Source organism: Dermochelys coriacea, chromosome 4 (genome assembly GCF_009764565.3).
Source record: "Dermochelys coriacea isolate rDerCor1 chromosome 4, rDerCor1.pri.v4, whole genome shotgun sequence".
Classification (NCBI taxonomy): Eukaryota; Metazoa; Chordata; order Testudines; family Dermochelyidae; genus Dermochelys; species Dermochelys coriacea.
Window position 1 is genome coordinate 61,010,965 of NC_050071.1, and position 72,089 is coordinate 61,083,053.

Sequence of the window (72,089 nt, forward strand, 5' to 3'; positions counted from 1 at the left end):
CAAAGCATGGAGGCTGCACTACTGAAGTCAGGGGAGAGTTTCACCACGGACTTCAGTGGGAGCCTGATGTTGCTCAGGGAGTGGAGAGAAAATTTAAAACCACCCGGCTTTATTGGCCCCTTGCCGGAGCGACTAGGGCAGCATTAAGAAAAGGAGGACTTGTGGCACCTTAGAGACCAACACATTTATTAGAGCCTAAGCTTTCGTGAGCACCGGGCTCACTGCATCGAATAGGGCAGCGTTGTCACCTGAGGCAGCCCCGCCTAGTGCTGCGCCTGCGTGTCACCTCCTTCTTCCCGCTGCCTGGTCCCGGCTGCAGTGCGATGGGCGGAGGTGGTGGCGTTGTCCCGGATTCCCGGGGAAGAGGCCAGCGGCCGACCAAGGCAGCGGCGCGTGGGAGAGAAGAGGCAGAGCGCGTCCGCCGGGCCCCGGCGGAGGGGGAGAGGGGCCGCGGGGGGTTCCGGGCGACTGGAGGCGGGAAAGGTACGTGGCCCTGAAAGCGGGAGCGAGGCTGTGAGCTGCGAATAGCGCCACGGAAGCCTGCGTGTGCGTGGATCGTGTATGTTGTTAGGGCCACGGGCGTTATTCACACGGCAATCCCCCACGGCTGGGGCACTGACACGAGGGGCCAAGGGAAGGCTGCGCTGTAAAGAGCTGTCGCGCGAGCCGCCTTCTCTTCCGTGCGTTTGCTGAGCGAGGCTGGGACCCTAGCGCCGGCTTGTTCGAATTCTTCGTTTCTTTCGCTGTGGCTTTGCCCAGCCTTCCGGCCGGTCTGTGCATTAGCAGGTCATCTGGACCTGAGCTGCTGGGGCTCCCCTGGGAGTGCTCGCGCCTGGCTGGGTGATGCAGCGTAGGGCTTGGGCTCGGGAGCAGCGAGCCCTCGCTTCTCTCCCCGCAGGATTAACAAGAAGGAATCCCACAGCCATAACCCCCCTCCTTCCTTCTACTGCAAATCAAAATCGATTTTTCTCCCTGGAAAGGTTTCAGAGCAGCAGCCGTGTTAGTCTGTATTCGCAAAAAGAAAAGGAGGACTTGGGGCACCTTAGAGACTAACACATTTAGTAGATGAAGTGAGCTGTAGCTCACCAAAGCTGATGCTCTAATAAATGTGTTAGTCTCTAAGGTGCCCCAAGTCCTCCTTTTCTTTCTCCCTGGAAAGAAGAGGAACAATCTTCAACACCAAGACAATCTCATTGTAACGTAGATGCCGGGTCTGTCTTTTCCAAGGGCCCCACCATATAAAAAAAACTAAATAGTTGCACCACTGTGCAGGGGCTTGGGAACAAGTTGTACAGTGGGGGTCCTGAGAGCCATTGACCCAAACTGTAAACCTTGTATATGATGGAAACCACTTCAAGGCAGGGGTGCTGCAGCACCCTTACTTCTGGCACCTGTGTCACTGTGACTTTACAGGAGTCTGAAAGGCTGCTTTTCTGTACGCAGCCTGGTTCCGTGCAACCGGATCGTCTATTTACTGCTTGCTTAACTCCCTACTCAGTATCTTCAACTTCAGAGGGGGAAGGACATTAAAAGTAAAGGCAGGTCCGTGCTGCACCCTTGCATTGTGGGGAGCGATCTTGGTCGCCTGGGCTTCATCTGCAGCTGAGCGCCACTGTGCGTCCCCTGAAGTCGAAGGAGTGGGAGGAGGGTGCAGCCCTCCCCCCCTCGGCTGCACAACGAGACACGTACGGAGGGGCCCCTGACTGCGTCGCGATCCGTTCGAGCTTTCAGGCGGGTGCGTTCCTCTTCCCGCCCTCCCTCCGTGATTGCTGCTGGAAATGCGGTCCCTCTGCCGAGCCGCAGCCATGGCTGCGAGTCTTTCTGCTCCCGGGTGACATGGGGGCGGATGGGACGGGCTGAGTCGCAGCCTCGGAGCCAGGGCGGTGCGCGAGGCTACAGGGGAGAGAAGCGGCGGCTGGAGCCGGCCGGGGGGGAGGAATCCCTCCTGCTGCGGCGGGGGCCCTGAGGTCAGTTTAGGGCATGGAGAGGCAGCCCCGCCCTGGCTCCGCAGGGTGCCCCGAGGAGCCAGGGACCCCCCCCCACCGTGCGGCGCCCCCTGTCCCCTCTGGGCGGAACAGCAGGCAGGGCTTGCCGTAGACCCGGCGGGGCTTGCTGCCCTCCCGCCAGGTGCGGCGGCGCGGCCGTGCTGCCCCCGGCCCAGGGCGCCTCGCTCCTTGCGCACGTGCTGGGGGAGCGCCGAGCTGCGAGAGGCGAGAGCCCGGACGGGGGCCGGCTGGGGCCGGGGAGAGGTGTCCTGAGCCGGGCAGGAGCGGAGGAAGGGGGGTTGCGAGGAGCGGGCGCTTGCTGGCTGTGGAGAAGGGCGCAGCTGCTGGCCGCCGCGTTTTCCTCCAGCTGCAGCGCTTGTTGTGGAGGGGAAGCTCAGGCAGCATCCCCCGGGGGGGAGGGAGGGGTCGCGCCGCAGCCCAGCCCGCCCCGCCCCGCCTCGCCCTCGCCCCCGCCCCCGCCCCGGGACTGAACGCGCTCAGCAAACTTGGGCTCTCAGTAGGGTTTCTTTAATTGCCTCTCTCAGGATCCGCCCAGAGAAGCCAGCTGAAGCTGGGAGAATGAGGTAGGGAAGGGGGTTGACCCTTTCCTCTCTGGGCTGCGGCTGACCGGCGGGGAGGAGGAATCACCCGTCGGGATACACTTGCTGTAATTCGCTGAATCAGGTCACTGCTATTTCCCGTGTAAGCGTGTGCGCGCAGGACAGAATCTAGCCGGGCAAGCAGCCTACCTCCGAAACGAAACCTCAGGTTCAAGCCACCCTGAGAAAGTGTCCCGAGGTCTCCAGGGCCATGTAGTTCGACCTTCACTTAAAGACCGACCTGTAAGTAACCAATTTTTTACTGCCCCTTGGGTGGTCCTCTAAGGCAGCTCTGTGTCACACACACATGCCTTTTTATCTGCATAGAGGACAAACCTTTTTGGCTTATTTTTCCCAATCAGAAATCAAATATTAACACTCCCTCTTTTACTACCTTCTAAAAGTATCCTTGGAATCAAAAGGCTAGCTTTTAAAACTATAATGTCTTCATTTTGTCTGGTGGCCACTGATTCTTTATTGTCTGTTTTACTCATGCACTGAACTAAAAGAGGCTTTGTCTTTTTCAGTCATACTTTTAAGGGATATGTTTCCTATGAGAATTTTCTCAGGATGTGTCCCATGGTCATCTTCTAAGTTGTTGTGATTAATATGAGCCTGCCTTCTTTTGGCAGGCTGGATTTCTAGCTATACGTGCCAGTGTTTTCTGTTGCTGTAATTGTGGTTAGCAACTAGTTGCTCCATTTACTTCTTTGTAAAGCTATTGTTGAGATCCAGACATCTAAGTATTGTGGTGAGGATTGTGGTATGTGAGCACTCAAAGGCAGTGCTGTTTAGTGTGAGTTTGGGAGATATCTTACAGAGAAATATATTTGGTAGAGAACAGGAGGTATGGACTAAAGGGAACAAATATGAATTCTAAAAGTCACTGTACACTGAACTCAGGTTTCAGAGTAGCAGCCGTGTCTCTAAGGTGCCACAAGTACTCCTTTTCTTTGTACACTGAACATTTCACTTGTTAATTTGTGTATGCAAAAATCATATTTTGTGTCTCTTTCAAATGGCAGTTACTTTGGTTGGGAAACAACATTTTTTAGAATGCTTGTCTTCTGAACTGGGGAAAAGCTCCTTATTGCTCTCCATCTTTGAAGAATGGTTATGGGTGAAATTCTGTACAATAAAATCATGAGTGAGACAAAAATAAAATGCTCCATTTAATTAAAATATTTGGTGTTCCTTTCCTTTGAAAAGTATGATCTAGAGATCTGATAGTATTCAATATGTGTACAGCAGTGTCAATGTGAACATTCTTAAATGTACTAAAGGCATCACTTTAAAACTGTTTTGCAGCTCAGACTGATTTGGATTTAACAAATGTGCAAAGATGCAGATTATAATATTGGAAGTCTTTGAGTGTTGATCTCCCGTCTTCTCCCCTTCTAAAATTTCAACTCCAGTAGAATTTTATCAAATTAAGTGTTTAGGGCACTAACCTACTCCCAGGGTATTTTGGAGTGGGAATTGCTCCCTAGTTATGAGTGGGGAATTGCTGTCGTCCCTCTCTCTACTTCTTGCAAGGGCTAGGGGACACCTCCTGCCATCAATAAGCTGTGCAGATGGTGTCCCAGTCTGCTTGTTTATCTCTTCCCCACCTACATTAGTGGCTAGTATTATGGTGCATCCACAAACTGATTCTTTGAGAGAGGAATTTTGACATTCCTCTGTATCTCAGCCTAGTAACTAGGGTACTTTATGCTTCTGTTAAGAGCAGGTGACCTCCTCTACTTGACTGTGCTTATCTGTGGGAAAACAATAGCTGAATGCTTGTGTGTGTTTTGTAGTTTTCCTTTCACACATTCATTCCAGATTTCTTTTCTCCCCTCCATCCTGGTTATGGGAAAAAATTAAGTTTATCACTGTTGCCATCATCCAAAGCTGCATGAGGTACTGGTGGTCTGTATTATTAGGTTTACCATTACTCCCTGGGCTTTTACCCCTGTTCTACTTATGGGCTTAATCTTACAGAAGTGGAGAGGAGACTCTTTTGTTCCCTGTTAATTCCCCCAAGGAAAGGCAATAGAATGTATGATTCACTTCCTTTTTGGACATCCATCTCCTATACTCATCTGTAAAGCGTGTAACAGCTGTTGCAACACTCCTGCTGGTCTGGGGAATAAGAGGCTTCATTTGGGATTATCCGATGAAGTGAGCTGTAGCTCACGAAAGCTTGTGCTCAAATAAATTTGTTAGTCTCTAAAGTGCCACAAGTACTCCTTTTCTATTTGGGACTATGTATAGCTATTCAACTGATTAGAATAGGGTACAAGCCTCAACATTTGGATACAAAACTCAAACCAAAGTTGTGGGATGGGGGTGTTTCTCTGGGGCCTCTAGCATAGGTCCCATTTCTAGAAATGACCAAAACATTTGGGGAGGTGTAGTGCTTTTTATAGAATTCTATTTTGGGATAGAAAGCTGTGTATTCAAGGGCTTTGCCCAGTGATGAAACTTAGTGCTAATTAGTAATGCAATCTGTTTGACTTTAATATTTCATCTACAGGAAACAATGTGCCTTTTTTCTGACTTTTAGTAGTGCTCTAAAAGGAAGTTAAAAGCCCATGGCGCTCTTCAGATGGGTTAGTCTTTGCTCTGTTTTTGCCAACATTTCCTGTCTCAATAGAACAGGTTCTAATGTCCAAGACTGTGTTTTGAGCTGTTAATGAATGCATAATAGGTATTCAGTTTTCCACAGCATTATGAGTATCCAAAAATTAAAGTTAGCTTGAATATAAGTAATATATAAAAATCAAATATCTCAAGTTTTAAGAAATCTAAAGGCTTTACTCAACAGCTAGAAGTTGTATGCTAAATTCTTTTCCCTCCACAATACTCTAATCCAGGGTTCTCAACCAGGGGTACACAGAGGTCGTCTTCCAGGGGATATATCAACTCCCCTAGATCAGTGTTTCTGAACCTGGGGTTTGCGACTCCAAGATGGGTCATGAGACAGGTTTAGGGGCATCTCAAGTGCAGGGCCGGTTTAGGGGGTGGCAAGCAGAGCAATTGCCCAGGGCCCCACGCCACTGGGGGGCCCGCCATGAAGCTAAGTTACATGCTTCAGTCCCAGGTGCCGGGGCTTGGGCCTCAGACTCCTGAAAGGGGTACCAGTAGTATGGAAAGATTGAGAACCACTGCTTTAATGTAGCTGAAGTTCTACTCTCGTGTGGTTAACGTTGGGACATTGATGAAGCAGCACTGTTTGATTAGGATTATTTATCAGTTCTTCCTAATGCATCTGAATTTATTAGAAATTTCCACTTCTTGTGTAACACTCTGAGAGTTGAGACAAACCCTGATGTATTCAGTTTATCAGTCTCTATATAGAAGATAGTAGACTTAAATTTGAAGCACCTCTTTCTCAGATCCTTTTTCTCTCTTTTCTTTCCTCCATCAAAGTATCCTCAACGCTTCAGAGCCTGTATTTTCTGGGTTCCCTCACGCTCATGAATACTTTCAGTACTTCAAGAGAGTGATATGAATATGACTAGTAAATTTGAAGTAAATATCTGGTTGGCTGCTGCCCACAAAATTCTGAAGAGCACTGGTGAAGTTGACTGGTGTCTTAGCTCCACTGGCTTCAGTGGAAAGTGATATGTCAGGTTGCATCAGCAGAAGATCTGCCACATGGCTTGTCCTTGTAACTTTTTATCTCTGTGCATGTATGCTATAATGGTTCATATCTGGCAGCGGTGAAGGTCTCTTTTTCCTCCCCCACCTTGCCAGTATTTTTTGTTCCAAAATATTAAGTGATCTCAATTGCTGTTAATTATGTATACGTCAAATGGGAGGAACAATGCCAAGCAGATAAGGCTAATTAATCAACAAACTTTTGTTTAGTAGTATTCTTTCCCAAGTGCATTGCTGTAACTTTTTTATTAGATTTCCTATTGCCATTCTTTGCCTGGTACTCCTCCTTCAGTCTCCATCTAACTTTCCTGTGCAATGGATACTACCAAATTGAGTGGTAGTATGTATCTCTGATTACAATGCTGTTTAACCACATCCTGCTGTAAACATGTAAAGAGATTAAACAATAGCATTCTTAGTTGGGCCTTGTTTTTTAAACTTTTTAGTCTGATGTGTTCTCAGGGAAAATCTCTAAAAAGTGTAAATCTGTTCATTAATACGAGTGATCTGACAAACTTTTAAATTGTGCCTTTAAAAAAAAAACACAACTAACTAGCTTTAAAATTGCTGCCGCTAACATCACCATCTGCTCCGCCACAGTGGCAACATTTTTTAAAAAAAAAAATGCAGTTGTCACAATAACTTTGAAAACTCCGGTTGAGCTACCAGATTCTCATCTAGACATACAAGTTTTCTTAAGTAAATATTTTCAGCTTTGCATGTGCATAGAGCTTAGGCTATGTAATTTTATTATTCCAATTTTATATCCCTCCCCCCCTTTTTTAAATCTGTAGTGAGACATGTGCTTATTGAGGTAGCTACAGTAATCTAGATACCTGAGTGAATTATAAAGACACATCCTAATAAAACTACAATCTCTCTTCTATTGTGTAAATTTTGGTAAATGTATTGTAAGTTGACCATTAATGACAATGACAAAAGGTAGATGCTAGGTTTCTTTTTTAAGATGCATGTCTATGGTCAGTAACTATAAATATTGCAGTTTTATTAAGAATCCAGGGTTTTGGGTCTCCGTACATTTTATTAATGAAAACTGCATGAAAAATATTAGGGCAAAAAAGCCATATGCTACATAATGAATTATCCCAGATTGTTCAACTGTCTTGATTCACGGTTGAAGGGGAAGCCATTTAAAAAGCTTCAGGCAGAGCTTTTGTCAATGTATAAGTACATTCTAACTCTGCATATTTAAATCTGTATAATGATATTTTTAATCTAAAATGAATAGTTGGAATGTGTTCCGTTTGTTGAAATGGCTTGGGATAAATATTGTTTCTTTAAAAATTATATTGAATCCAGAATAGATATTTCAGAAACCTCTGGCTTCTCCAGAGGCACTCTATGCTTTAAATTTAAAGTTTTTAATTGTATTTAAATGTAATGCCCCATAATTAGCTGACATTTTATTGTGGATGTACATAAATTTTACAAAATTAGGCCCTAGAGAACTTTGTTTTTCAGAAAATCTCCCATCTAGATTAAAGCTTAAAATGACTGACTGTTTTATATTGAATTTTGTATATTTCCCACTAATACATTGCTACCTGTACCAGGGGAAAAAATCCAGTCTCTTTGATCTGAATTTCACCATTGTGTTTTTTGTTGTAGGTTGCGAAGATGGTTCAGGGCTCCTGCATTGTTTTCACTTCCGGCAGATTAGAGTTTGAAAGTGTCTGACACAAATTGCTAGTCCATTGTTCAATGTTTCAAGGAGACCCAGGGAAGTAAGTCTCTCCTCATAGGAGAGACTAAAATGCATGTTATGAATTGTCTCTCCTTGGTCAATGATAAAGAAAATGGGGCTATATCAGTTGCAACTGGATTAATGATTGAAGATACGACAACAGAACAAGTGCCACCACCTCCTCCCGCGCCATCGTTGCTGCCACCATGTTCAGTCACAGATACTGGTTTTACACCTCCACCACCTGGGGTGCCACCGCCACCGCCACCACCTCCTCCTCCAGGACCAACCCCACCTGCTCCGCCACAATTTATAAATGGTCATGGCCCCCACAGCAAAAAAAAACGGATGCGGAGTTTCTTCTGGAAAACAATTCCTGAAGAGCAAGTCCGTGGTAAAACAAATATCTGGACTATTGCTGCAAGACGGCAGCAGTTCCAGATTGACACAAAAACAATTGAGGAGCTTTTTGGGCAGCAAGAGGAAACCAACCTTCAGGATCCCAGAAGGCGAACTTCAAAATCATCATTTAAAGATACTAAAGAAGAGGTAGGAATTCAGAAGTAGCCCAACATTGCTTGCTCTCTCTCTCTCTCTCTGTTATTCACTGTAATGTCTTAGAAACTGATGTGAAATCTGACCAGTTGCCATTCACCATTATCACTTTACCCAAAAAACTTGCAGAGCATAAACTGTTAGATTTATTCTTTTATTTAAAGATACTTGTTTGTGAAAGGCTGGCTCTGTTATTATAAGTTATCTCAATAAAGTCCCTTAATTTGATCACTGGCAAAAAATATTATATTTGAGGAAGAAAGAATGTGTCTCCGGTGATTACTGTAGATTGTGTCTGGCTAGCCCTTGATAAATCTTCATTCCTGGGCATGGATTACAAGAAGAGTACAGTAATTTACACGCATGATTTTATATGCACAACTGCACCGTGTCATTGTCTTCCTCTTCAGTTGCTACTTTTGAAAGCGCATACTTCAAGGAGTTGTTAAAGGGATCTAGTAGGCAGCATTCCATTAGTAGTAGTTCTGAAGGGCCAAAGTAAATGATGTATCTTGAAGGAGGATAAAAGAATCATCCTAACACAAATGCAAAAAGACAAAACTTTGTTCTTAATGTGACTGTTTGGAGACAATGTAGGGGAGAACGCCTAAGTATGTGAGTGAAGCAACAAATGCTTTTCTTAGGGCTGGTCTACGCTACCACTTAAGTCAATGTAACTTACGTCGCTCAGGGGTGTGAAAATGACACCCCTTTGAGCGACACAAATCACTTAGCGTGATGAGGACACCATTTTATGTCAGCGGGATGTGCTTTCCCACCAAAATAGTTTTTTCCGCCTCTCACGGAGATGGAGCAATTATGCTGACAGGAGAGCGCTTTCCTGTTGGCATAGCATGTCTTCACCAGTTGTGCTACAGCGGTGCAGCTGTACCGATCTAGCACAGTAGTGTAAACTTGCTCACTGCATCTGTTACTAATTTTAGATGTTCCCCATTTATCAAGTTCACCTTCTTAAAACTGGGCAATAGAAATAGACTAGTTTCATTTTCTAGTGCAACAGAAAATCTGGTTTGGGGGTCGTGTGGGGTGGGGGAGAGCAAAGCATTTCCTTCAACTCTGTAAAGGAATCTTTAGAGTCAAACATTTTCCAAAGAACCACTCAGTAGCATATTTTTTTTTTTTTGTAAAAAGAAAAGGAGTACTTGTGGCACATCTGAAGTGAGCTGTAGCTCACGAAAGCTTATGCTCTAATAAATTTGTTCGTCTCTAAGGTGCCACAAGTACTCCTTTTCTTTTTGCGAATACAGACTAACACGGCTGCTATTCTGAAACCTGTTGTTTTGTTTGTGGGTTTTTTTTTTTTAAACTCTTACAAACAATCTGTTTTTTTGGACTAAACTGCTTGGAAGTGTTTCTATTAAATGTTTGCAAAACTGGAAGTAAAAATGCAAATGTAAGTACTGGTAGGCAAAGGGAATTTACAGAGAGGAAATGTTAAATATGCATAAAGGACCAAAGAATGGAACGAATATTAATTCAAGCACCAAATAAGAGAGACTGCTGGAAATGTATCTGCTTTTGTATCAGACTTTAGTGAGAAAATAAAAAGGTGTTGGAACTGATTTAAAACATCATACATTTGTAACTTCAATAGACTTGAGAAGAGGGTGTCAAGATAAAGTTTAAACAAATGTGCAGATATTAGAAAAAGGAAACTAATTTCTTATGAACACTAAAGAAATAGACAAATAATGGAGATCTGATTACTTCATTGTGAACAGGTTGGGGGGCCACATGATTTTAAAAAAAGCAGATAAAGCTGCTCTTTAAAGACTTCCATGAGTAATTTTTACATCAAGCAAAGAGTGGAATAATGGATCTCTGCTTATTAAGTATCTTGAATGATGGGATAATGAGTATCAGATAACATGATTGCTCAAATATCTAACAACTTCATAGCTTTCATTAATATAATAACAAACATGATGCCCCTAAGAGATATTCCAATTGAGCAAAATGTTGATACGTGAGACTTTCTTTGAAATGAGAACACTGCAGCCTTTAATGGAATCATTTTGGCTTAGAGGTGGTATATAGCTGCTTATGTGGTGTTTTTGAGTATTTTTTTGATCTTCTCCCATCTCCTCCGAGATGCTGAGGACTTACAACTCTTTTTTAACATTAATGGGAATTGCAGCTCCTATATAAAATATTGTAAGACTACAGTATTATTTAGTGCAGAAAAAAATCATGGCTCTGTCCATGATACAAGATGAAATCTGTTTTATTGGTGTTTATATTCCAAATAGGTGGAGAATTATGGGTTGTTGTGGGTTTTTTTATATGGATGGATGAATGAAAGCCTTTTTATTGGTGTGGATGCCAAGTAGGGCCGAATAAACCTTTTGTGGGCCCCCAAGGGACCTGGTGCATGGTGAGACATGGTGCAGGGGGTGGGGGTGTCGGTCCCAAGAGCGAGGGGGATGGGAGCAGTGGGGTACAGTGTGGCGGGGGCATCTCCATTCTGCCCAGCCTAGTGCAAGGGCACTGTTCGTTTACAAACCGGCTGCTGCCTGATGCACACCGGCCTGCTTGGCCCTGTGCTGCCAGAGTGCCCCTTCCCCTCAGGATCCTGCCTATGCCGTGCCACATTGCCTCCCCACCCAGCACCCCCTGGCCCCTTATGCCTGGAGACTCCCCCACAGATCTCTATACCCAGCACCCCACCAGACCTGCTATGCTCGGAGATCCTACCACCACAACTGCAATTGCTCTGCACGCTACCACTCCTCACCCAGCGCCCCCCTACAGTTCCCATAACCCCAACTGCACAGTGCCCCCGAGGCTCCCCTATGCCCAGTACCCCAAAACACTGAAACCTCTCCCACCCTCCAGTGCCCGCTGCCCCTCACTGTCCAGCGCCCCCTGCCAGACCTCCCACAGACCCACTCCCCCACGCCCTACCACCCAGCCGCACTCGGTGGCTCTGCTGGAAGGTGACCTGGTCTGCTGGGCTGAGTTGATAGCACAGCCAGGGCCAGTCCTAGGGTGGAGATTGCTTTGGTCCCTCCGGAGCAGTGCAATCAGCTAGGCCATACTGGGGGCAGGGCCTGCCCTGGCCAGGCTCCAACAGGACCCACTTGTCTGGTGGGGCCTGGCTGAGCTCCCTGCACTGCCTCCCTCCGCCCATTGGCCAAGATTGGCCTGGCCTCTGCACTGTTCCTAGCAGCTCAGCCCTAGGGGTCCATTTATTAATCAGGATAAAATCAAGTTCTTGACCATTACCATCGAGCAGCTTCCAAGCTCCAGTTTGTGACCAACTCCATATTAACCTGTTCAAATGGGACATCGAGCAGGTGGCAACTGTTAAATACTTGGGAAGCATCACAGACAGTGCTGGAGGATGTTTGAAAGATGTGGACACTTACGTAGCATCAGCCAAGTTCCGGTCTTGTCAGTGGCATTTGGAGACATTGCCACATCAAGCTTGCTTTGAAGCTGTGGCTCTATAGAACCAGTTATTCCAACTCTTTTTTTACCACAGTGAAATGTGGGTGCTAAGGAAGGCTGAAGAGCACTGGAGTGAATTTTTTAAACTTGCTATCTTCATCAGATTTTTCATATTAAGTGGAAGAACAAGATCAGCAATGAGGATATTCATAGTCCAGCAGTTGCCTCCATCAGTACTAATTTGGTTTCAGCAGCTTTCTTGGTATGGATGTGTTAGGATGGAAGACCAGTGAATTGTGAAGCATGTTTACCAAGAAATGCCGCTACTCAGCCAGTGATCACATGGTCACCAAAAGTTCTGGCAATATAAGATTGCCAATGGTTGACAGACTGAACATCCAGCCGAACTATGTTAAGAACTAGCTAGAGCTCAATCTGGATTGTGCTTGATCTGCAAGGAGGTATATTCTCTTGGGGTTTGCCTTGATACTGGTGATGAGTGTTAGTGGGCTTCACCAGCCAAATGAGTTTTGAGGAGGGATTGGAGGCAAAAGGCTCAAGGAAGATGAGGGTGGAGAAGAAGCCCTGAGACTTGGCTAGAAAAGGTCATAAGAAATCATGCGAGATCTGCTTTGGCAGACGGGATGGTTACAATCCACAAAAAAAATTCTCCAATTGAGATGATGTATCAAATGTTGTTAGTAGTGGTCAGCGCTGGAACTGACACTAATTTTCGTAACTTTATAAATTATGTGGAGGAATTGGCATATGTTGTGTTGACCAGACTTTGCAGATGATACCAGTATGGGAGGTCTGACACAAAGAGAAGATTGAGGCAGACTCCTGAAAAACTTGAAGTAATTAGGTTGCCTCTTGTTGTTCCTCCAACATATGAAAACATGCTAAGATGCTGAAAAACAGGGGGCTAGACTGGTTAACCTCAAGGTGTCTTCCAGCCTTACATTTCTATGATCCTACTATTCTGTGCCCTTGGGCAAGAAGAAAACCAAAGGAAAACTCCAACAGGGAGAAGGATGGATGTTAGGAATGCAGAGCAAGGTTTAGTGGTGTGACATGTATGTAAAAATAGAAGTTAGTTACATTAGCTCCATGTACACAGAGTTAAGGGCCATAATTAACTTAGGCTTGAATAGAGACTGGGAATGGATGAGTCATTACACAAAGTAAAACTATTTCCCCATGGTATTTCTCCCCCTCACCCCACCCCCCACTGTTCCTCTGATATTCTTGTTAACTGCTGGAATTAACCTACCTTGCTTGTCACCATGAAAGGTTTTCCTCCTTTCCCCCCCCTGCTGCTGGTGATGGCTTATCTTAAGTGATCACTCTCCTTACAGTGTGTATGATAAACCCATTGTTTCATGTTCTCTGTGTGTGTGTGTGTGTGTGTGTGTGTGTGTGTGTGTATAAATCTCTCCTCTGCTTTTTCCACCAAATGCATCCGATGAAGTGAGCTGTAGCTCACGAAAGCTTATGCTCTAATAAATTTTAGTCTCAAAGGTGCTACAAGTACTCCTTTTCTTTTTGTTTTAAAGTGAAGAGCAATTTTTGTGTGTGTGTGCCAAATTTGAGACTTTTTCACAAGGATTTTTCAGAAAAGAAGCCCCCTTTAAAGAGTCTTAAGGTGAACACACACAAAGTGAGGTACCCAAAATTACAAGTTTCTTATGAAAATCTTGGTCAAAAGTTTTAATTGAAAAATCGAACGAGTGTAAAAATCATATGCAGAACAGTGAGAGCTAATATACTAGGCCCTATAAGAAAATGTGACTAGTGAGGCTCTGTTGAATTTTGATTTTGTACCTAGCTTGTGGTCATGGCAGTAATTTTATACTGTGCTGATACCGAAAGAGTAGTGTTATATGTTCTCTTTAAGGGAAAGAATAAAAACAATTAAATTGGTTCATCAATTTCCCTGATGCACTGAGCCAGAATTTCTGTAAATTTGTGTAATGTCATGAAGTCAATGAGGCTATATTGGCTTAAACAGCGAGGATTTGGCCTCCTGCATACTGTGTATTTAACTGTACAGAATTGTGTACAGTTAAATACTCCAACTAAAAAGAATACGAAGAGTAGCACGTAAGATATAAGAAGGTTAAGAACTTGTATAGCTTACACAAATGGAGAGAGGGATCTTAGATCTGAACAAATTATTGAACAAGCTATAAGGACTGAATGAGACTGTGTTACAGGATTTAAAGAATGGTAATTTTAGATTAGAAGTGAGCAGAACAATTGGAGAATAGAACTGCAATCTAAAAGGTCATTGAGGGGTACCTTCAGTGAAACATTTGAAAAGAGATTAGATAATGCACTGGGGAATGATAATTTAACCTGCACTAGGTGCTGGGGCTTTCACTTATCGAACTGTGTGGGCCTCTCAGCTCCCATGATTAGAGGAGAGAGAGAGACTGAGGTGTACCCACACTGTTTACATTTGCTAGGCTGGTAGGAATTCCGGTTAGCAATAATCTAATTTATCTAATAATCTAAAAAAACCCCAAAAACTCTGTATCAAATTCTTTCAGACTTGTAATGAATTTTGAATCAAGAAGAGAGGGAATTTCAAAGTTCTGGAAAATATTCATATCTACTTTTTTTTTTTTTTTGGTCATTTGGCAAATGAGATTGTCTTGGATATGCAGTATTGTCTAGGAATATACTGGAAGCATACTAGCTTCATCTGCATTTTTATTTTCACCGGCTGGCTTCAGAACTTCACATATTTAGTATTTTTTCCTGATGTTCCCATTGCAAATGATGTTAATTTTTTTTTTTCTGACACTGTTGCTGAGTAAAATATATCTGTGCAACTGTCAAACACAGTGTGAGGCCATTGGAGTCCTGTACATCTGTGTATTTGGAGTTGTTTGTGACAGCCAGGTGACAGTGTTAACGTGAAACAATTCCCCTGTGATAGTAAATCTCGTGACTGTTTGTTTTTTTATGGCTGTTATCACCAAACTTGCAGTGGTAAAATTGTAACTTTAATGAAATGAGGTGATATCATTCACTCAGAAAATTGCTAACTTTTCAGATTCCTAGCTGTGTTCCATTAGGACTTGGTGCAATTTTTTGGTATTAAAAAAAACCTGACTCCTTCTTTTAATTAGAAAGACCTTTAAAAATTTAGGAGGAGGAAAAAAAGTACATTCCTTTTTTGGTTGGCTTTTAGAATTACATATAACAAAATTCTGTAACAAATCTGTGGTGGGTGCTTTTTTTTTTTTTTTTTTTTTTTTAAACAAACAAATGCCAAGAGAACATACTTCCTTGCAGGACAAGCACAATCCACGTTGATCTCTAGCTAGGTTTTTAACATAATCCGGTTGGATGTTCAGTCTGTCGGTCTTTGGCAATCTTGTATCGCCAAAACTTTTGGTGACCATGTGATCGTTGGCTGAGTAGGGGCATTCCTTGGTAAACATTCTTCACAATTCACTTCCATCCTAACCTATCTGTACTAAGAAAGCTGCTGAAACCAAATTAATGTCATGCATCCAGATAAACTGAAGACTTGAGCATTACCTATATCTAATACTGATATCAGATTTATTAACTGATTTAAAATCCTTCCATTTAATCAGCATGACCGTTCATATGAATTAAAACAATACTTTGTGTTGACTCTTATTTAGGTTCTTATACTGTGCTGGTCATGGTATTTGGTAAGTTACCCCTGAAATAAAAATAATACTAACGAACTGTGCATTTCAAAGTATGTCCCTGGAGGTCATGGAACTTCAAACCTTTGTTATAGTCTGTGTTCCAGTTAAGTGGTCATCAGTGAGCAGCATTAATGTATGGATATGATATGAAATAATTGATTTCACTCTACCTGGCTCTGGAGTACTGTGTCCAGTTTTGGGTGCCATGCTTTAAGAAAGATGTGGATAAATTGGAGAGAGTACAGAGGAGAGCAACAAAAATGATAAAAGGTTTAGAAAACCTGACATATTGAGGAAAGGTTTAAAAAAAACTGGCTGTGTTTAGTCCTGGGGCTTGTCTACACTTAAAATGCTGCAGTGTTGCAGCTATTCCACTGTAGTGCTTCAGGGAAGACATTATCTGTGCTGATGGGAGGGCTTCTCCCATCAGCGTAGGTAATCCACTTCTCTGAGGGGTGGTAGCTCGACGAACGGGAAAATTCTTCCATCGACCTAGCACTATCTACACTGGGGTTAGATCGGTTTAACTGTGTCGCTCAGGGAGTGTGGATTTTTCATACCCCGAATGACATAGTTATACCAACTTGATATGCTAGTGTAGACCAGGCCTTGAGAAAAGAAGACTGAGGGGTGACCTGATATGACTTCAGATATGCTGAGGGCTGTCAGAAAGAGGACAGGGCTCAGTTGTTCTCCATATCCACTGAAGGCAGGACAAGAAGTTATTGGCTTAATCTGCAGCAAGAGAGATGTAGGTTAGATTTTAGGGAAAACTTTTTAGTATTGGAATAGGTTATCAAGGTAGATTGCGGACTCCCCATCATTGAAAGTTTTTAAGAACTGTTAGACATATACCTACCAGGGATGCTATTAACTATACTTGTTTCTGCCTCGGCACAGGGATGGACAAGATGATCTCTTGAGGTTCCTTTCAGCCCTACATTTCTATGATAAAATCTAGTTTGTTACATGGTGAATTATAATTTGACTTAATTCTCTCACTAACATGCTGTGGTTTTCACTAAACTTGGACATCTGTTCCTCAAGCCAAGGGTGTTATGGGTGGGCTGCATTGTTTCCTGTTAAAGACTAGTTTAATAATAGATCACTCCACTCCTTTTCTGCTCTCTAATGAATGATACCCAGATCTAGCCATTCATTTGACTTGTGTTTTGGTGACAACTCTCTTGTACAGAAAATTGCATATAATTTATTCCTTTTATAACAATTTAAGGAATAGTATCTGCATTTTAAGGTTTTCAGACAGGTATTACTGGAGTCATGTCTCTTGCTTTCTCTCTCTCAGATTTCCATTTTGGATTCAAAAAGAAGTATGAATATTGGGATATTTCTCAAACAATTCAAAAAGTAAGATTTCCTTTTTCATACAATTAATTAACTTGAGCTTCAAGTGAAATGGTTACACAATAAGTATTATAGGAAATAAAGAAGACACATGATAGAATTGGAAAGGCAATGTTTCTTTAATTTAATTTAGGTTCTGCACAAAATTGTCAAATAACTTCAGTTCATGGTTTAAACAAAAACATATTTATTTGAGTGCCAATTTTACTTAAATCTTGTGTACTAATGAGCTCAGTTTGATTGTTGCCTTGCCAGTTGAGCTAAAGTTTCATATGCAGTAATTGAAAGCTATACATTCTCATGTAATTCAATGTGAGATGCTCTTCATTTGGTTTTCACTCTTTACAAAGAAAGAATGGAATGGGGTGAGAGAGGATGTGGGGGAGATTCCCAGACCTGGGCCATTCTTTTTATGTGACAAATCTAAGGAATTGTCCCATATTGAGGTGGTGCTAGAGGAATCAAACTGATAACTTAAATGGTAATAAGTCACCAGGACCAGATGGTATTCACCTAGCAGTTCTGAAGGAACTCAAATATATAATTGTAGAACTACTAACTGTGATATGTAACCTATCACTTAAATCAACCTCTGGTACCAGATGACTGGTAGGTAGCTAATGGAACACCAATTTTTAAAAATGACTCTAGAGGCAATTACAGGCCAGTAAACCTAACTTCAGTACCAGGCAAACTGGTTGAAACTATAGTAAAGAACAGAATTATTAAACGCATAGATGAACATAATATGGTAGGAAAGAATCAACTTAGCTTTTGTCGAGGGAAATCATGCCTCACCAAACAAGTGGACAAAGGTAATCCATTGGATACAGTGAACTTAGACTTTCAGAAAGCTGTTGAAAAGGTCCCTCACCAAAGGCTCTACATAAAACTGAGCATTTATGGGATAAGAGGGTGAGTCCTCTCAGGGATTGGTAACTGGTTAAAAGACAGGAAACAAAGCATAGGAATAAATGATCAGTTTTCAGAATGGAGAGAGATGAATAGTGAAGTCCCCCAAGGAATTTGTACTGGGACTGATGCTGTCAAACATATTCATAAGTGATTTGGAAAAAGGGATAAACAGTGAGGTAGCAAAGTTTGCAGGTTGATACAAAATTACTCAAGATAGTTAACAGGAAAGCTGACTGCAAAAAGTTACAAAGGGATCTCACAAAGCTGGGTAACTGGGCAACAAAATGGCAGATGAAATACAGTGTTGATAAAGGCAAAGTAATGCACATTGAAATACATCTCAACCATACAAACAAAATGATGGGGTCCAGATTAGCTGTTATCACTTGAGAAAAAGATCTTGGAGTCATCATGGATAGTCTCTGAAAACAACTGCTCAATGTGCAGTGGCAATCAAAAAAGCTAACAATGTTTGGACCCACGAGAAAATGGTTAGATAATAAGACAGTAAATATAATAATGACACTATATAAAGCCCTGGTATGCCTACACCTTGAATCCGGCATGCAGTTCTCGTCACACCATATTAAAAAGATATATTAGAATTGGAAAAGGTGTAGAGAAAAGCAACAAAAATGATTAGGGATATGGAACAGTTTCCATATGAGGAGAGATTAAAATGACTGGGACTGCTCAGTTTAGAAAAGATATGACTGGGGGTGGGGGATGTGATTGAGGTCTATAAAAAAATCATGAATGGTGTGGAGAAAGTGAATAAGGAAGCATTATTTCCCCCTTCCCATAACACAAGAACCAGGGGTCACCCTACGAAATCCATAGGCAGCAGGTTTAAAATAAAATGAAGTACCTCTTCACACAATGCAGTCATCCTGTGGAACTCGTTGCCAGTGGATATTGTGAAGGCCAAAAGCATAACTGGGTTAAAAAAAGAATTAGATAAGTTCATAGAGGGTAGGTCCTTCAATGGCTATTAGACAAGAGGCCAGGGATGCAGTCATGCTCTAAGTGTCTGTAAGCCTCTGACTGTCAGATGCTGGGAATGGACAATAGGAATGTATGTCTCAGTAATTGCCCTGTTCTGTTCATTCCCTCTGAAGCTTCTGGCATTGGCCATTGTCAGAAGACAGGATACTGGGCTAGATGGGCCATTGGTCCGACCCAGTATGGCTGGTGTTATGAGACGAAGGAACTTTTTAAAAGTAAGCTGGTGGTGTTGAGCCTTTTATGAACCGATTAGAAAATTGCTCTTCAGTAGAGGCATTGCTGAATGTTGCTTTTGAATAACACGGTTGTAAATACTGATGCATGACTAATTACAATTTTTGTGCATAGCAGAGGTATGTTTTTTCTCCAGTGTATAACTGCTGTTACTCAAGCATTTGAAATGTAATTGATTAATTGTGTATTCAAGGCCTGCTCAATCCATAATTGAAGATATTAATCAAGGAAAAGGTGATCTCTGTGGGTCTGAGATGCTGCATGAATTCCTTAAATTATTGCCAGAAGCAGAGGAGGTAAGTAAGCGGTTTTATTTAGTTGCTGCTTTTGTGGCAGAGCTGCTGTTGCCTGGGATTCTACAGAACAGCTCTTATTTTTTTCTCTAAAAGGGGCATCAAAACTCTGGAGATCTATGAATGTAAAACCATTAAGTGCAAATATTTGGCCTGTGGGATGACAACATACTTGCTTGAGATACTGAGGACATAGTCTTAGTCATTCCCTGCCTACTAAGTAGTTTAATTGTTTGTTTGTTGGCAGTCCCTAATTAAGGCACTGATAAGGTGGCTTTGTTTCTTAGATATATTTTATTAAGTTACGACCTGTAAATTACTGCTCAATTCTCTTCCAGTGAGTGCAGAGGTTCTACAGTTGGAACCAAACACAGTTGCCCAGTGCCTTCATTTAGGCTACATCTACAGTACAGCCGGGATTGATGCTCTGAGATGGATCCACCGGCAGTCGATTTAGCAGGTCTAGTGAAGACCTGCCAAATCAACAGCAGATCGCTCTCCAGTTGACCCCTGTACTCTATCCCCAAGGAGAAGAGTAAGATAAGTCGATGGGAGAGTTTCTCCCCTTGACCCCCCCTCCCCTCCCCCGGGGTTTAGACCCCTTGGTAACTTGTTTCTGTGCTGCCTTAGTGATCCACAATCCTAAATGTGCAAATTTGTTTGATAAACTTAAGTCGACTGTCACACAAGCTCTCTAAAAGCAATTTTTAAAACCCAGGAAATTGACAGTTAACATTCAGGCCAACCTTAACTCCTGTGCCATATCACTTCAATGTCCTAATATTCAAATGCTCTCTGACAACAACTTGCTCAGCAACAAACTTACTTTGAGTTCAAACATATAACCAACAACACCACACATCTCTAGTTAATTGTACTCAAGCACACATCCTTAACCCAGGCTACTTACTTTGTCATGGGCACAAACAACATGTATCGTGGTAAGGTCTATAACTTTGATAGGGAATGTATAATCTAAAGGTTAAGTTAGAGGGGTTTGTATGTAAAGGGACACTGTCAACTTGAAATATAGTTAGTCAGTTTTAGAGGTGGAGTTCAAAGTAGTTTTGGGTACTGAAATTGTTCCTGAAACCATCCCCTTCTTCTCTCTAATTTTATGTGGCTTTACAATACGTGTATCAGTCTTCAAAAAGTTTTTTCTACTGAGTGTGGAAAAACCCACATAAAGTGGAAAATGGTGACGTAACTAGGAAATTGAAGGGAAATAGAATCATAACCTCACTTCATGTGTAGTCAATGCACAAAATAAACTGACAAAAAGTATTTTTCCCTTCTAATCTTTCAGCTGTAGGTCTTGGATGTTACTTGTGGCAAGAGTAGGTAAACTTTCAGATAGGCGTGACTCTCTAAGTTAATTGTATGCTCTGATTATAATTTCACATACTTCAATCCTAAATCAGCTGGAACTCCTACCTAGTTTTCTGAGTTCCATGCTGTGGGAGACTTACAGTCGTGAAATCTTGATGTGTCTAGCAATTCTCCAAAACTAGAGCATGGCTTCTGATACCATAAAAGTTCAGTTGACCTTATGTGGAACAGCTGAATGTCACACTCAGTCAAGCTGCTGTGGGTAGTGAATGTACATCTTGCATGTCCTGTAGCAAAGGAGCTAGTACGGGGCTGCCAGGGAGGGAAGGCTGTAGCTGATTTCTAGAGAAAGAAGACTGGCATGTAGTTAGGCAGCAGTAGAAAACTGATTACATTCTGAGACCTAAAGGCCACAAGGGACCCTTGTGATAATCTAGTCTGACCTCCTACATAACACTGGCCATAGAAATTCCCTGTATGAATTCCTACTTAAAGTCCAGTAGCTGTGGTTTAACTAGAGCATGTCTTTCAGAAAAACATCCAATCTCAATTTAAAAATACTTCATGTGATAAAGAATCTACCACATCCTTGGATAAGTTGTTCCAATGGTAAAAATTTGCACCTTATTTCTAGGCTGAGTTTGTCTATCATCAATTTCCAGCCATTAGTTCTAGTTATACATTTTGCGTGCTAGATTCAAGAGCCCTCTATTATCAAATTTCTGTTCCTGTGTAGGTACTTACAGATTATGATCAAGTCACTCTTTACCCTTTTCTTTGTTAAAATGAATAGATTGAGCAACTTGAGGTTTTCACTATAAGGCATGATTTTCAATCCTTGAATCATTCTCATGGCTCTTTTCTGAACCCTCTCCAAAATCCTTCTTGAAGTGTAGATACCAGAACTGGACACAGAAGCACATACAGAGGTGAGGTAATCTTCGTACTTGATAGTCCTCTGTTTATACTTCCAAGGATTGCACTAGCCCTTTGGCCTCAGCATTGTGCTGCTGATTATTCACCATGACTTCCAAGTCTTTTTCAGATTCACTGTTTAAATTTTCTCCCAGATGATTTGGATGATAATTGTTTTCAGCTTTGTGAAACTGATCTTTGTAAAGTACCAAGCACTATCACAGTTGCAGTGCTAGCTGCATCCTCTTTGAGGGTATCGGAATGTGCCACTTCTTCAGGTGTCTGACCTTGTGGATTTACCCATCCTGGGTGGTTTCTCCTACTTTTGGAACTTGTCTGTGCTTAAAATTTACGTAGACATAGCTACGTCACTCAGGGGTATGAAAAATTCACCCCTGTGCGCGATGCAGCTATTTCAACTTAACCTCCAGTGTAGTAGTAGCTAGGCTGATGGAAGAATGCTTCTGCCAACCTAGCTCAGGAAGATGGTGGTCCTACACCAATGGAAAAAACCCTTGCATTAGCATCAGCTGTGTCTGCACTACTGGGTTATGTAGGCATGGCTATGGCACTGTAGCTATGCCAGATTAGTCCCCGTAATGTAGGCATGGCCTTAAACAGGGTACCCATGGCCCAGTCTATCAGCCAGGCTTACCCAGCAGGTCTGACGGGTTTGGCACCTGTATTCTTCCTTTCAGGACTCTGTGACTAGTGGTGTTTATAGTGACAAACAGTTGTTGCAATAGGAAAAAAGCATTTAGAGAGAGAGATTTTAAAACAATAATCTACACAGGTTTATTTTACCTAAAGTCGGACCAACTTCTGAGGGTAACTAGACAAGCCTAACTTCAGGCACCCCAATGGTCACCTGTATCTTAGTTTGGTTTCCCCTTCCCTCTTTCTTCTCTCTCTCTCTCTCTCTCTCTCTTTCAACTACTGTAGTCCTTTGGATCTTCTGTTCCCAAGCCTTTTCTGGTTCTGGCATTGTTTCTAAAATGTCTGCTGAAAAGTGGTTTATCTTGAACTATTGTTCTTAACACGGCTGCTACTCTGATTCCTGTTTGTGGGTTTGGTTTTTTTCCCCCTTTATAGCCCACTGTTAAACTACACCCATATAGTTATACAGTAAGCATCCCAGTAACCAGGTAAACACACAGAATTCATATATTATTACATATATTACTGATTTGGACTTGGTTTTGCTTACACACAATAGATGTAATCAAGTCATCATCACTTGCACCTAAGCAAACACAAACTTATTTATTTTTATGTCAATTCCTCTTCATCTGTCAAAATTAGGTCTAATGCAGAATTCTCCAATGTAGGATGCCACATTATTTGAGTTAGGAAACTATTATTTATAATATTTATAAATTGCAAGCACATTTTAGTCTTGGCAGCATGAGACCTCTCACATAGGTCACTCAGATATAAGTTCCCCACGATAATGTAGCGTTTTGTCCTACCCCTACATGTAGATGCTTAAGGAGCTGGTGGTTCTGTTCTTTAGTGTGACTTGGTGGTCTGTAGCAGGCACCAGCGAGTATCATATCTTGTGCCTTATCTGTTAGAAGGTTGATCCATAAGCATTCAAGGTCATTTGCTTCCAAGTGGTCAGTGACTCTATTTTTGACAGAGTGTCAGAGTACCCTCTCCACTCCCCCTTTTACCTTTCAATCCTATTTAAAGCAGTTATAACCACTGATTTTAACATTGCAGTCATGTGACTCTTCTCAGCAGATTTCAATAATACCCACTAAGATAAATTTATGCCTATAAATGAGCAATTGCAATTCCTCTTATTACCCAGACTCCTATAATTGGTACATAGGCAATTAAAGAATTTCTTCTCTTCACATCCCGTGGTGCCTGGATTTATTTTGTACCGAATGAATGCTCATTTATTCCTTTTTTCATCTGTTTCTCTTAAATATAAATACCCTCCAGCCGGTCCCCTAAAGATTGATTCCCCTTCTACTGAGATGGAGGTCATCCAGATTTGCACAGCTCCCTCTCCTGAGAAGGTTGACTTATGTTCCACAAAATTAAAACCCTCTTCCTTTCACTTATCTAGTCAGTGACACAGTTCCAGAATCTTCTGCTTTCTCTCTTCCTTTGCTTGTGGAACAGGAAAGATCACATTCCTCTCCTTTAGTACCCTTCTGTCTTCTCTGAAGTGGTCTGTAATCTCTGAGGTATCCTCTGAAACAATGTCATTAATACCAACATGCACCATGCCAGTGGATCTTTGTGCACTGACTTCAGAAATCTACCTAATCTTGCAGTCACATCTTGGTTCCAAGAAGGCAACACACCATCCTGTTTTCAGCCTGTCCCTTGCAGAACAGCTTAGAATTCCTGGTGTGGACTCAGGATGCTTGTAAACCTCTTTGTGGGCACTCTTGATTTGTCTTGTGTGTTGGGTTGCGGAGCCATCCTCAGGTGTGTCCTGAACAATCTTTTTGCCACCCAGTCATCTGGGACTTCAGAGATTTTCTGCAGTTTCCATGATACAATGATGCAAACCTTGCACTGAAAATGCATTCCTTGTCACAGCTGTGAAGGGGGTAAGCTTTGAATTCTCATGCTCTTTTCAGTTTGACCCTCAACCTTTATTCACGCTACTGCTGGTAAATTGTAAACACTTGATTTATGCTGTAATCTTATAAGTGTCCTAGAAAGTGTTGATAAATAGCCCTATTACCTCAGTGTTTCCCTACACACCAGCCTGACTTATGCTGCAAGTTTTATATCTTAACAATTTGTCCCTCTTCCCCCAACCTCCCACTGATGGTTATTCCACCTTTCTGTGGGGTCTTTTTTTTGAGATGGAACAACTTTTTTAACTTTTTAAAATAAGGCTAGATAATTAAAACAAAACAAAGAGTAAGGATTTATTTTGTTGTCTTCAAAATGTTTTGTGCCTTCCCAACTGTAATTGTATTGTGATAGCTTTATTTACATGCATTAAAAGGGTGTTAACACTAAGAACATTTTAGTTGGTAACTGAGCTCTTAGAATTGTGTATAAATGGCACCTTTGTTCAGTTTTTTTTGTGCAACTGAATACAGGCATTATTGAAATACTGGCACTGTTGTGAAGGATTTTGTCAAACAGAAATTGTTTGAACATTTTCAAATGTGTGATTTTGCAAAATTGACAAAGTCAAGGTCAGACAAAGCTTCCAGCCTCTGAAATTTCTCAAATTTGCTGTTTAAAACCACGAGCTTTTCTCTGTGGAGTACTGAGGATTTATTACCAGGGTTACCAGCATCCACAGAAAATGGTCTCAAAGGCAGAAGTCTGGTGCAAAAAACAAGTGTAACGTTTTCTAGATAGTTAAAATAAATAAATTTAAAAAAAAAACCTCCCCACCAGCAAATTATTAGTTGCCAACCACAGGTCTTCCTGGAATGATTCATTTACCACCATACCATATCTCTCAACACTGGAGAAGAAAGACATATCTGTATTTGTCACTTCCTCCTTCCCCAGCCCACTCCTTGTCAGGTCAGTGTTCTGTGAATTTATGGAGGAAAAGTGCTGGTCTTCCATGCTAGCAATCTCTGATACAAAAGAGCCTCCCCAACTCCCTCCCTTTTAAAAAAAAAAAAAAAAAAAGATTCCAGTTACAAAGCTGGGCCTATATCCCATTAAAATGGTTGACAGTTGCCCTTCCTGGCATCCTGACCAAACCAGGGGGGAATCTTCTAGCCGCTTTTGATGCATACCAGCGCACTGCTCAACAGGTCCAAATTGGTAAGGATTATGGAAGTTCACAGTTACACAATTGTTAGCAGCCACCATGTCACATTCTTTTCTGTATGTATTGCAAGTACAAATTTTGGATAGTCTAACCTATTCATTAACTCACCACACACATGCTTGCCCAGGTTTATCAACACATCCTGTTAATCCTTCCTTACAATCCCTAAAAATCTGTTGTTAGATAGTTCTTTGTCTTAAAAACACTAATAATCTCTCGCTTAGATTACTGGAAGACTTCTCCCTGCTTGCTCCACTCCCTTTAAATATCTTCTCAATTTCTACATAAAATTCAGTCTCCTCTTCCTTTCCTTCAATGCTTTGTGTGACTCTGTCCCTCCTTTATATTTTTCATCTCCTCCTACATCCTTGTTTACCCCTTAAATCAACTGCAGTCTTCTTTTGACTGCATCTCCTTTTCTTATCTCCTTTTGATATTGCATACATAAGGGGAAGGGCATTTCACATGTGGTGTCTCCATTCCTTGCACTTCAGATGCTTTCCCATGTGTCATTTGTTTGACCTAGCCAGTAAGCACTGTGGGAAAAGGGCCTCATTTTTTAAAATGCCATGTATGTTCACAATGATATGGAGAAATGGAGGAGACTTATCCTATTCATCTATCTCATTGTGTACTGCTGCCTCTTTTTGAGATGGAGTAATCTACTCTGATTTATTATGAGTATCTGCATCCAAGAATGAGTGGTACTGTTACAGTTTCAGTCAAGGACTCTGACTCTCATTCAGGAGCTTTGCATAGTTGTCCTGGTATTCATAAAATAAAATTCACTTTCTCGCTAGTGTACTGCATGTTGCTGGTGGAAAGCTGTTTATAACTCATTTACTGGCTTTCCTGGCTCTAAAAAATAATTAAATATTGGCGATAGATATCTTCAGACCAAATGAGGTCAGATTTTCTCCATTTCATAACAAACTTCAAAATGAGGGTGAATTATATATGTAAGAGTGAATGTAAAATCTGTGTGTTCGTGGCCATTGCAAACATATAATCCATCTAAAAAGCAAATGGAAAAATTAAAAGCAGCTCAGTGTGAAACTCAAGAAATGAAAAATTGAGCATGAAGTTTAATTATGCTTCCTTGTTCACTATTTGTGGTGGTGGTGGGTTTTTTAATTTATTTATTTTTAATTTTAGCTCTTGTGTTCTCAAATCATTTGTGAACCTATCCAAAGTCCGTTGATGTATTAAGGATCTGACAAATGGTGTGCGGTGTTGCCAACGTTCATGATTTCATCATGGCTGTTATAATATTTGGGGTGTTAATTAGCGCCACAGCTCCTGGAGTCATGTGACTATGGGAGCATTTTTGACTTTCCTGTGAACAATTTTTCTAGCTCTCGTGGTTGCAGAGAGAAGCTTGAAAACATGATGCCTGTGGCATTTTTTTTTCTTTTTCATTATTGGGTGTCTGAAACTTTTCAAATTGGAAAATATGTAATAGCTATAGCAAAGAAAAATGTGTACAGGATAAAATTTTGTCTTAGATATTGCCTTAGATTTCCTCCAAATTGTTATAACACATTAGATTATAAAGTGCAGAAAGGATCTTTTGGCTTCTCTGTGCTTTTGTCCTCACATTTGTAAAATGGGTTACTAATATCTTCTGGCCGCACCACTGCCCACCCAGCTCTGGGGCTGGAGGTGCTTCAGCTGCACTGCCTGCTCGGCACTCTGGGGGTGGGGGCGCTCTGGCCATGCGGCTTGCTGGGTGTGCTGAGGCTGGGGACATGTGGGGGGCCAGTGACCAAAGGGGTGTGTGTGCTCTCCGGGCTCTGGTGAGGGAGGGAGTGGGAGAAGGGGCCTCAGGCAGAGCGGGAGAGGTGGAGGCTAGCCTCCCCCAACAGTACATTCACCTGCTGCCATGGTTGATGTCAGCTATCTTGCTTCCTGGCTTTTGTGCATTTAAATTTTAAAGTTGCATTTATAGTCTTTTTTTGAAGAGGGGAAATGGCCTGAACACTTAGGGTATGTCTACACAGCAAAGAAAAACCCGTGACAGCCAACTCGGGCTCTGGCTGTGGGGATGTTTCATAGCTGTGTAGACGTCCGGGTTCATCCCTACAGTCCAAGCCCTATGAGCCCAAGGGGTTTTTCTTTGCTGTGTAGGCATACCAGTCAATGTTTTTCGTGCAAACTTTGAAATAGATGGGTGAGTTCGCAACTCTGTTTTGGTTTTTCTGGAGGGATAGGTCAGGATACCTGCAAAGACTACACAAGTTGTATGTAAGTAGTGTGAATGCAACTCAATTCCTCTCTAACCAGGATTCTCTTTCTTGGTATATCTTTGTTCTAACTGGAAAAATAGAAGCTTTATCACTTTGACAAAATCTGGGTTTTTCATAGGCATTTTCATTTTGAATCAGCAGGCGGTGTGTGTTTGTGTGTTTTCCATTTTATTTCAATGTGAAATGTTATTTTGGTTTTTGGAAACTGAAAAGTTTTGTTTTTTGGTGTTTTGATTTTTGATTCCTCTCTCTCCCTCTCACCCCCCCTCCCCCATTTTTTCATGCCATCTCCACTCCTATTTCTTCTTCCAGCATAAAAATGGTGGTGGTGATGGTGGTGGTGGGCGAGGGAGAGAAAGAAAACTTTCATTTTCCAAAAGTCAAAATGGTATCTTAAAGGAAAGAATTCATTTTGAAATGTAGGCTGGAAACAAAATCATTTTTGTTTTAAAATTCAAAAAATGTTGAAAGCAACATTGATCTGCAGAAAATGCTGATAACAATTGCAGTTTCTGGTTAATTTTTTTGTGCAAAATATATTTTATCAGATCTACTTTCATGTTAGGTAGAGCCTGCATTTCTGATGTTTAAAATTCTGCTTCCTCTAATTTTTCAGCTCTTTATACTTTGCTGTATTTCTACGCTATTTAAAAAAAAATAGTAGTTTCAAGTCTGGTCTTTTGTGGCTTTGTTGGTGGACTTCCTGATGGGGTCTGAAATTAGTTTTTGGTGGCTCTTGTATCTTAAGTGAAGAAGCAAGGGTTAAATCTTCAACAAAGCAATCCTTTCTTTAGAATGTTCATTAGGCACTGGGAGTTCAGAAAAATAAACAGTCTGACTAAATATCTTTTCATCTCTCATTTTACCCTGCTTTCATTCTCTTGATTTCTGTGGTGTCATAACTTAATTAGTTCTCCTGTCATGTATGGCTGTCTTCACAAGGGAACTGTACTGGGGTGACGGGTGGGGAGGAGGAATCGTTCAGTGTATGTATTATACTGCGAGCGCTAGTGTCGACAAAGCTCCAGCAGTTTCCAGGCTCTTTACCATTAAGTTAAGTTTAACCAGCTCTTCAGCAGGCTTAACGCACAGTGGTGAAAAAGGGTCCAGCTGCAGAGCCTTGTCTGTCACTTGTGGGGGATCTTTTACAAAAAGAAGTCCATAACTTAGTTAAAGCTCTAGTGTCTTCCATGACAAACAAATCTTGAATGTTTACTGTGAAAACAAGCAGAATAACCCCTTTTGCCCACCCCCTCCCCTCTTTTTTTTGTGGAGAGGTAGGAGCCTTTGTCTTAATGTCATAAAAAAGAACAATGTCAGAAACCTTCAGATCTTTATAATACAGAATCTTTTAGAATTAAAAATAAGACTATTCTCTGTCCTTAAAAAATAAAAAAAAATAAAAGAACACTAATGTCTGAGGAGCATGTGTGTAATCCAGATATAGTTGTGCCAACCGTAGGCTAAAGCCATTCAAACGATTCATTTGGAGCCTAGATGTTCTGAGAGGCTTGTGATCCTGTGCTGAATCACAGCAGCCTATGAATGGCTGATGTCCTGATCAGCAGTGGGAATGGGAAGGAAAGACGCTATGGTCTGAACAGTCCCACTCCAGAACAGGTTGTGTTTCCTACAAAACTGAATGCTGGCCTTAGTGTCTACATGTGGTTGGCAGTGAGAGGAGGTGTGGTGTGGAGAAAGGAGAAGAGGATGAAATTGTTTGTATGCAGGTATGTATGTGGGGTGTGAGAGAAATGTGAAGGTGAGCTATGAAATTTGTGTGGGGGAAGATAGAGGAGGATGACTGGATGTGGGCATGAGTTTATGCATGATTTCTACATATTGTGAAACAGTCTTATAACTTATCTGGACAAAATTTCAGTTGTGCTTGTGTACAAACATTCTGTTTGTATCTATGGCTTCTAGAGTGTGTATAAGTATTGATGCATCCATGATGAAAGAGGAGAGTACAGATGACAGACAAATGTGTATTGAGGAGTGGGGGGTATCTGCTGCATTTTCTCATAATGTCTGCATTTGAGATAAGGAGGTTCTGGATATTTTTGTGATGTGTGCATAGTGCCATGAGTCTCTGGCACATAAACTAGACAGCAGTATATTTTTAAGGCCCTGTTGTGCATCAGATATAACCACGTTAGGGAACCGTGGTTGTAATACTGTATCTTTTTATTTTTTTCTTCCCAAATCTGTATAGGTGACCAATCCTCATGGAGGGCTAGCCTCACGTAAGGTTCTAAACCTTTTAGCTTTTAAAAAAAATTGTTTCCTTTACATTTAAATTATTTTTCCAGCCACATCCAAATACTTTAAAATGACTACCTGGATTTGGCTTCAGTATTTCAAAATAAGATAAAACATCCCACAAATTCACATTTAGATTGAGACCAAGAATGTGAAGTCTCACCCCAAAAGAGAATTGTAGAGAGAACAATGAGTGAAAACATGTATGCGATGAAAATATGTTGCAACTTAACTACACACTTTTATTACAATTGTAATATATTGCTAGATCATCTTAGTTCTGTAAGCACTGAACACTGTTAACTTTCAAGCGTACAGCCAGTATGCCAGACTTGTGATCACCAGAATAGTTGGCACCTGTCAGACAAGAAATTCACCTGCTTACAATGGAGAATCGCAAATGGAACAATCAAAAATGAAAGAACCTAATTCTCATGGAAACTGGGGCACTATTCTCCCAAACATCATGACCATGTCTTTGTCTTTTTGTGTGCTCCTGCAAGATGGTGCACAGGACTAGTTGTGGAAGTATGGGAGGCATATAATAATGACTTGCAAGTGTCCCCCTGTGCTGCCTTGCACATGTTGGGATTGAAGGAGATGCAATTGGTTTTCATTCTTCTGAAAGGGAACTCTGATTTCAAGACTCCCCTAAAGCAAGTCACTGAACTGACTAATTCTTTAAGTTAAATTTGTTTCTCTTCAGTAAAGGTGTATTCTTTTACTTTCATCTTTAATCTTGACTTTAGATGAAGTTGTTTTATTATTGTCTCTTTTTCTCTTCTAGGTAAAGAAATTAAAAGCCTTTGATGGAGATGTAGCAAAACTGTGTCAAGCTGATTACTTTATGTATTTACTAATCCAGGTGCCAAAGTAAGGAGGTACTAGGTTTATTCTATTCATGGCAAACTCTCTTTTTTGGCTCTCAGTTTTAAAGCTTAGTTTATTTATGTTCCAGCTATTCTCTTCGGATTGAAGCTATGGTGCTAAAGAGAGAATTCACACCTTCTTGTACTTCTCTGCAGAAAGACATGGCAATTATAAGAACAGCTACGAAAGGTAATTAAACATGCTTTGACATGCATTATGTTCTTGTTTTTGCAAGCAGATTAATCAATCTGCATTGTAGAGACTAGATCTTGAATTTCAGGTACTTAGTAGCTATTTAAAGGACGCTAACTAGCCTCTGACACATTCCATAAGGGTGTGTCTGTTGAATTTTTACTCTTCTCCCAGGGCCAAAGATCCTGAAAAGTTACTGCATCTCTTTCACATTCCTCTATGCCTGGTAAAGCTGTCTGTAAGATGGCAATATTGGTTGACTGAAATCATTATCATAATGGATTCTCATGTAATCTCTTACAGATCCATTTCCTTCTGTTCTTCTGAACTCCCTATTTTCTAAACTTTACAAGCACTGGAGTGCTGGTGATATGTTGCTCCTTTGGTCCAGGAACCCAAATCCTAATTAAGTCCTGTCTTTTGCTCTCTCTCTCTCTCTAGTTCTCTGAAAACATCCACTTGATGTGCAGCAGCAGTCAAAAAAGCGAACAGAATGCTGGGAATAATTAAGAAAGGGATAGATAATAGGACAGAAAATATCATGTTGCCTCTATATAAATCCATGGTATGCCCACATCTTGAATACTGTATGCAGATGTGGTTGCCCCATCTCAAACAAGATATATTAGAATTGGAAAAGGTTCAGAAAAGGGCAACAAAGATTATTAGGTGTATGGAACAGCTTCTGTATGAGGAGAGATTAATAAGACTGGGACTTTTCAGCTTGGAAAAGAGACAGCTAAGGGGAGATATGATTGAGGTCTATAAAATCATGATTGGTGTAGAGAAAGTAGATAAGGAAGTGTTGTTTACTACTACTATAACACGAGAACTAGGGGGTCACCAAATGAAATTAATAGGCAGCAGGTTAAAAACAAGTAAAAGGAAGTATTTCTTCACACAATGCACAGTCAACCTGTGGAACTCCTTGCCGGAGGATGTTGTGAAGGCCAAGACCATAACAGGGTTCAAAAAAGAACTAGATAAATTCATGGAGGATAGGTCCATCAATGGCTATTAGCCAGGGTGGGCAGGAATGGTGTCCCTAGCCTCTCTTTGCCAGAAGCTGGGAATGAGTGACAGGGGATGGATCACTTGATGATTACCTGTTCTGTTCATTCCGTCTGGGGCACCTGGCACTGGCCACTGTTGGAAGACAGGATAGCGGGCTAGATAGAACTTTGGTCTGACCCAATAGGGCCATTCTTATATTCTTATGTTCTCTCTCTTAATCTAATGCAAAATAATTAACTTCTTAATTTTCTGGTTTTGCTCCTTTCTATGATTCTGACCTTCACCTAATCCCTGTGTTGCCCATTTACTCTGATCCTTTGTGTCGGAATACTGGTAAACACATTGAAAACCACAGGAGCATTGCTCAAACATGCCCCAAGCAGTGTTAGACAACATAGTAGTCAAAGTGTCCAGCTGCAGGAGCCTTGTCTACACTAATGCTTCCACTGGTAGAGCTGAATTGGTGGTAGTAATGGCTGTAAATTTTTGGCAGAAAAGTCTGTTGTATCTTGCTAATGCTGAGGGTTTAACTGGGGACTTACAAGCAAGTCAATTGATAAAGGTCCACGTACACTGCAAAATGGAACTACCATATATATTCATTCATAAGCCGAATATTTTTGGCAAAAAAGTGACACATCAAAGAGCAGGGGTCGGCTTATAAATGGGTCTATACCAAAATTTGATTTTAAACTCTTTGAAATCAATTGAATATCTAATACATTGTCATTTTGTTTACCTGGAGCGTTCCCGCAGCTTCCATTGGCTGGGAACGGTGAACCGCGACCACAGGGAGCTGAAGGGCTCCATGCCTGCAGACGCTCCAGGTAAACAAAATGTCCCGACCCACCAGTGGCTTACCCTGATGGGCCAGGAGCCAAAGTTTGCCATCCCCTGAAATATAGGGTCGGCTTATGAAAGGGTCATCCGGTTTTTACTATTTTTACCTATCCATCTTGGGGGGGGGGGTTGGCTTATAAACGAACAGGCTAATGAACGAATATATACAATATGTTGTAACTGTCACTTGACAGGGTAGCAACTGTAGTATAGATGGGCTCGTCCGGTGTGCCATCTTTGTAGGCTGACTTCTCTTCTTAGTTTACAGACTTTTGTATCCACTTGCACATTCTTTTCTGCCTCTTGCTATAAAATGCTTCATGCTTCCTTGTATAAAGCTTTTTGTATCAAAACATTTTTAATTACCTTGTGCTGTGGCAGGCTGCTAACACCGAACAAAGTGGTTTGAGAGGTACCACTACTGACTGCTTCCATAATGACAGATTAGCATGTTGGATTAAACTGTAAAAAACAGGATAATTTTAAATAATGCTAATTTTGGAGCAATATAATGTCTTTTTTCTTAAAAAAAAAAATTTTTTTTTCATAGTGCAGTGATTGCAAGTGTGTTTATTTTAAGCCTTCTAGAATTTAAGTGTTCCATATTTTAGTATGAATGGCTAGATATTCATCAAACCTTATAAAATAAAATTCTCTATAGTGTTTTTATTCCCATGCTGTGAATACCTTGCAAATTTGCAAAGAACTTTTACTCTACAGCAGTGGTTCTCAAAGCCAGTCAGCTTTCAGGGGAAAGTCCCTGGTGAGCCAGATCGGTTTGTTTACCTGCCACGTCCACAGGTTCGGCTGATCGTGGCTGCAGTTCACCACTCCAGGCCAATGGGGGTTGCGGGAAGGGTGGCCAGCATGTCCCTTGGCCCGCTCCGCTTCCCGCAGCCACCATTGGCCTGGAGCAGCGAACCGCGACCACTGGGAGCCACGATCGGCCAAACCTGCAGATGCGGCAGGTAAACAAACTGGTCCAGCCTGCCATGGGCTTTCCCTGAACAAGCGGCTGACTGGCTTTGAGAACCACTGCTCTGCAGCATTTGTAGAATACTAATTTTATTAACTCTTCACAGCTCCATAGCTCTGTTTTTCTTATTTCTAAGGTATTTATCATGATAGTTTCTAAGCACATACTTGGATGTTACGTTGAATTTTGCTGAAAATGTCCATGTATATTTTCATCTAAAGTACTGTTGTGTTTTGCAAAAGTAGAATGTGTAGGAAATAAGCTTTTATTATGAGAGTTTTTATTAAGAAATTTTATTTCATATTACTCTCTGTATGACATTTTAATGTAGCCTTGTACTGTATCTTTGGTGTCTCAGAGCTGTCTTTATTGTAACTCAGTGTCTTTTGATTATGCAGAAAGTCTGCAGGGTGGGGGGAGGAGGGATAAATAAGGAAAGTTGTACTTTCCATACACCTTTTCAGACCCAACCAATTATTTTTATATACAAACTTTAGTAATCAAGGTCCCAATCCTGTCAGACATTGAACAGTTCCGGCAAAGTGCTAAGCCCACTTCCTTCATTCTGAAGTGGGAGGTGAGGGTTGTTGGCAGCTCTTATGAGACACTCAGCGCTGGGCAGGATTAGACCCCAAATGTTTCATGAGCTACTGGTGGTTGCCTTGGAAACATTATACTAGCTGAGCTAAGGTCTGAACGTATACTTGTGGTTTGCCAACTCTCAATGATATTCTGTCATTATGGAAGCAGTGACTTTGGATTATATAATGTCATTTTCTCCCATGATCTTTCAGTTAATTGTAGTTTCCTGTAAGTAAATAAATAAATAAATAAATAAAAATCACACCTTTATGAGCTTGAGGATGAAATGGACTTTGGTAACTGACAATCTATGTATAATATACACACTACATATATTTCTAACAAACCAGCCTCCAGACAGCAACTTTCTGTTTGTTTCTCCACAGAGTTAATGTCATGTGAGGAACTACATTCCATATTACACTTGGTTCTTCAGGCTGGGAATATTATGAATGCAGTAAGTGTGCATCAAAATGAAGAGGCCTGATTGACTATTGCAGTCCACTGATGTCACATGCCTTCTCTGTCTCTTTTCCTCTCTAGGGGGGTTATGCTGGCAACGCAGTTGGCTTTAAACTCTCATCACTGCTCAAGCTGGCAGACACAAAAGCAAACAAACCTGGGATGAATCTGCTGCATTTTGTTGCTTTGGTATGTAAAAACTACCATCTTTGAGAATAACTGTTATAATCTAATTAGGGGAGGCATGGATAACTGATAGTTTGTTTTAGTTGAGTGGAAGAGCTATGTGCCATACAGTAAGAGGGTAAACCTTAAGTCTCCGGTCCTTAACCGTTCCCTCTTTGCTTCCGCACATTCTGCTAGCTTACCTGTGTATGGTGATCCCATCCACAGAAAACTGAACAAATATAAAGACTAATTAAATCTTCAGCAAAAACTTTCTGGTATTGTGTTTTAAAAAAAATTCTCCCATCTAGTTCTTCAAGTGTAACATCCCCTGACTATTCCAGTCCTGGGATACTTTGTTAAAGGAGCTGTCAATTTTGATAAAAACTTCTTCTTTCTATTAAAACTTCTGAGGAGAAATGACCTATATCATTGCACTGCTTGACTTGTTAGATTTTTTTTTTAAAGCTATCAAATCTTTTGCAGCTCCTTAGGGTTTTTTTTCCTTTTTTCCTTTTCCAATTGGAATGAATTTGAAATGCACCTGGGGTCACTGTCTTGACCAAATTTTCCTTCCCTCCATGGAACGGAAAAGATTGAAATACTTCCACTTGTGATTTTTTTTTTTCATTGTCTGCGTGCAAACTGGTTTAACAGCTTTCACATCAGCAAGACACCTTCTGCTAACAACATAAGTGACAGGTGATGTTTAAGCAGCAAATATTGCATTAGCCCAAACAATTGGCATTAGTCAATTGCCCTTACCTAAGATTCTCTCTTAATGCACATGGATAGTTTTCAGTGGAAGAAGGTACTATTATCTGTGTGCTGTGAAATGGAAATTGTTTAAATTTTCTCTAGGTCTGATCCTTGTCCACCTTTAAGTGAGGCTTTTTTCCAATAATTCACTCAGTTGAACTGAAAGAAAAATAGAACCTAGCAGCAGTGCAATATAGAAACTAAATGCCTTTGCCAAAGCTTAGAAACAGTCTTTACTTAGATTTTAGCAGGGTAATGGAATGTTAAAGGGACATTGTTTGTTTGTTTTTTAATTTTAGGAAGCACAAAAGAAAGATGTGGTTCTTCTAACCTTTTCAGAAAAATTACAGCACATTCATGATGCAGCCAGGTAAGCAAAGCAAACTGAGAACTTATTGTTAGAAAGAGACATGAGACTTCTTTTTGTGAAGCACAGAAGCACATTCACAGAGCTTTGGCATTAAAACTGAGATCTTTACAAGTGTTTACCATTGCTTTCAGGGCTTCATTTTCATTTGCAAACAGAAGTTTGCCTTCAGTGTGCCTTCAGGTTTAGAGGTTTTTATTAATTGATTTTTATAGAGGTTTTTGCCTTTGTCAATACAATGTTCAACTAGGTAAATGCATATATATTACTTTTAAGAGATCAACCTTCAGGGCATGTTTTTAAAATAGAGTAACATGTTACTGTTACTGCAGTTCTACAGAATAACTTCCAGATATCTGTTGGGTTGGTATAGTACCTTTCTTTCCAGATCTGGTACCACATACACTAATAAAGATTACTAGTGGCTCTCGCTTCCTCTACAGACTACATTTCCCCATTTTTGCAATTCCCCCCTCCTTTCTGTCCTTGAGATCCTCCCTCCATAATACACACTCTACTATAGAGTTTATGGGACATTCAAAATACTGAACCACCCCATTCTTGTAATATATGAACTTACTTTAAAAACTTGAGTCCCCAAACTTGAGTTCTCTTAGGTGGTAGAGGGAAGGAAGATTATGCTTGTGAATGAATATGTTGTATTCATTCTGTGTATAGAAGAAAACCTGTAATTCCTGGGGTTGAGTACAGTTTTCAACCTGAGGCCTTGAATTGTATAATTCTATAGGTAATATTAATTCATACCTGGCTAAACTATATGTGTACTTTTATGAGACAGTGTATGATTTCGAGCATAGAACTGGAAGCTAGGAACCGCTGAGTTCTAATCCTGGCCATCATCTCTGTCTTCAGCTTTGGGCGTAACTTCTTTCCACATCTGTAAAATGGAGATAATTCATATCTCATGGTTATACTGAGTCTAAATTTAATGTCTGTAAAGTACTTTGAGATCCCCTGAGGGAAGATGCTGCGAATCTGTTCATAATAGACCTGACTGGAAATTTCTGATGGAAACCTGCTGGCTTCCTTCTGTCTTGCCGTTGACTCCTCGGCAACCTGCTTGGCAGACTGCTGAGGAGCCCAGGCTTCCCGGGGAGTAAGCAGACAACATCCATTTTGGCTCGCCCAAAATAGATTTTTTTTTCCCCTGTCTTTTCCCTCCTGTGAAATATTTAGAATTTTTGACCTCCTTATCCCATTTGGGTGGAAGTTCCCTCCCCAATTCAAAATTTTTCATGAGAGGGAAAGGACTGTTTTGTGGCCAGATCCAATTTACAACATATTTGTCATTTAATCTGACTAAAACCAATGGTGAGACAAAAATGAAACAAACCAAAACACATTATACCATTGGACATGAATAAGATCAAAAACTTGCTAGTACAAGCTGCTGATAAACCCCCAAAATCTTTAAAAGCACACATTTGTTGTAGTGCCCTCTGTTAACTTAGTTCTCTTGCATTTTCTTACTGCTCTCTTTTATAGGCCTGCAAAATGCAACCCATGTCATCTACAGACTTTTTGATATGCTAAAGGTTCTGCAATGCACTGGGATGCAGAGCTCTGAAGCATCTGTGATCTTCGCTGAAGCAGGGAGTGTATTAGTGGAGATGAAGGATACTGAGGAAAAATAGCCTACCTCATACCCATAGATATGTGCATTCCCTGCTCTAGTGCTGATAATTATAGGTGCTGCTGCCATCATCACCAGCCCTGTGTACTCTGGGTAGCATTCATGGGGACTGCAGTTCACATACCTGTAAAAGAGCAGTGTCGGCAATTAAAATCATGCTATTGGTGAAATGCCCTCTAACCAGAATAAGTGTATGCAGTCAGTAATGTTGTTGGGCCATCTGGGAGAAATTACTAATGCTTCAGTTCCTAAGCGAGACTAAAATTCTGTGGTGGTATTGAACTCACTATGTTAGGGTAATACCATCTCCCTGTGGGACTTACCTGGAAAGATCCATTGCTGAGGTGGTTGAGAGACTTAGTCACTTGCTACTAATTTGCAAGTAGGGCTGCAAAAACAGTAGGAGCTGGGCCTTCAAACACAAAGGGGCTCAGATTCCATAAGAACAGGGCTATTTCTGTGAGTCTTAGGCCTGATGCACTGCCCTCACTAGTGAGCAATAATGCCCCAGGAACAATGCATGAAACCTGCAGAGGAGGAGATTCGTCTGTAACTTGCACTAGGCTGTGTACGGATCAGGAGTGTGTCTGTTTAGCAGCCACATCACATAAGTGGTGTGAAGGGGTTTGTTGGAACTATGCAGATAATATGGTAGAAGAATGAAACATCATGGCTGCTGGGCTAAAGGGAACTTGTGGCTCTTTGAGCGGCCTGCATTGCTGTGACTTCATGAAGGAATATCGTTTAAGAAAGCTTAGGGAACCTTTCAACATTGCAAATAAGGAAAAATAAGCAGATTTCTCTGCTAACTCTTACCTTCTGCTCTGGGAAGGTTTACCAAGCAGGCTGGTCTTGTTTGATGTAGAGGTGGTGTATTATGACAAATTTATGAAGCATGCAACACCTAACAATGGGCAACTCCTTTCTCTCAGTAAGTGCTCTCTGTATATTCTATTTTTTAGATTATCCATTGATAATATAGAAGCAGAACTTCATTCTCTATCTGCCAAAACAAGATCTCTTAAAGACAATATTCAACAGGACCCAGGACTTTTTCACCAGATGGAAGGTTTTATCCAGGTTTGTAGAATATCCCTACTAATGTGTTACCGTCCCTTCAATGCAGCAGTGTTTCTCAGTTTAACATAATCTGCATGGATGTGTTAACTGGCAGTAGATTCGCTTTAATATGTCTGCCTCATCATAAATCATCCGTTCAGAGTGCTCATGCTGCACTACTGTGTTTGTCAAATATGAGTTTATAAAGGACTACACTGTTTAGAGGAAAAAATATTGGATGTATGTTGCCTTGAGAGCTAATCAGGCAAGCATGTTTAACTATTGTGAAATGGCTGATGAAGATCAGTGGTTAGAATATCAGATTATTGGCATGGTTCTGCTGCTTTGTATTTAACACGCAGAAGCTAGATTCTTACCAACTTGTTATGCTGAAGTTCTTTTATGCATGCCAGTTTTAGTTGAGATAGTATTGAGCATTTCAAACTCTAGTTGTTGGGAGATTGAAGGGGTGTTTTTAGCAATTCGTATGTTTAACAGATTTGCTGTGGATTAATTTAACATATACTTTAGTGTGAGCCCCACAATCATTCTTGGGTGGTAGTTTTATTTGATTTTCCCAGTAATTTTTTTTATATGTAAATAAACAGAGTACTTAACTTTTGAAACAATCTTGACACATGTAGTGTAATACCTTTTAGCAGGTAGTGATGAGTGGAAGAATCTATACTTGGGTTTCAATGAAGTGTAAGAGTGTGTCTGTGTCTTTTTTTAATATATTTTTTGTTTAAATATTGCAAATAAGAATACAGTATTTACCAAGAAACTTGTTAAGGCAGTTGTAATTTAAATTTACAGAAACTGTTAATGGATTAGCCATTGCACTTTGTCAGGAACTGTGAAATTGATGGAGAAAAAGGGTGGATTAAGAATGGATTAGTTGTCCTCACTCTGAATTCTTAGCTTTTATCCACTGCATTAAGACTCCTTAATGTTGTGTTTTAACATGTTTTTTATTTTAATAGCTAGCTTTATGTACCATTAAAACCTTGCTTAGGACAAATTCCAAGTGGAATCTTTGAACCATTTTTCACTTTACAAATATATACTTTATATAATGCTTCCATTTTTGAAATTATGGTCAATAACTACACTAATAAGTCATCTTACATTATGTCATCCCTGTGAATAAGCTAATAATATATGTGGTAGAGCTAATTAACCATGCATGTCAATTGTCCTGTTTATCTTCAATCCAGCTTTTGTTTGCTGTGTGTGTGTGTGTGTGTGTGTGTGTGTGTGTGTGTGTGTGTGTGTGTGTGAAGACTGACAAGCAAAGATTTATTCCTACAGTAATTTTCCCCCACCCAAAAAAAAATTTCCCCACACCCTCTATATAAAGTCTTAGGCTCCTGATACAAACTGCTACTTCATACAGCAATTTTGTTTAGTAGGTTGTTTTTAATATTTCTGGTACTTTTTTCATCTTTTTGTTATACTTTTAAGACTGTTCTTTCATCATCTAAATTAAACTAATAAAAGAGCTGATGACATTTGTGTCAATTTACATATATACATTTAAGAGAAAAGAGGGAGGGTAAGATAATCCAGTTAATATTTTTTAGATCAATATTGCAATATCCTAAGCTTGTTCAAACACTAGTTTGCCGTTAGTGGTTGTTAGATTTAACTTTTATTTTGTCAATTCCTTGAAAAAATGGCTTGGATTTAAAATATGTCTAAGTCCATTCCTGCTTTTTCTTAAATGCTTGGATAAAACATTATATAGATTCTTATTTAGGTTTTCACACTGATGCCCATCACCGTGGTATCTGAGCAACTTCCTCATGGAAGACCCTCAGACCTTGTGTATATTTCAAAATGCTATAGTGTTTAAATACAATCAAATCTAGTCAGAAATTTTTTTTGGGGGGTATTTAAGTTAAGAGTTAAAGTTTGAAACCCGTTATTTTGCTTTTAATCCTTCGTCTAGAGACACATCTTGCTCATTGGAATTACTGTTTTGTTTTATCTTTTTTCTTTTTCTTTCTTCCTCACTTCACTGAAATGGCAACAAGTCTGCTTTTACTTTGTAAGATGTTACTCTCAAAGTCCTGATTTATTGGACTCTGTGATAGCTGGTAGATGGGAATATGGATTTCATCAGCACCTATTATATCTATCAAGTGTATAAGTTCTTAATATGTCTAGCTTACAATGTATATGTTTTACTGCAGTTTGCTGTAAAAGAACTAAAAGAACTAGAATACTGGAAACGAGAATTACAGGAGCAAGGAAATACACTTATTGACTTTTTCTGTGAAGACAAAGAAACCATGAAACTGGATGAGTGCTTTCAGATATTCAGGGACTTCTGCATAAAGTTCAACAAGGCTGTTAAGGTAAGGAGAATGAAAACACATTCTCTTTCAGTTAAAATAAATCTCTTTTATTCTTATGTGATCTAAGACTGCTAACGTCCCCATAATATTTGACATATTTGTTTGAATTAATGTCATGTGGCAAATTGCCCATTTCTAGGGCTTTTGTTGCTCTAAGCAAACTGGAAAATAGCTACCTCTCCCAGCCTTTTAGCCAATCCAATAATCAAGTCAAACGTTTTGCTGCCCCAAATATTTTGTTACCAACCAATTAGAGTATTTAGAGGCATGTCAGGCCAGTCATCTAAGTGTCATTGAAAGAAAGCTTCCTCCCTCACCCTCCTTATAAGTCTGTAAAAATTCCCTGTCTCTGACTTGCCTTCCTCTGGAGGGAGAAAGAATGCATTAAGTGGTGTTCTTGGTACCATGAAAACTCTTTGTGGCATTGTTGGGGGGAGATATGGAAAAGCAGACTAACAGATTTTATCTATTTCAAGACTTGTATTATAGGTGACCTCCAGTCCTGCCAGTGTGGTCATGGCAGCTGTGGTGTGAAAGCAGCCTCTGTAGCCTTTGCTCCACTTTTGTCATTGGCAGCTTTGCTTTTTTCCAGGGACAGCTTTGTGTACATAAATATGTTCTTTGTCTCATTTAATCCAATGCGTCATACCTATTTTCCCCTACAGTGCTGTATAATGGTATAAACAGGCAACTTCCAATTAAGTTACCGTTTGACATTGGCATATTAAAAATACACTAGAAAGTACTGTTGGATGGGACATAAAGATCTGAACAATACTCCTGGCTTATAAATACACATAAACAAAACAGATATACAATACCCAAGTTCATAACAAATAATTTAAGCATCTGGAGTAGTCCCATTGCCTTCAGTGTGACTACTCATCTGCTTAAGTAGTCTGAATTGGGATTATATTGAACAAAACTAATTCAAAATGTATAATATCTCAGACCAATCCTTATTCTGTTTAGCTTGTACAGGGTACTTCAATATTAAAGGAATACCATCAACCTGAATTGCATTTCTGGCAGCAACAAAAACAAAAAAAAGTTCTGCGTACTGTTATAAGTGACACTGAAGATAATTACATTGGAATAAGATAGATAAAATGTTTTTGTTTGTTTACTTTGTGCATTTGACAGCAATTTGTAAAGTCTGACTCCCCTCCCTTCTTCTGTTCTTCTAACTCATATATTCTGTCATTCTGTGTTGACAGTACAGTAGATAATTTTTTTTTAGTAGTGTGAATATTGCTAGGCTCTGATGGATTAATAATGTAATAAAAATTCTGCCCTCCAGAAATGTGAACCCACCCTTTTGGCAAAGGCAAGCCACCTTTTGCATTTGGGATAGAGCTAGAGATTAGATGTCTTCCTTTGCCAATGACATCCATTGCAAATAATCCAGACTTTATCCCCAATTGTAAACAGAGAGCTTTCAAGATTGGGAAAGTCAAGAATAAACACAACTAGCCAGTTGTATACTAAAGAGATTTCTCTCTAAGATTTTTTGTTTTTGTTTTGAAATCCAACTTTAACTGGCACAGTCTCCTCTGGTATCAGCACATTCAATACAGCATTGTTTTCCAATTTTCTAGAAAGCTGTTTTACGTAGAAAGTTAACTTTAATAAAAGTGGTGACTTCTGGATGGATAGCAAATGAAAAAAGTAATTTATTACTTGCTGACAAGTTCTCACAAAATATCCAAATCATTTTGACATTTTATATATATAGTAGGGTTGACAAATTACACCAGGGAAATAAACTTCAGTTTGGAAGAGAGGGTCAGCAATCTCTGTGTGTAGCATGATAAAAGAATATTTTGTTTCAAAATACTGTTTTGTAGTACTCTACACCAGCCTGGTTAGTGTGTGCATGTGTGCATCTATAATACAAAACCATGAGTTTGGATAAATGAAAGAGCTGATTTTATGCATATAAAGGACATGTGCAATTATTCATGTATTGGGATGCATTTTGTAACCAAACATTATAAATTGTTTGATGTTTATTAATGACTGGTGATCCTCCAGGCTTTTTCCCGTGGAAAAGGTCACACTCAAAGAAATGAATAATTAATTTCATATTTGCTAATAGCCACTACACTAATGGTAGCCTCTTGTGCTGGATAAGAAACAGCCCAAAAATGGAGGAATGGTTCCAAAAAATATAAGAGGCTATAGTTGTGGGGAAAAAATGCAGCATGTAGACACACAGCAAAATAGACCAAGGACAGAAGATATTCATTTAATACTCAGAGTGCACTGGATCCAGAAGAAGAATTGCATTTTGAAGTTTTTTGAATATTAATACGTTTGAACGTGTCTGAGTTTGCCATGTTTGTAAATATAGCATAAGAAAATCCCCAAAAGTATATCCTGGTTGAGGTAAGAAAGTTTAATGTGTAACCTTACCAAATAGAAAAATGTAGAGAAACATCATGCAATGAAACATTAAAACAAAGTATATGGTAACAATTTATAAAGTTCCTTTAAAAAGAAGTATATTTTTTTTAAAGGGAAATAATTAGTAAAACCATAGACCGTTGAAGGATGACTCCACTATTAGGTATATTATATGCAATTATTTTTAACCTATTCGTATTTAGAAAGTGATTATTTAAAGTTGATCCGTCTTCATTGAGACCCACCTAAGGGAGGATTTAGTACATTCCATTGTCATGGAATAAACCCTTTGCCCCAAAATTTTGTTCCAACATCCAAGTGTTCCCTTTTTTTAAAAAGAGTTTTATTTTGAAGAACACTGTTGTATGTCTTTCCGAGGCTGTCTGATCTTCTTGAGTCTGGTGGCAGCCTGAAAAATAGCTGAGAGGTATGAACTGCTTCACCCATTGAAGACTATGTCCACACTAATTTTTTTTGTTTTTCTGAAAAATTTTCATGCCATTGCAGCTGCTACCAGGGGTGCAGTTCCTCTTGTGGTAGCAACAGAAGAAGCGCTAGGGTAGACAAACCTCCAAATGAATGCTGGTGTGTGGTTTGTTTTTGTCTTTAAATGTTGCTGCATAGCCCTCCTCTGATTAGGTTTTAGCAACATAGTAGGAAATGATGGCTGTCATCAGTATCTTGTCTATACTAGCATTTGCTCCTTTGTGCAGTTGCAATGGTATTAGGAATAGGTGCACATGTTTCCAAAAAAAAAAAAATAGTAGTGCAGATAAGGCTTTAATCGTTTAAATATGAAATCTAATGGTGACCATTTAAATGCTGGTCTTTAACTATTTCACTGCCAGTGATTTTAGCAGAAAAACATTGAGCCTGCCCCAAACAACCCTCTGCTGTTGTTGCAGATTTATATATCGACAATATATTAATATACTCAATTTTGAGTTTGGGGACAACGTAACACTGAATTTATTATCAAAATAAAGAACACAAGTTAACTGTGCTGATTAGAGTATCACTTGCATGTATAACTCATTGAAGTCTCTGCCACAGAATTCCCTGCCTCCTGCACTAGAATGCCACAGAATCTGGGGCTATGCACTGTGGAGTTCATAGGAACTTAGCTATAGAATGCCACCCGTTGAGGAACAATTGCAACTGGGATGCTTGAGTATAAGCTCTCTGATACTTCAAGTCCAGAAGGATGGAATGAATCCAGGGGGCCATATAGATCTTTGTAGCATCAAACTAGATTGTTTTAATGGCTGAGATTAATTGTATGTCTAAAATGTTTCTGGTTTAAATGTTTGCATATGCAGTGAAAATTGCTGACTTAAAACTTACTAAAAGTGGACTTAAAAACTAGCATATGGTAGTTCATATTCTTAGTCTCTGCAGGGGTCTGATAGTGTTTTTCAGTGCTTCCTATGCTGGCCGGTCTAATGAGCTGTATTAGTTAGGCAGGAAACTGTTCTCCATATGGTACAATAGTTGCCATGGTGATTTGAGTGGGGATCTGACCACTGTAGGAAAAAATGAAGGGATGGGTGGCCTCATTTAGCTTGTTTTGAAATAAGGGATGCTTCACTCTGAAATGTGTATTTATTCCTCTCTCTCCTTTCTTTGACAGGAAAATAGGGAACGAGAGAGCCAAGAAGTTCACCAACTGCAGAGATTAAGGGAGCTGGAAGAAAAGCGCCGATCCTGGGCCGCTGGAGACCTCGGGAGCTTTGGGAGAAGTAGCAGTGAGAATGATGTTCAGACATTGGCTAAAAAAGGACTGGAGGATTTTCTACCTTTCTTGCGGCAGAGACCTCAAAGTCCTTTGAATAGAAACCCCAGCTCTAGGCGTTCCCGACTGTCCTTAGGGATTACTGCAGATAGAGAGCTTCTGACTTTCCTGGAAATCTCCAAGGATGAAGATCCAAACAAATTCAACAGCCTTCCTCGTGCAAACACACGACAAGCAAAACCCAGCATAGACTTGACTGAATCCAAAGAGGCTAGAGATCTCAGTTTAAATAACTTGAATTTACACCAAGCATTTGAAGCCAAAATGGATAGCGCAGATCTGTCTCAGTTGCCTTCAGCTAAGCCCAGTCACTTACAAGACATGGAGGTGGGCTCTACCAGTACTAACCTCTGTTACTCTCAAAAGAATACTGACAACAAGCAGCACAGATCCAGTGTGCCTGGTGTGGAAGCAACAGATATAAATGCTTGGGCCCTTGCTGTTGAGGAACCTGAAGTTGTTAAAGGACTACATAAGTCTGATATTCAAGGAACAAAACCTATGGAAAACATGCCTTTAATAAACTTAGAAGACGGTGGTGTGGCAGACTTAGAGACTCTAGATGACTTGAGCCTGCACTCCCTCAGCACTGTGGATGATGGTGATGCGATGTCCTCTTACAAAAGTTCCAGAGAGGCCGAATATGGTCAAGCCAAGGTGGCAAGCTGCAAGAATGAAGTTTCAGAGCATACCAATAGTGGCCCCACATCTATGGATACAAGTGTTTCTGGCAGTAAAGAACATGGGCCAACGTTCTATATATCTGATACTACTGATTGTTCTCTGACTTTTGACTGTTCAGAAGGAAATGATCTAAAATTAGTGGGCAATGAAATGAAAGATCAAGATGGCAGAGCTTACTCTTGTGCAAATGATGCTCAAGATGGGAGTAGTACAGTCGCCTCAAATCTGAATTCGTCCTCTGCAAAGGAAATTTCTCTTCATACTTCCTCAAATGACAAAGAGGACTCCAGCAGCAAGCACAACTTTCCTAAGGAAAAGCCTGTAAAATGTAGAGAATCCTTAGGACCAAAAAGAAACTCTCTAAAAGATAGATCTCTAAACACCTCAAAATCCAGTGGCACTCGCCCTACCCAGACAGTTACTGCCAGACCAATAAGAACTTTGAATGCATCTGAAAGTGTGAGTATGAGGAAAGTGGTGCCCATTTCCAGGTCAAACAAAGCACCAAGCAGTCTGAAAAAGCCAGAAGCCAAACCAGCACTTCGAGAGGCCAGTACAGCTGAAACACAACTGTCGCGACGCAACTCTATCCGAGGCACAACAGAAACCCTTCCAAGAACTCCTTACAGGCATAGCTTATCAGTAGAGGAGCCAAAATTACAGCGAGGGACTGCAACTTCCAGCAGTGCCCGTTTTGAGAGGGACCAAGTTCAGCGCAAGGGCTCTCTGAAAGTGCCAGGTTCTAAATCTGTCAGAAGTATTCCCAAATCAAAACCAGATGAAAGTAAGATTTGTCGCTCCACTGTAAAACCTCAGGCCCTTCCAGATGCTAACAAAAGCATGACAGCTAGTGCTCCCAAGACACCGTCCTCTATACCAAACTTTGCAAGGAACACAGTGGCCTCCTCCTCAAGGAGTGCCAAGGTGGATCTACCTAACTCTTCAAAAACTCCAAGAATCACAAGATCAGTGTCTCAGAGGCTACCTAGAATGAGGCCAGCAGCAACCTCTGATGACCTCATCCCCAAGGAGAATACTGGAAACTCCCTAAAACGAGCAAATAGTGCTAGAGTTGTCAAAAGGAACACAGACCATAGTGATATTCTCAGTGCTAAAGTGGAACCTACAGCAAAGGAACAAGGTATAATAGAAAAGACCCTTAAATTGAAAGATGCAAACCGGACCACAATAGGGAAGATATTTAAACCATTATTGAAATAAGGGTTTGGGTTTTTTGACATCTTGGAATATGAACGCCTGTTAAACACTGGATTTCTTGTGAAATATCCAAAACAGTAATATCACTGTTTAATATCTCCTGGTATCTAATGAACAGTACATTATCAGACGACAGCAACTACTTTTGTTCTGGTCTTCGTCCTGTAAGCATGAATTTGAATGTATTTAATGTTACTGTGGTGGAGAACAAGTGCCACAAATATTTTGTGCATTTGTGGTATAGTACAACGCTTAAAAAAAACAAACTTGAAGGAATTTAAAACTACCAATTGAAATGCTTTTGTGATATGAAAAGAAAAAAAAGGGGGGGGTGCGGGTTATGGCCAGTTTTTGTATACAGGAGCCTTTTTTTTTTTAAGGCTTAAGCAGTTATACTAGTTGGTTCCTTTATTCAAAGTTGAAATGACGCCTTTGGAATGGTGCAGAAAATGAACTTTGGTGAAGATGTTTTCTGTCACTCTTGATTCCTTGGATTCAGTCATCTGTGCCTGTTGCAAAGTCCATTGCTGGCAATTGGACACACCCGGAACTGCTGGCCTGAAAATGGTGAAACAGGACATTCACTGTTTGTGGCTGTCTTAACCTCATTGAAGAATTTATGGCATGCCTTATTGTGTATATGTGTCTGTCTGTGTAGGAAGGAAGGAAAACTCTGCTGGGCAGAAAGTTTATTCTCCATGAGTGTGGCAGAATTGTCTTGCACGTACAAGTAGACTATAGTAAAAAATGACTGGTACTGGATGTAGTAGTGCAACTGGAGGTCATGCCTATTGGAAATACCACCAGTAGCTGTTAGGGATAATAATTACTCATGTTCTGACTCGTTTCAGTCAGATGCAAACTTGCCAGCTTTTGGTAATACAAAAGTGCCATATTTATAATACATATCAAAGGTGATGCATTCAACATTTGAAGGCTGCAACCTGGGGCCGAGCACTTTCTTACCATTCCTTATTTCCATTGGTTTATCTACTATCAAATTACTTGAATGTTGCTATGGCTCCGAAACAGCCATTTCCCTCTCACCGCCTCCTCCTCTCTTTGTCAACAGGAGCATTTAGCAGGAGAGTGGACAATGTTTTGTAAATTAAGCTTCTTTGGCTGCTTCAGATGTGTTTTTTAATGTTTAAAGTGGCTAAAGGATGAATTAAAGACATGTTTTAAACTAGTGTTTCATAAGCTTTTTTTAAAAAAATACCTTTTTTTTTTTTTTCTGCAGAAAACAAATTTTAAAACCATGTCAGGCTAAGATACAGAGAATGAGGGAAAACTTGTTTTAACATGCTCTGTGCCTACCCAAGAGAAATGTATGTAGGTGTGGGGAAACTGACTGTCTCTAAATATGTTGTTTAAAGAGCTGCCTTTTTATTCACTTACGAATGAAACCTCATTTTTTAAAAAATAATAAAATGAAATCTATTTGGAAAGTTGTGTCTCTGCCTACTGATATATCACTCCTACCACCCGCTTTCATTAGGAGTGTATACTTCATTCAGAATTAACTACCTGCTCACGCACTTCCATGGGCTAGCAACCAACCAATTGGGTACAGCTAGCTATTTGATTTTAATAAAGCAAGTGGCCCTTAACCAAGCAGATCCCACTGTACACACCATACCAAAACACTATCAGCTGTTCCATGGGACCTCTTGTGAGATTCTGTCTCAAAGTGAGAATTTTTATAATCAATTCATAGGCAAGGACCTCAGAGTGAATATTGCTTTAAATCTCATAAGCTTTAGGATCTTCCCTCCCTTGTGGGTTAAATATGAAAGCGTGTCCCTTAGCCTTCTGTGTCCTTGTATACACATTTGTGAGAGCAGGTGACTTTTTTTTTTTAACTCTTTTATTGGTAGTAAGCTTGAAACAATGTAATTTAAATGTTTGGAAAATGTAAATAAATATCCATATAAATGTCTGTAAAAACAAACAATGATTTAATGGACCATTTATACATTTCTGAGTAACTTGGTAGTTTAATAAAGTTCCCACTTACCGGAATTGTGCTTTATATTTTTCTATTTTGATTTTGGTACTATAGTTCTCAACCTGACAGTGTCCCAAAAGGAAGGACTTTAACACAGAAATTCAGGAAGCTTTAAATGTTGGATTAATTTTTTAAAAGATATTTTATATAACTTCAGTTTCATGATTAAGCATTTCTAATGCAGGCCTTTTTGCTCTAAACATGGGTTAACAGCAAATTTGTGGAGCAGATTTGAGTCTAAAATGAAGGATTAATTGCTAGTATGTGCAGCATGTTCTGCACACATTTTGGGTTTTGGCCAAGATAAATATTCATGGAACTAACAAGTCTGGATCTGCTGCTATCTTCATACCTTTTGGCATAGCACACTTTATTGGGAAATCCTAGCTCATAACTCCCAGCGGTTTAGAAATAAGAGTGTGGTGACTGTTTTACTATAACTCTTAAAGGAAAAAATGGGATAAAGCTTCATTTCATCTTTTATTTTCTCCATTGCCTTATAAAATAGCAATTAGTATAAGTTAAAATACAACGCCCGCCCATGTCAAGTGGACATCAGTTTTCCTCAAAGAAAACCCTTTTCCCCTGTGCTGTGGAGAATGCTTTCTGTGTTGGCATTGCTGCTCTTTTCAGACTTGTTCGGCTCCAAAGATTTTGCTTTTTGGTCAATGCTTTGTCCTTTATAAGTGACAAGGGCCTGCAGCCTGATTGTGCTGACAGATGTGAGCTTTGTGGAAAGGCTCCTTTACCATTTAAACATGTCGTAAGTTTTTTTTAATTTTTTTAACTTCATTTTTACAGGGTTTGTAAGTGCCAGTTCATTACTTTAACTACCAGATCTGCTGTCAGAATTGAGTGACAGATGTAAATGCCCTCTAGGTTTAATTTTCCATGACATCAGCTAACCCCACCCCTTTCCCTATAAACAAGTTTGCATATGAACATATGGCCTTATAGGGTATGTCTACACAGCAAAAAGCACCTGTGATTGGCCCATGCCAACCGTGGGTTTTCTTTGCTGCATAGATGTACCCATAGTTAACTTGATTGCAGTCAGTTCTGAGTTGACTAAAGAATGAGACAATTCCACTTCTTCCAGCTTTGCCAAATGTCAAACACTTTTGTCTCTGGTAATAGATGAATCTGATACCTCTCCCCAGTTACGGTGTTGCTGGGTCATGGGTGGAGGGACAAGTGAGGAAGCTCGGGGCACACATGGCTATCTCTAGAGCTAGGTGGCAGGTAGAGCTTTTGGCACAGTAAGGAAACATGCTGGGGCATACAGGATCTAATATTTACACTTTGTGGGAATTACATACCTAGCTATTCAGAATCAGGGATTCACTGCATCACTCATTACAATGGCTTTCTCAGGGATTTCTCAGGGAAGAAAGAAAAAGTTTTCATCATGTCTCCCATAGCATCCAGGTGCAAGATCATGCTGTTTGAAACAATCTGTTGACATTTTTCTAATCTTGTAAGGCTCTTCTTGTCTGGCTAACTACTATATGTTATGGTGTAGCTACGGTTAAACAGACTGAACTAAACAGAGCTTCTTTCTTTCAACTATATTCTCAAAAATATCCAGTTTTCTAATTGCTTAACATTTATAAACTAAACATACACTGTTTACATCTTGGGAACATTTCCCTACATAACCACTACCCAAAACAATGGAGTTCATCCACTGTGTCACTACTTAAATGGCCAGCAACTTGTTCCCTCTTTATTAACAGATAGCTAATCTAAATCTACCTAGTTCTGGTGGTTGAATGACACATTCTGGGAATATTCTTTACTGTTAGTAATGGCTTCTGGACAAATAACCTTGTAACTGGAAAAAAGACACTAAAGTGCAGTACCTGTAAATAGTTTTTCATTGTAATTCTGCATGTTTTTCTTCCATGAGTATGATTAAGACAAACCCATTGAGGACTATAATTAAGAGACTAGCTTACCAACTGTGTGTCAAGTCAGTTATTTGCATTGGAACAAGGTTATTTGTTGGCATATGGCCATCACTGGCAGTGTACCTGGAATTTATGCTTTTCTGGGTTTTGCTTCCTAGAGCCAATGACATATCAGAATGAATACAAACTTTCAGCTGTCAATTTATTCCTTTCTTAAAATCTGCTAACCTCCAACTGCTGCTATCCTTTCTTATTGCACTGAACCAACTTGGAGTGCAAAGGTCATGAGCGTACTGATTTTGTTGGGAGGGGAAGGGAGTGGGGCTTTGTAGATGATGAGTCAATGCTTAGCAAGGTGGCCTTGATAGGGAAGGATCAGAAAGTTGCATAAGTGTTTGGGGTTTTTTCCCCCTCCAAAAGAGACTCTCCCAGTCCAAAGTAAAGATTGTGGGACAATTCCCTTTGAATGATGATGTATTGGAGATACAGCAGTGAATATATCTCTCCTGCTTTAGGTGTTGGCTACAAATATGCAATAGCCATCTCTGTCCTATTTTATCTTTGTCTATTTTTAAAAAAAAACTTTAATGCTTTTACGTGGGCAAAGTGAAAGAAAAAATATATAAATTCTACCCACTTTTATCAAGGAGACTGACCATTTAAAATAGTTGGCAACTGCAAACAGATCCTCTGCTGGAAATAGGCAAATATTTTTACTGGATGTGGATTCAGTAGCAAAGTAGCTAAGACATAAAAGCAGAATCTCTTCTCAACCTCAGAATGGGACTAAATGACAATCATTTTATTTTGAAATATAAATCCTAGCCATTGAAGAAGGGCCATGTTCATGTGTACATCAAAGAAAGTTGGCCACACATGTTTGTGCCATTTCTGTTTCTTGGTTTACTAGGAGAGTTGCCTTCCTGACAGCCTTCTGTCCTAGGGCCATTAGATACCAAAGAAAGCTGCCTACTGTGTAGTAGAGAGCAATAAACAATAGCTAACCAATATTGAAAGCCCCCATCAAAACCAGAACGTGAGTAGTCTGTATTAGTATTGCTTTATCTAACTCTTCATTTAAGCAAAACTGTCATGTGATGCTTATCTGTTCTGCATGTGTAAAGGAAGCCAGCAGATTAATTATAACACGTGTGCACTTCTAAGAGCTTATTCAGAGAAGTAATATTCTGTATTTTCATGTGCTATCACATGTTCTGGGGACTGAGGCTGCTTATGTTCTTAAATATATCTGGCAATGGCAGTAATGTGTTATTAGCTTTTAATAGCTAATAAGTTGTGTATGGAAATAGCTTTGTCAGGTGTATTAGGCAAAGGTGGAAATGATAAATTAAGACACAATTTGAGACAAGTTTTCAAGCCCATGTGGACCCTTTCCTCTGTGTTGTTAACATCTTTAAATTACTGTTGGAAGTACTACTGCTGGCAAATACTTACACAGATCAGTCACGGTGAAAGGGCTAGAGTCCTTTGTGTGTGTCTAATCTGAAGCATTGTAGCAAACAGCTGACTAATAGTGATGCATATTGCTGTTTGAGTTTTACTACTAAAAAAAGACAAGTCACTAACTTCAGTGTTTGTGTTTCTATTATTTTTCATGAGGCATCTGAAGGTGTTACAGATGTATTCATCATTAAAATCTATAACCACCTTTTTAGAATGAAAAGCTGGTACAAACGTGCTCTTCTTTCCATCCCTCAAACAACTGTGTTTGCCTCTCTGCATCTCATTGCTGTTTCCTCCCACTCCCATTTCCTTTTATATTTTCCATCCATCTCTATTATATTTTCCATCCTTCCCTAACAATCTTACTGTTTATCTTTCATTTTGTTTCTCTACTTCTGTTTGCAAGCTCTGTTTTGCCATTTTCTGTTCTCAAGCTTTTTCTTAGTTCTCTGCTCCTCTCTCACTTCTTTCTCCTTCCAATCCTCTTCCCTTTCCCCAAGTCCTTCTCTTGTGGGTATGTGAAAATGGAGTTATTCTCTGCCAGCCTTTGGTAAGGGAGGCAGAGGTGCTGGAACAATTTGTATAGTGGGGATGCTGAGAGCCATTAAACCAAGCTATAAACTCTGTATATAATGGAAACCACCAGCATCCATAGTTCCAGCACCTACAAAGGGAGGAAGATAGGACAAGAAACACAGGAATATGGTCTTAAGGATCCTGCTTCTATCTCAGTAGCGTCCACCTTTCATTCTTACTGAACAGCTAGGATGCAGCTGTTACCAAGTGGAAGGGCAGCTAATTATTGACTATACTAGGAATAATACAAGACGCTGGAGCACACTCTTCTAAAAATGGAACAATGTGGAATGGAGTGGGGAGGGGGCATTATTTTCTTGGCTTTCTGGGTAAATAGATAAAGGAGTGGTAATGAAAGAATGCCAGGCAATTGGACTTAAATATCCTCTCTGCCCAAAGACTCCTAAACCACCCATAATCTTCAGTGCCAGCTTGGTGACATGAGCAAATACCAGAGATTTGAATTGGCAGTTTGTAACTGTTGAGGTAAATGCATGTGTAATTTTTGACTAATGTGCACTTTTTCCAGTTTGTGTTTAAATAATTAATTTTTACTAATGGTAAGAATTTCCCCCTTCCCACTTACGGAGGAAGATTTCTGCAAAGCATTATCCCAACCCGCAAAAACCAAAGATGGCTCATCAATATAGACTTGATGAATTACTACATGATGCTGAGCACTCTGAATTTGTGCATAGTATATTTATGTGGTATAGAAATGTGTATAGTTACAAGGGAAGTTGGTGCTTATAAGAAAGTGTTACCAAAATAGAGATGGTATTTTGGGGAAGGTACTGGCAGAACATTAGGACCTTGTCTAGACTAGGATTTGGAAGGTGGTAGCAGCCTAATGTAAGCAAGATAGAGTGCCTTAACACCAACTTAACCTGTGTTTTGATGCAACTTTTAATGGGAAGGTTTCAGAAAGAGAGAACACCCCATCTCAGAATAGTTAATAGCCTAGTGGTTAGGGCACTCACCTGGGATATAGGAGATTCTGGCTGAAGTCTCGGTTCTGCCTGATTTGGAGCCGGCCCTTGAACATGGGTTTCCCGCATCCCAGACTTATTGGGTTCTTGGCCTGCCTGCCCACTACCCCTCTTTTCACAAACATTTTCAAAAGGTCTTGGTTTTATTCTTCATGGGAATGGAAACAAATGGCTAAACCTCAACATTTTTGGTGAAACTAATTTCTTGTTTTCCAGCCAGCCCTACTGTTAAGACAGGGAAATGTGGTCTAGATGGAATTGCTGTAAAATGGGGGCACAACTGGTCGAAAAACCATACTTGGAATAGTTATCAATGGTTCGTGTTAAACTAGAAGGGCTTATATATGAGTGTCCTGCAGAGGTTTGTCCTGGCCTTCTTTAACTATAAGGATAGTAAAGTATTGGAAGAGGCTTCCAAGAGAGGTTGTGGAATCCCTGCTGTTGGAGGTTTTTAAAAACAAATTAGACATACACCTGTCAGGGATGGTCTAGGTATACTTCATCCTTTCTCTGTGCTGGAGGCTGGACTAGAAGACATCTTGAGGTCCTTCCAGCCCTACATTTCTATGGTTCTATGTTAATTAACACGTTATCATCCTAGTCTAGACACAGCCTAGGTGGGAAGCTGTTCCAAGCACATGAGGAAGCTTAACAGGAAGCATGAAGTCAGGAGTCAGCATAAGAGATAAAGGTAATAGCCAGGAGAGAATCATAGACGATTAGGGTTGGAAGAGACCTCGGGAAGTTATCTAGTCCAACCCCCTGCTCAAAGCAGGACCAACACCAACTAAATCATCCCAGCCAGGGCTTTGTCCAGCCATGCCTTAAAAACCTCTAAGGAAGGAGATTCCGCCACCTCCCTCGGTAATCCATTCTAGTGCTTCACCACCTTCTAGTGAATTAGTTTTTCCTAATATCCAACCTAGACCTCCCCTACTGCAACTTGAGACCATTGCCTCTTGTTTTGTCATCTGCCACCACTGAGAACAGCCTAGCTCCATCCTCTTTGGCAGGGTAGTTGAAGGCTGCTATCAAATCCCCCCTCACTCTTCTCTTCTGCAAACTAAATAACCGCAGTTCCCTCAGCCTCTCCTCATAAGTTATGTGCCCCAGCCCTCTAATAGTTTTCGTTGTCCTCCATGAACTCTCTCCAATTTATCCACATCCCTCGTGTAGTAGGGGGACCAAAACTGGATGCAATACTCCACGTGTGGCCTCGCCAGTGCCGAATAGAGGGGAATAATCACTTCCCTCTATCTGCTGGCAATGCTCCTATTAATACAGCCCAATATGCCATTGGCCTTCTTGGCACACTGCTGACTCATATCTAACTTCTCATCCATTGTAATCTCCAAGTCCTTTTCGGCAGAACTGCTGCTTAGCCAGTCAGTCCCCAGCCTGTAGCGGTGCATGAGATTCTTCTGTCCTAAGTGCAGGACTCTGCACTTGTCCTTGTTGAACCTCATCAAATTTCTTTTGGCCCAATCCTCCAATTTATCTAGGTCACTCTGGACCCTATCCCTACTCTCCAGCATATCTACCTCTTCCACCTCCCCACCCCCCGCTTAGTGTCATCTGCAAACTTGCTGAGGGTGCAATCTACCCCATGGTCCAGATCATTTATAAAGATGTTGAACAAAACCGTCCCCAGGACTGACCCCTGGGGCACTCCGCTTGATACTGGCTGCCAACTAGAGATCAAAGCATTGATCACTACCTGTTGAGCCTGACAATCTAGCCAGCTTTCTATCCACCTTATAGTCCATTCATCCAATCCATACTTTTTTTAACTTGCTGGCAAGAATACTGTGGGAGACCGTATCAAAAGCTTTCTTAAAGTCAAGATATATCACATCCACTGCTTTCCCCAAATCCACAGAGCCAATTATCTCATCATAGAAGACAATCAGGTTGGTCAGGCATGACTTGCCCTTGGTAAATCCATGTTGACTGTTCCTGATCACCTTTCTCTCCTCCAAGTGCTTCAAAATGATTTCCTTGAGGATCTGCTCCATGATTTTTCCACGGACTGAGGTGAGGATGGTCTGTAGTTCCCCTGTTACCTGGGGTTCTTTCAACCCAAAGCTCTTGGTAACTTTTACTTTGTTCGAGGTGGTGTCAGGAAAAAAATCAAGGGAGACACGGCCGACCAACTAATAGATGGCTGGCACAAACAGCGCAACACAAGAGTGCTTTCACTTAAAGCTAAACTTTACTTAGTCTCAAGCACTTATACACGTCTGCAACAGGTTAATAAAACACCTTCAACCCTCGATAATTACCGAAGCTGAGTGTGGCTCTCGAGTGGCATAGCGGCAACCTTTCGGTAGCCAAATCTTCTGTCTGCCAGTGGGGACCACAAGATGTGTCCAGAGGGAGAGTCCCTGAAGAAACCCTCCAGAAGAGTCTATCAAGGTTCCTTCCCCACTCTGAACTTTAGGATACAGATGTGAGGACCTGCATGAAAGACCCCCTAAGCTTATTCTTACCAGCTTAGGTTAAAAACTTCCTCAAGGTACAAACTTTGCCATGTCCTTGAACCCTATGCTGCCACCACCAAGCGTGTTAAACAAAGATCAGGGAAAGAGCCCACTTGGAGATGTCTTCCCCCCAAGCCCTACACCCCCTTTCCTGGGAAGGCTTGATAAAAATCCTCACCAATTTGCATAGGTGAACACAGACCCAAACCCTTGAATCTTAAGAACAATGAAAAAGCAATTAGGTTCTTAAAAGAAGAATTTTAATTGAAGAAAAAATAAAAGAATCACCTCTGCAAAATCAGGATGGTAAAAACCTTACAGGGTAATCAGATTCAAAACATAGAGAATCCCTCTAGGCAAAACCATAAGTTACAAAAAGACACAAAAACAGGAATATACATTCCATTCAGCACAGCTTATTTACCAGCCATTTAAACAAAAGAAAATCTAATGCATTTCTAGCTAGATTGCTTACTAACTTTTTACAGGAGTTCTGAAGAGCATTTCTGACCTAGTCCCAGCAAAAGCATCACACAGACAGACAGACACCCTTTGTTTTCCTCCCCCTCCAGCTTTGAAAGTAACTTGTCTCCTCATTGGTCATTTTGGTCAGATGCCAGCGAGATTATCCTAGCTTCGTAACCCTTTACAGGTGAAAGGGTTTTGCCTCTGGCCAGGAGGGATTTTATAGTTCTGTATACAGAAAGGTGGTTATTACCCTTCCCTTTATATTTATGAGAGAGTTTCAAAGGTCAAGCAAGAGGTTTTCTTCTGGTCATTGATTAACCAGGTGTAGTTTTTCAGAGTTTGCATGCCTTGAGGCCCTGTCAGACACATTCCTGAGGGCACATGGACAAGCTTACATGCCTTTTACATGCCTTTAGGATCAGCAATTTCAACACAATTCTTATGAGGAAGGATGCGGGATGAAGTTGTCCTAAGCCCCCTCCGCTCCTGCCTCGGTTAAGCTAAGGCTGCTTCATAGCCAATTTACGGCCTGCAATAAGCAATAGCGGTTTCAGGCACTTTACTGGTTTGCCAAAATCTCCCCGTTCACCCCAGGTTCTCCTTCCTTTTTTTAAAGAGAAGTTTTTGAAGTTTGAAAAGTTTGAGTGCAACTCAGGGAGCAGAAAGAAGGGTAAGTAGTGGCAGAAAGATGTTTGGGAAGTGAGGAGAAAATTGAAAAGAAGCCATTGAAGAGTCTTGAGAAGGGTAGAATGGTCAGGCTTGTGGGGAGAGAGATGACCTTGGCAACTGCATTTTGGATGGAGTGGAGTGGGGAGAGATGTGAGGAATTTTCAGTAATAAAGATAAATGACCAGCATGTGAATCAACATTTTGGCAGAAGCAATAGGAATGGAAAGGAGGAATTTGAGATACTGTAAAGAAAACGGCAGTGTTTGGTGAGGTCCTGAATATAAAGGTTGAAGGGAAGAGATGTCAAAGATAGCACCAGTCTTAGTAAATACCAAATCCTGGAGGACAACTATGTAGTTAGAAATATCAGCGTTGCACATTATTTATTTTACTTGGCCTTTTTTTCCTTTCGCAAGGTTGCGAATTTAGGTGGAAATAGTCCTGCCAAATGGTGAAAGGAAAAAAAGGCCAAGTAAAACAAATAATGTGCAACACTGATATTTCTAACTACATAGTTGTCCTCCAGGATTTGATATTTACTAACACTGGCGAGAGGTAAAGGGCTGGCTGATTGGTCTATTGGTAAATTAAACTGAATTGTTATGAGTGAGTGTCTGAGTTAAAATTCTACCCACTGTGTTTTTCTTAGAATCAGGAAATACTTTCTCCATTGCAAATGCTCACGTGAAAATGCCATCTCTTGCAAAATCTTCAAAGCAGGACCAAGAATTGACATCTGTGCCACCACAATATTGCACCTTTGTTTCTCAGTGTTAGGATGTGATGTCACTACATCACAAAGCCAGAATGGAGAAGAGAAGAGAAGCCACAACCTTACTTACTTATCCTTTTCCTGTGCTAAAGTCAGGGATTTTGGTGGTGCAGATCTCAAACACCAGAAACCTTGGCTAGATCCAGTTTTTCTGAAGAGGAGCTCTGACCTATCGGCCTCTTCCAGCTGATTTGGATGAGATGCTCCAAAGAAGGTCACGTTTCTCCTGACTTATACATTTATGATGAAATGAGATCACTTTCAGTTACATTAGACATGATAGAATCTGTTGTTTTTATCCTAAGCAATATAAACGCTTCCTGTTTAGGGTGTAAGCCAACAACTAACTGATGAGGTTAGAAATGTAATTCTTTACTGTAAAGTTCCTTGCACCTTCCTCTGAATCATCTGGTACTGGCTACTTTCAGACCGGTAACTGGTTCTGATCTGCTGTGGGAATTCCTATGAACAGCAAAAACCAATTAAAGAGAAGTTCTTGGCTGGAGATGTGTGTTGTGGGTGAAATCTCAATCTGAGATATAGATGGAGGAGAGGCTCAAAGGGTAAACAGGACCAAGCCTAAGATTTCTGGGCCAAATCTTAGGATACCCTTCCCACCAATCTGTGCCTGGACCACAGCTGAACAACAGACCAAGGTGTGGGGACAACCACAGGGGTTCTATATCACTGTAATCCCACTGCATTGGCTACAGATAGTGCTGGAAATCATGTGAAATGTGCCATAAACAACCCAGAGAGGAGGACACGCGACTATGATAGGAGACATTCTGTAATAGTCATAGCAACCTGCCTGATCCCAAATTATAGTAAAATAGATGTCCACGAGGATATGTCACTTTAACACCAATTTGCAAAGTTGGTGCATAAAGACTCCCCCTAAGTTCCTCAAAAATAACTTCATCCTTTGAAACAAATTAGCTATTACTCATCCAGACTGAAGCTGGGCCACAGGCCCTGATTCTCTGTTATGTTCAATGCTCTTGGCTGTAGTGAAGAGTGGCAGATGCAGGGAGTCTGTGTGGCTCCCTGATTCAGGGCTGGTGCAAGCTGGTAGATTGGATGTGGCAGAGATTTGCTCTGCCAGTCCCCCTCCCAGGACAAAGCATGGCTGGTACAGGGATGGAACACACCATCCTCAGACTGGGGGTGGGGGATGGAGCACCTGGCATAGGACGTGGTTCTGCTGCCTACACCAGCTTTTTACCACCAGAGTTTCCCTGCATGGGGTGAATTTTCAACTGACCTTCTCTGGCTGCTTTAAGGTCATTTTGCATGGCACAAACGTATCTTACAGAGAATCCAGCCCATTTGTTTGTGCTTTGGTCTACGCTGGGGAAACTTTGGCTAGTATTCTAACTATTTTGAAAACCTGTTCAGCAGGGTTGATTTTACAACTGGGTGGAGATTTAAGTAGGCCAGGCTCCTGGTGCCCTGAACTAGTTTCCAAACCACTCCAGCAACTGTCTCTCTCTCATTAGAAATATGGCTAACAAAAGAGGTTTGTTTCAAAATGAAATAATTGTCAGGTAGGATGTTGTTTGAAATTCTATTTTGTAAATAGAATCCTACTATATTCTAATTAACAACATTTAAATCCTATTAGAAATCACAGGATTGATTTAGAGAGACAAAGTGGGTGAGGGAATATTTTTTTTATTGAACCAATTTCTGTTGGTGAGAGAGACAAGCTTTTGAGCCATCCAGAGCTCTTTTTCAGGGCTGGGAAGAACTGGTGGTTTTCGTCTTGTCAGAAATTGGGTTCTATGAAGTTATTTTCTGCTTCGCTTGGGCAATGTTTATATGGATAAATCCCTATTTGCTGTCTCTCCATGTTTTTTCCTTTGTTTTTGCAGCAATAGGATACAAGGAGATCTTGCCTTGCACAGAATTCTCTTCACTGTCGTCATTTATGCCAGTAATATATTTGTTTGTAAGCCTTTTCCCCCCCTCAGGAGTCACACTGAGCATTCTGAAATTTGGAGACATTGATTTCTAATGATTCATTTATAGGCATCCTGTAATCATAGAATCATAGAATCATAGAATATCAGGGTTGGAAGGGACCCCAGAAGGTCATCTAGTCCAACCCCCTGCTCAAAGCAGGACCAAGTCCCAGTTAAATCATCCAAATGAGGAAGCTGGGTTTCCCTAGCCCCTTCCCTTCCTTCTTCCATCATGTTTTACTAAGAATAACAAAAAGAAAAGGAGTACTTGTGGCACCTTAGAGACTAACAAATTTATTTGAGCATAAGCTTTCGTGAGCTACAGCTCACTTCATCGGATGCATTCAGTGGAAAATACAGTGGGGAATTTATATACACACACAGAGAACATGGAAACAATGGGTTTTATCATACACATTGTAAGGAGAGTGATCACTTAAGATGAGCTATTACCAGCGGGGGGGAGAAGGGAGGAAGAAAATCTTTGGTGGTGATGATCAAGGTGGGCCATTTCCAGCAGTTGACAAGAATGTCTGAGGAACAGTGGGGGGTGGAAATAACATGGGGAAATAGTTTTACTTTGTGTAATGACCCATTCACTCCCAGTCTCTATTCAAGCCTAAGTTAATTGTATCCAGTTTGCAAATTAATTCCAATTCAGCTGTCTCTCCTTGGAGTCTGGTTTTGAAGTTTTTTTGTTGAAGGATAGCCACTCTTAGGTCTGTAATCGAGTGACCAGAGAGATTGAAGTGTTCTCCAACTGGTTTTTGAATGTTATAATTCTTGACATCTGATTTGTGTCCATTCATTCTTTTATGTAGAGACTGTCCAGTTTGACCAATGTACATGGCAGAGGGACATTGCTGGCACATGATGACATATAACACATTGGTAGATGTGCAGGTGATTGAGCCTCTGATAATGTGGCTGATGTGATTAGGCCCTATGATGGTGTCCCCTGAATAGATATGTGGACAGAGTTGGCAACGGGCTTTGTTGCAAGGATAGGTTCCTGGGTTAGTGGTTCTGTTGTGTGGTGTGTGGTTGCTGGTGAGTATTTGCTTCAGATTGGGGGGCTGTCTGTAAGCAAGGATTGGTCTGTCTCCCAAGATCTGTGAGAGTGATGGGTCGTCCTTCAGGATAGGTTGTAGATCCTTGATGATGCGTTGGAGAGGTTTTAGTTGGGGTCTGAAGGTGATGGCTAGTGGTGTTCTGTTATTTTCTTTGTTGGGCCTGTCCTGTAGTAGGTGACTTCTGGGTACTCTTCTGGCTCTGTCAGTCTGTTTCTTCACTTCAGCAGGTGGGTATTGTAGTTGTAAGAATGCTTGATTGAGATCTTGTAGGTGTTTGTCTCTGTCTGAGGGGTTGGAACAAATGCAGTTGTATCGTAGAGCTTGGCTGTAGACAATGGATCGTGTGGTGTGATCTGGGTGAAAGCTAGAGGCATGTAGGTAGGAATAGCGGTCAGTGGGTTTCCGGTATAGGGTGGTGTTTATGTGACCATCACTTATTAGCACCGTAGTGTCCAGTAACTTTGAGCTATTCTGATGGGTTTGTGGATCAAATGGCAGATATGAGATAACATCCTTCATTTTTAACTATTTAAATATATTTACTAACTACTTTCTCCAGTTTGAAGACTGCCTCTAAAAAGAATCCAGTCCCTCTTCTGACTCTATGCCAGCAGCTGTGCTAGTTCCTCCTCATCCTTGTTCTTTGTACTTGATAACGCACATGGATTCAGACTTCAGCTTAGTGTGTGACACTTCTGCTGCAGTGCCTCCAGGGGATTATGCAACAGAAGTCTTCATCTCTGGTCATTTTTCTTTATAATGGGCTAGGCACTATTATATTATACAGCATGAGAAGCAGTTTAGTCTTTAGCATTGGGAGGTTGGGAATGGGGTGGTGAGGAGGCAGGGGTGAGGGATGCTAATTGCTGGTTTGGAATGTCCTTGTTATTATAAACATTGTTCTGTACCAGCCCATGTGGCTCCCAAACTGATCTTAAATACATTTGTTTACTCAACTTAATGGTGAATAACAGGGTGGCTTGTTCTACCAGTGCCACACCAGGAAGGCTCAGAGTGAGTCACTACAACCTGAGAAGACTTGCACTATTTCCTGGGCCACCTAAGTGTTGATGTAATTGCCTCCTGACAGTAATAAAAATACAATCATGTGTAAAATAGCTTTTGGAGCCAGGCAAATGGAATTCCAGAAGAAAACTTGCCCATAATGCAAAAGAACATATGGTTCACTGTAAGAAAATCCAAATAGTGTATTTCCTTATGTAAAGTGATACCAGTTTAGATCTGCCAGTGAAAGACCAGCATGAGACCAGTGAGAGAGAAACTGGTTTTTGTGGCTTTCATGGAGCAGGATAAATTCAGAGCCTATACTATGACTAAATGAATAACTGTGGTGAATGGCTGATAAAAGTGTTAAGTTTATAATTTAAAAATTAATTATGATTTTAACTTTAATTTTTTTATGCTCCTAAAAGCAGTGTGATCCCCAAAGACTGCCATTTGATCAAAACTGATTTCAGTGTCACCAACTCTTGCCATGTTATGGCTGAGCAGTGGGATTCTGGTCCCTGAAGCAGGCAATCTCCTGAAGATGGGAAAAGCTCCAGCCTTCACAGAAATCATAGACTGTCCAAGGAGGGAGTCCCTCTGATTGACGCTTTCCCCACCTTCTGGGAAAGAGCAGTTAATTACAGCTTTTGAAGTAGGGAGATCTCCCCTGAGGAGCCACCTAAGTGTGTAGGTTGAGGAGGAGCACAGGGAGTAGCCTGATGCGCCTTATGACAAGAAAGAAGGGGGCAGCAGAAAGCCCAGCAGTGCAAGATAGCTCTCCTCCCTTCTCCCCACATTTCCCTCTTATGAAAAATGGGTTGACTCTTGTTCCTCCATCTCTAACCCCGCAACACCAGGCCTGGGAAGGGAGAGACGTACTCCCCTGCGCCTGCATTAGAACTTCCCCCTTATCATAGGCCTTTGAAGGCATGGGGGAGGGGTGAAAGCCCAGGTCTGGAAGGGGTTGAAGAGCCTTCATAGCTGCTGCAGGGCAAGCACATATGGGGTTGAGGAGGGGGGATTGCAGAATTGCTGTAGGTCTGGGACAGATATGAGAGCTGGAGGGGTGGGGCATAGAGTTCATTGATTGGCATTTTGGGTTTGCAAAGAAGCTTGGAAGCCTTTTGCACCATCAGGCAGCACTTTATACAAATTACATTAAAAATCTTGTCACAAGTCGCTGGCAGGTATGGAGTCTGGAGAAGCAAAACGAGCTAGAATCAGTGTGTGTAACAATGAGCTAGCTCAAAACTGCCCATTGTCTCACGTGCCCTGGGGTTGGAGAGCGGAAGTTCAAAATTCAGAAGACAGACCAGAAAAATATGATTTAATCTCTTTTCCTGTTTATCTCATGGTTTTTGAGCTGTTGGATTTGATACTTGAAATGAGGAATCCCAAAGTCTGCGGTGTGGGAATTTGGTCACAGCATAAGGAGAATGAGTTAGTGATGACTTTAACTCTGCAAGTTATTGCACTCGTTATTTTAACAGACTCTTCATTTTGCTACCTGTTGCAGGATCTCTCATTGGTGCATGGCAAGGCTGGAGTCCCAAGAGAGCACAGCTTTGGTTGTGCTTTGGTTTTATTGAAGTCGTGGTGTTGTGTTGATCCCAGCATATGAGAGAGAGGAGGTAGGAGGGGTACTATCTTTTATGAGACCAGCTCTTGTTTCCTTCCTCAGCCAGGAAGAAGAGCTCTGTGAAGCTGAAAAGCTTGTACCTTCCACCAGCAGATGTTGGTCTAATAAAGATATTACTTCACCTATCTTGTCTCTCTCCAGTTTTATGGCTTATTGCTGCTGTCAAAGGAAAAGGGATTTCTAGTGTTGCACTAGGATGCTAAGCCAGAGGACAAGAGAAGCACTGAGGAAGAGATGACGCAGAAGAGACTTGAAGTAAAAAGTTGTGCAGCACTGGGAAGAAGCTAAGTTTAGGATGCCCTAGGCAAGTCCCAGAGGTTTACATTGGGCAGTAAAGCTGAGCACCACACAGCAGCTGGGCAGCAGAGAGAGCGAGCTTTTGGAGCTAACTCTGCCATAAGGCTGGTGGCCTAAGGCAGCAAAATATTTAATGACAGCGGCAAAGAGTCCTGTGGCACCTTATAGACTAACAGATGTATTGGAGCATAAGCTTTCATGGGTGAATACCCACTTTGTCGGATGCATGTAGTGGAAATTTCCAGAGGCAGGTATAAATATGCAAGCAAGAATCAGGCAAGGGATAACGAGGTTAGTTCAATCGGAGGGATGAGGCCCTCTTCTAGCAGCTGAGGTGTGAACACCAAGGGAGGAGAAATTGCTTTTGTAGTTGGCTAGCCACTGTGAATGAGGTAGATCAGCTGTGTGAATGGATAAGAGAGGCTGTATCCTAGACATGTTACACAGAAAGAATCAGCAAGATTTAGACATAGCCTGGCTGTAAGGAAGAAGTCCAAATCAAAGATGATGACTTGCAGTGGCATTGGGAGCAGTGCATTGTGGGCAGCTATCCCAGCTTGCAAGTGACTGCAACGTGCTTTTCAAATGGGGGAGGTGGGGTGGAGTGTGACACGGAGTGTGTTGTGTGTATGTGGGAGAGAGTCTGTGTGTTTTTTGGGGGGCTGAGAGCATGTCAGCATGCTGTCATGCAGCAGACAGCAGCAGACCCCCCTCCCCACTCCCCCGCGCCTCTCTCACACACAGCATTCCACACTAATGGCTTACTTTGTCTCGGAGCAGATAAGTAGCCAGCTGTCAGAAACGGAGCTTTCAAAGGGCATATCTGCATTCCTGCAGCGATTCAATAACCATGACCAGAGTGGCCATTTGACTTAAGGGGATTATGGGACATTTCCAGAGGCTGATCAGAGCACAGTAATGCAACACCTTGTTCATTCTGGTGCCGCGGCGCTCCAGCGGGGGCACAGCAAACATTTTTCCACTCGCTGAGGTGGAGTACCAGCAGCACTGTAGTCGTGGAGTCAGAGTGCTCTACGTGCTTTGCCAGTGTGCTTTGCCAGTGTGCACGGGTAGTGCGCCCGGGGCTCCTTTATTGCACTGTACCTCGCAAGTGTAGCCAAGCCCCCAGTTACAGCACAGGATAGGAGACTACTTCTTTTTCTTTTCCTTTTTCTTTTTAAATGAAACTCTGGTTAATGCAACATGAGAGGACAGCACCAGAATAAGGTACAGGGCTAATAAGCTAGCCCAATGAAACTCTTAAACAAGCAGCGAGGTTCTTGGTGAAATCTGACCCATGTACACCTCTCTTCAGCCGACAAGTTGAGAAGATCACACACAGACAATGTTTGAACAGTGGGCCAAACAAAAGAAGGAAGACACAAAACTCTCCGTCTTGTTTAAAGAATATCCAGATAAATTTAAGGTCTAAACATGTATTTATGTTCTCCTCTTAACATGTATTTTGGGTTTGATTTTTCTCTTTTCATTTTCTTTATTTCAGACAACTTGAATTGGACTTAGAGAAAGACAATGGGGTGAAGCACTGCTGGGAGGAGAGAGGGAACCTGAACTTTGACCCCACCAGAGTTTGGATCAGGAGTAGAGACAACACAGTTTGAGAACACAGTCAAGGACAAAAGGAGCTGTGAAGAAGAATTCTGCATGGATACAGACTCTTGTCATGTAGGCATGGAACGAAATCCCCAGGGTTGCTAGTATGTCAGTGGGTCCTGCCCGCTTGCCCTAGAACATTTGTCAGCCTCTTTTTTGGTCAAAAGTTCTCTATACACTTTTGATTTGTGTCCACCATGCTGAGGACACATTGAGGCAGAAGAGTGCTTTTATAAGCGTTGCCTCAGTGCTGTTTCTGCAAAGTCTTTGCAGGAACTCATTCATGATTTTATCTTGCTCCTTGAAAAACATAAATAGCTCAAAGGTTCTGCTGATGGATTTTTTTCCCCAGCTCTTTGATGTGCCAGAGATAATTTCTCCACATTCTCCCCCAACCTGTCCCTACTCCCTACCCAAGTTTTAATATGTTTACTTGTTGTTACCTGTTTCTACTAGACTGTAAGATCCCCAGGGCAGGGATCTTGTCTTCTTTTATATTTCTAAGCACTATCCACACCTATAGTTTAAACTATGTCTAAATTATTCTAGCAGTGTAAATTAATACCACTCAACTGTTTTGGCTCCTTCTGTGCAAGGGAAACTTTAGAAACATTCCCCTAATTGCTAATATTGGTTCCGCTGGCTCCACCAGTCTTAGCAACATTGGGAGCCCTAGTATGAATGGGCACCCATTGCCATTTTAAATAACATGTCATGTAATGCTGCTTTGAGCATGTTTACTGAATACTGTTCAAAATGGTGGTAGCTGCTAAAACCACTGTACCTGTTCTGGTATTAGCAATGGTGGGAAATTGGTAGAAAGGCCCTGTCTGTTCAAGGGAAGCCTTGGGGTAGTTATGGCAAATATCTCTCTACTAATTTCTTGGCTAATCAGAACAGTTTGAGAGGGCAGAAATCTCTTGCCATATGGTGAAATTGATTTATGCCGCTGCATTTTCAGGTGTAGTTAGTATATTACTGTGGCTTTCTTAAGAATTATACATCTGTAATTTTTAGCTGCCTCAGCAAGCTTGTGGGTGGTGAATTTTTGAAACGTGTGGCAAGTTCACAATCAGCTGCATAACCTTCTCATAGGCTTTCAAATTTGCTCTGGTAGATGTTTGAAATTTAATACAATATCTTGTCATCACAGTTGTGACATTATGACATCTCTGACAGCATCATCAATAACGTTATCAAGTTGAGTCCAAAGTGACTCCAGGCCAAAATGTAGTCTTGCTCACGTCCATCAAGTTTAATATTACAACTGGGCAAGGTAGAGCACCATGTACAAAGATTCCATCCAGAATTCTGTCAGGCAGACTGGCCTAGAGAAATTCATGCTCTGAGGGGAGTTTGCTCAGTCCAAACCAGCTGACAATATCAAAACTTTGGGCAAAACTGTAAACAAGCTTGTGTTTAATTCCCAGTGTGTTTCCTGTAATTCTCAGGTAACAAACTCACTCCATGCCACTAGCAGTTCTTTCTACTCTGAAGCAGCACTGTATTCCTGGAAGGATTCAGGCTATGTCTACACTAGAGACCTTACAGTGGCAAAGCTGTACTGATGTAACTGCACCTCTGTAAGATCTCTCGTGTAGCTGCTCTATGCTGATGGGAGAGAGCTCTCCTGTTGGTATAATTAAACCACCCCCAATAAGTGGTGATAGCTATGTAGCACTATGCACACTACCACTTATGCCAGTGAAACTTAAGTTGTTCAGGGGTGTTTTTTCACACACCTGAGCAACATAAGTGTTGCCAACGTTAGTGGTAGTGTAAAGATGGCCTTAACTATTGTAATCTGTATCAAGAGAGACAAGGTGGGTGAGGTAATATATTTTCTTGGACCAACTTTTGTTGATGAGCCAGACAAGCTCTTCTTCAGAATACAGGTATAATTCTTTATCTGTAATATTTGCATGTTCCTAAATCCAGATTTATGCTTATTACAACTATCTATAACCTAACAGCCCCTCTCCAGTTGTTTTTTCCTTACCCCTGTTTCTTTCCTCCCTATGACTGGAAATGTGTTGAGGGCTACTTCACCTTGAATGCTCCCTTGAAATATGTGTTAACTACTTATGCTAAAAGAAAAGGAGTACTTGTGGCACCTTAGAGACTAACAAATTTATTAGAGCATAAGCTTTCGTGAGCTACAGCTCACTTCATCGAATGCATCCGATGAAGTGAGCTGTAGCTCACGAAAGCTTATGCTCTAATAAATTTGTTAGTCTCTAAGGTGCCACAAGTACTCCTTTTCTTTTTGCGAATACAGACTAACACGGCTGCTACTCTGAAACCTGTACTTATGCTAAGTAATCTGTTCCTTCTTGTGTTTAGCTGTGACACTCTGAGTACTATCTTTCCCAGACCTGAAGAAGAGCTCTGTGTTAACTCAAAAGCTTGTCTCTTTCACCAACATAACTTTGGTTCAATAAAAGATTTAAATTTTTTATTAAAGCTAATGTTAAAAAAATTATAATACATATATTGGGGAAAGAGTGTCTGTACATCTGGGTTACCTCACCATCTTGTCTCTCTAATAACCTGGGACCAGCACAGCTACAACAACATCAGTATCAAGAAACACTGTAGAAAGTTCAATTTCTGCAGGTGACTATAGGAGAATACCTAGTAGCCACTATTGCTCCCCTCACACCTTTGCAGTTACAGATGATAATGATTGTGAAAGTCTCTTGTGCATAGTCCCACAGAACACTACTTACATATTGGTCTAAATTAAGGGCATAAGTAGTTGGCTGGTATGTGCACTGATGTAGCTGTAAGTCTCAAAGAAATTCATTCAGGGCTTGGAGTTCTTCTGGTTTAATAACTTTCATTGCCATAACAGCTTGTAAATTGGGGTAGAATTTGGTTAAGGCAGGGGGCTAGCAATCAGGAGATCAGGGTTCTATGTCTGGCTCCTGTGTGACCTTGGACGAGTTAGTACACCTCTCTGCACCTCAGTTTTCCTACTTGTAAAATGGCAATATTTTCCTACCTCTTGTGCCTATTGAATTGCTATTTTTAGTGCTTGATTCCTGATGTTTGGTGGCAAATAAATCCGAACCAAAATGCTCCTGTTTTCTCCTTGGGATGTCTGTTTTTCAACAGTGAAGTTTACTTCCCATAACTTATTGGAATGGCCCTGTGGTCATAAACTGATTCTTGCAGGGAATTGTAGACAGATTTTGTATCTGTTGCCTTCATAAACTTGTATATCTTTCATGCTCCTGTCCAACCAGGTCTCTTACTCTAAATTTGGTCTTTATCAGCTTTCATAGATTCTTGCATTGACTGGATTTTTTTGTTGTTTTTTCCCCCCCTCACGTCTGCTGCTGATTGCTCATGGTCCTTCCTTATTTCTTCAAAGCAGTTATTTCACTGACCTGGTCCTGGCATTCACTTCAATTTGAAATACTGTATGTCGCTCAGTACTTTCCACTCATTTTCTGTGGTGTTCACATTCATACCAGCTGATATGCAGCTTTCACTGATACTTAATGCAGCAGCAATATTCTCAGCAAAGGCTTTTTGAATAATGGGCTCCAAGCCTTTCAACCAACCGTATCATGGTAATTCATAATGTCCTTTTTCTGCTGTGCTTCAAGCCGCCTGCATCATATGAAAGACTACATTGAGGAAACAAACACATGCAGGGTCTGCTCAACTTGCAAGAGAGGAGGGGGTAACCTTCCACTCTACGCTGCTCCCACTCCTCTAACTTTACCACATTTGGAGCTTTGAATTTCTTCTTTACCAATGTCTAAATGAAAATGTGTGGATTCACATTTTGCAGGGAGGAACTTTTCTGATTGCTCACTGAGCATCATAATATTTACAGGGCGTGGCATTAGACACTCGGCATGGCCATCCTATAATAAACAATATCTGGGGTATTACGAATTTAAATGCACAGCCTTGATTTTTCCCCCCCAAAGGTGTAATTATCTTTCGAAATCCACACTCCTTGAAGATTAGCAGCCGTGTTAGTCTGTATCCGCAAAAAGAAAAGGAGGACTTAGTCTCTAAGATGCCACAAGTACTCCTTTTCTTTTTACACTCCTTGAAGTTACTTTTATGGGGGGGGGAACAGTACTACACTATGTTTTGCTCAGAAAAAAAGAAGGCTTATATTTAGCATTGATCAGAGGCAGGAAAATTACTTTGATTCTCTAGTGAATTATTCTAAAGCGATGAAATATCTAGTAAGATCAAACGCCTCTGTTAGAAGCAGAGCTGTCTAACTCCTGCTAAGCCAATAATTTCATTTGTTTTGTACAACTTACCACACTGCAAGTTTTTACAGAAAACCAAAAAGCAGTATCACTGCAAATTTACAATAAATGTTCTACACCAAAGAAGGAGGATTTTGCCCTATGTTATGCTGATATCCTCAAGGAAAATTTCTCCCAACCACTTCTCCAGTCTAACAGATGAATACATTAATATCAGCCCACAGGGGTCTTTCTGGAACTTGCTCATTTAACCTACTACATATGTAATTCTGACTTTCAGCTTTGAATCTTTCTCTGGTTTTGCCAAATAGATGTTTGTTTAAAAATAAAATAATCTGGTGTGGGATACTACCTAGCAATGAACCGAGGGGGCTCTCATTACTTAATTATTGCCGGGGCGGGGGGGAAATTGGTCATCCTGGTGTTAAGTTTTGAAGGGACCTGTAACATATTTCAGAAAATATAACTCATAAGAGCAGTGGTTTAGGCAAGACACTTTAGAAAAACACTTGAGGCTCCAAATACACATCCAAGCATCTTTAGCCTTAATACATGAGACACCAAATCAACTTTACTATGTGGGTTACCGTAAGTGTGATGCATGTTGATGGCATGTTGGCAGCTCATACGGTATGCAGCCCAGAGCATTTCTGGACCCGAGGGACAAAAGCAAGCTGTAGGCTTCCTTGCCTAGCCATTCCCATATTTCCCCTTTTCCCTAAAACCAGACTAGGTTATGCCTGTTTTAAAAAAAAACAGGTAGTTTATTACTATTTAGGTTTTCAACCCCTAAGATTTCCCCCCATACTACATCTTGCCACGAGGTTCAGTATTTTACAATTTGGTCCAGTCTCTAATGGCTGTGAGTAAACAAAGTCTTTGTCTCAGCCAAAAAACATCAGGCCCGATTCATCCCTGGTAGTCTCCCATTGTAAGTGGAATTACAGCGAGGCTGAATTTGTCCCACAATCTGTCACAGCACAATGCTAGCTAGTACCATGCTGGAGCACTGGCTCAGGAATGGCCCTTGGAGGACTTCCCCATCTGTGTCACCCCTCAGTAATTGTAATACTTGTTTGTACTATGGGAGACATCTATGTCCAAAATTAGCTTTGCATATTTGATCCTGTCTGAGGTCACTTGTCTCCTATCCATATATCTCTGTTGCAAATACCTATAATTGTTTAACATATTGCCTCTTTGGTCCCTATAATCTAAAATACATGTTATAAAAAGCAACTCTATTTTTGTTGGCTTGGCACTTGATAACAAACAAATACTAAGAATGTCTATTGGTCTATAAATAATAGCTAATTCTCACAGTACTTCTGTCTCAAACATGTGGATGTTGAATTTTGCCATCTGACAAAAGGAAGCCAAACAAGCAACATTTATTTCCTGAGCAAATTCAAGAAACATCATTCCCAAGAACTCACCATTTATAACCTCAGACTGCTTCATACAACTCCAAATATGCTGAGCTGCTCTTCCAAACGATTTCAGAAATACTATTACAACCTATACTTGATGGGGACTACATCCTGAAAGAAATCTTTCCCCACCTCCTCTTTTAGCCTGCAAACTACTCCTAA

General features: G+C 40.9%; 1 protein-coding gene across 2 annotated transcripts; it reads left to right on the top strand.

Moving 5' to 3' along the window:
* The first annotated feature begins 290 nt into the window (after window positions 1-290).
* Window positions 291-49,347, top strand: FHDC1 (FH2 domain containing 1). Of its 2 annotated transcripts, none has more exons than XM_038400947.2 (12): window positions 291-483; window positions 7,859-8,483; window positions 16,899-16,960; window positions 19,305-19,407; window positions 30,713-30,798; window positions 30,884-30,984; window positions 34,786-34,856; window positions 34,943-35,050; window positions 36,085-36,155; window positions 38,769-38,886; window positions 41,061-41,225; window positions 45,262-49,347. In XM_038400947.2, the coding sequence occupies exons 2-12, from the start codon at window positions 8,004-8,006 to the stop codon at window positions 47,326-47,328; spliced, it is 3,432 nt and encodes a 1,143-aa protein (XP_038256875.1). In that variant the 5' UTR covers window positions 291-483; window positions 7,859-8,003; the 3' UTR covers window positions 47,329-49,347. The 2 variants fall into 2 exon arrangements, with proteins under 2 accessions (XP_038256875.1, XP_038256876.1); XM_038400948.2 differs by lacking the exon at window positions 291-483 and adding an exon at window positions 2,163-2,827.
* Window positions 49,348-72,089: the final 22,742 nt, after the last annotated feature.

Bases quoted from the DNA above. Each gene is read 5' to 3' on its own strand.
- FHDC1 (XM_038400947.2), top strand. From the start codon at position 8,004: ATGCATGTTATGAATTGTCTCTCCTTGGTCAATGATAAAGAAAATGGG. The intron at 19,408-30,712 runs GTAAGTAAGCGG...TTTCTCTTCTAG, and splicing joins TATTGCCAGAAGCAGAGGAG to GTAAAGAAATTAAAAGCCTT. The intron at 41,226-45,261 runs GTAAGGAGAATG...TTTCTTTGACAG, and splicing joins AGTTCAACAAGGCTGTTAAG to GAAAATAGGGAACGAGAGAG.